The sequence below is a fragment of the Perca flavescens genome, chromosome 11 (assembly GCF_004354835.1).
Source record: "Perca flavescens isolate YP-PL-M2 chromosome 11, PFLA_1.0, whole genome shotgun sequence".
Taxonomy (NCBI): domain Eukaryota; kingdom Metazoa; phylum Chordata; class Actinopteri; order Perciformes; family Percidae; genus Perca; species Perca flavescens.
The window spans coordinates 34,946,743-35,018,831 of NC_041341.1; the positions used below are offsets into that span (position 1 = coordinate 34,946,743).

Genomic DNA, 72,089 nt, shown 5'->3' on the forward strand with positions numbered 1-72,089 from the left:
AGACGTTCCCAATTTACCCGCACTACCCGTTTGGGCTTACCAGGTCTGTCCAGAGTCTTCTCCCACCCCCTGACCCAACTCACTACCAGATGGTGATCGGTTGACAGCTCTGCCCCTCTCTTCACCCATAATATCATCATAATAATAACAATAATAATAATTATTAATAATTATTAATAATTAATAATAATAATAATAATAATAATAATAATAATAATAAAGAAAATAAATTTATCTGGCAACTTCATATTGTCAATTTTTTTTGTCTTGTACGTTTTCTTGAACTGAAAGATATTATTACCCTTGAAATCATTATCCATTGAATCCCAAAGTTTGACACCACATACTGAAATACACATTTGCTTTAAAGTTGTTTGTGCATACTGATGTTAAAATTAAATTTTCTTCTATGATCCTCAGTTTCTGAACTAAAAACAAACATTCTATGCAATTCTTGCTCAATACTGGACCAATTTCAAATATTCTTGTTCACATTTGTCACTTAGCCACCAATGCGTGGAAAAATAGGGTCCTGATTGAAAATACTAAAAGTGCCAGCTGTTTACTTAAATGTACATTTTATACGTCTTGATAGTAATAGAAACACAACACGCTGATTTGAACATGCCCTGGTGAACCTGTATTGGAATTGGTATTGGAAGAAAGTTTTGTTTGTGTAATGGGAAGTCAAGGCAACTTGGATTCAAGCAGCAGGAAGTCATGTGGCACACTTACCTTCCCATTATTCACATGGGCGAAGTAGTCTTGGTTGAAAGGTGGCCCTGAAGCGGCTACACCTCATTGACAGCAAGGCATGCAGCTCCACTCCGACTCTCCCCACTTTCACGCTCAGCAGGTGGCTGGTTGTCATGACATACAGTATGTTGTGTAAAATAACACATGCGGTCACCACCTCCTTTGCACACAAAATAGACAAAACTGTGTCGATATATGCACAATCAGAAACAAAAATAGTGGGATGCTTAGTAAATTTGTACTTAGTACAAATTTTTTTGTCATTAAAGTTTTTATTCACTTACGTATACACAAACAGACAGTATAGTATCCTTACATTTGGTTACAAAATGTACAAAGGCCTACATTACATAAACAAATAAACATCTACCAGTAATAACAATACAACCATGCATTACCTTGTCCCCACTGGTGAGGGTCCGTCTGCGGCTGCAGGACCTGGAGCTCACCGCCAGTGTTTCAGTTTGACTGTTAAAAAGTGTTAAGATAATTAAAAGGTATTTATTTAGAAGCAGGCTGGTTGGTTAGTTGGCTAACACTAGCTTGCTATTCCACTAAGCTTCCATGCTAGCTCTTAAACCGGACAGAGTTGCCCCTCATCTGGCGATAGAAACCTGCTTTCCCCGTTCCGTTGGCTCAGAGCTCCACAGCCACAGTCCAGTTACAAATTAGTTTTGCACCAAATGTATCGCAGGAAGTGTTGCAAAAGTCGAGGCGCAGATGAGCACATATGTGAAGTTGCAGTGACAGATTCGAGAGGTTGTAATCACTGAGTTGTGGTTGTGATGGAAAATGAACCTGAGTAAAAAGAAATAAAGTACACAAGTAAATGTTGCATTACAAGTTTGCAGCTGTCATTGTGTTCATGCAAATATCAATCTACACATTTGTGAATATTTTTTCTGCGACTTCAAATTCAGATCACGTGTGTGAATATTTTTTACAAGTGCAAATTTTAACATAGTTCAGATTTTTTGTTCTGCAAGTTCTCACATTGTATTCTACAAGCTCTCACCTTTTGCACCATATTTACCTTCATACACTGCTGGTAGAAAGGGGGAACAGTTTGGTCCATTACGGTGGAAACCACATTAAATATTAATTTAATTATATATTATAGTGCTAACAGTAACAACTCTGCACACACAATAAGTTCTAGGTTAACTATTACCAACTGTATTGAACCAATGCATGCGCTCATTAAACGTGACTGGTGATGTGTACGCATTGGATAGGCACGATATTAAATCACTGGAATAAACTACTGTTGCTAACATATTTCTTTCGGTCCAGGTTATATAAGCCTATTTATTGATTGATTTATTTTCTTTTAACGTTACTCTGGTATAACGTTAGTGCTGCATATTATGACCGTTCTAAAAGCTCGGATTTTATTTTTATAGGCTTTATTTACTATTACTTCCGATCACGTGGCCAGCCTGTCTTTCTTTTAATGTAGATATTCAAACGGAGAAATAAAAAGGAATTTCAAAAACCCAAATCGGACCGTTATTTGAATTTGGTTAAGTCGTTTTTCGTTTTTGGATTCAGAAACCAAAACCGGACAACGGCTCTTTTTTTACCATTTCTTTGTTTTTGGTTTGAAACAACAAACTGGTTTCTCGTTATTTTGTTTTGTGGTTCAAACGAAGAAACAAACTATCAAAACGTACACGGACCCCGAGCTTATAGCTCCACCGTAGCTCCCACCCTGAATAAGCTCACTAAATAACTTAAAAGTCCCCCTCCACTCACAAATGTGTTTTCTTATGTTTATGTTCCCTAAAATGTCAGACTTGTATCCTTGCTAAGTTTGTCACTAGAGAGGTGTTTTCTCATCCTTGTACTGACGAGGTAGATGCCTGTCCACTTTCCTGAAATCTGAGATTGCCAAGTAAACCAATCTCTGTCTAATACGCAAAAGCCAGCAAAGAAACCTGAAACCTCCAGCACATACAGAGAGCAAAAACACACCTTCATCGTAGCTGTCAGCCACTTACAGTTACAAGCTAACAAACATAAGCAAACAAAAGATGCTAACTACGCTGCACACTCTGATACGTCTGCTAGTCGCCGATTTTTAGGACCTAGAGCTTCCGGTGTTCTGCAAGCTGGCCGCCGGCCCGTTGAGCTTCTAGAACAGGCTGTCCAGGCTCAGTCCAACTGCGAGACGTGCGGCTCAAACCGCCAGTGAGGCTCAAACATGTAGGCCTATCGCTAAATCTCTCTGATGTTTCTAGCCATCTTGATGCGCTGCTCTTTTACGGATCAACCTAGAAAGATAGATCAAATGTAGTCACGAAATAGTCTCAAACTAGCACAAACGTGCGTATTTGACTGTTTTCCTGCTTCCAACGTTATGTACATGATTGCTGGATATACACAACTAACTTTTCTTCACTTTCCTGGAGCACTAGCGCATAGCTGAAAGGAAAGGTCAGAGGTTAGAGAAAACTCTAAACAGCCATTTGCCAACACTCGATATCAAACAAAAGCCAGACACTATATCCTATTGGGTTGCTGTGAGCTGTACATTCACCACTTCTAAACGGAAGCAGAACATAACGTAATCTCGGAGATTATATTCCTTCATAGCGCTGTGCAATGCGAGACAATCTCAGAGCTGACACATCAATCTCAGACACATCAGTTTTCATCAGACTCACCCCGGGTCGGGTTAATTAAGTCTACTGCTAACTTACAACACTAATAACATTACGGTCACCAAAATACCCCTGTGAATCAAATCCCATACTTTACCGTTAATCGTCAAGCCACTAAACGTGTATGGAAATGAGCACCTCTGCTGAAATGTTAAATTCGTTAATGGTCATACGACACGAGACAACACCGTCTCTCTCTTTCTCTCTCTCTCTCTCTCTCTCTCTCTCTCTCTCTCTCTCTCTCTCTCTCTCTCACACACACACACACACACACACACACACACACACACACACACACACACGGTCCGGTGCTGATTAGCTCTCATAATGGGCTGGGTGGGTAGCACACTGCCATGATTCCATGAGTCTGATTACTCCACATTTTCATTGTGATATTTTATGATTACATTCTGAATCTGCCACGTTCTCTGTCAGGTAAATCAGTAAGTTAGTATTATGGTATACAGGGGACTTGCATATTAAGTGGTTTGGTGTCCTTCTGTAAGTAATTTTGGGGTACAGTTAGGTTTTGGAGAATTCTACAAGCAGCAATACCACAGGCCAAGCAATCAGCCCGTTCCAAACAGGCACATTTTCAACGGGCACTGTTCTAGTACTTTAAAAGGTATGTGGAGTGGGACTTTAAACAATGCAGAATGCAGAAAATGAAGTGTTTGACACTCAGAATTTTAATTTTGCTCAAAAGTGGAGATCTCAACCCCCCCAAACAGAACAGTACAGAGATTGTTTTTTTCACAGTAAGTCTCTTGCGGTTTGTTACATCTTTGCTATTGAAAACCTTTGGTATAGGAACATTTGGGGTTTGTATGTTTATCCTGTGACTGAGGTTGAACATAGCAATCAAAACTCTCAACAGAATCACCTTCATCCGTCTTGTTTCTAGCTTGTGGTTCTGAGTTCTGCTGCTGAATTGTTGTTTAAGTAGGCAGGGTCAACTAAAGCGCTCGGTGAAAGATCACGGTCAATCACTTTGTACACTCACTGACACAAAAGTAGGAGAAATACAAAAGCAGATTTACAGTACATAATACATAGGAGACAGGTTTGTCAGAGTTCACCTGCACCTTCCTGGCTTTCCTCCTAGTAGGCAGCAAATACCTCCATTGTTTTGTGTGTTGCCAGTATTAATGGAAGTGTTTGCACATGGGATTCATCACAGTTTCTGACTGTATGAGCCGCTTCGGCAGTGCTGAATTTATTGAATCTTCCTTCTTCTGTTAGTCTTTCTGCATGCTGAGAATAATTGGATTTCACGTCCATTTACAATAATAAACCACACAAACAGCTTGTATTACTGATTTACATTTATTTCTTTGGCACTGATGTATCTTTGCACAGCCAGCTTGTTGCTGGCTTATAGAAAAGTCCAAATTAGATGAACCTGTGGAGAAAAGCAATTCATGAGAGCCGAGATGGGTATGCAATTCTTAACTAAAGATTCGATAAACCTTTTGTGCTGCAGCAGATGCGGCACTTATCTGCCAGACACATTTTACTCTCTTCAGAGACACAGCTTTCTTAAAAGTAATTTGTGAAAGAAAATGATAATAATAATAATAATAATAATAATAATAATAATAATCCATCCATCCATCCATCCATCTTCGTCCGCTTATCCGGTGTCGGGTCGCGGGGGGAGCAGCTCCAGCAGGGGACCCCAAACTTCCCTTTCCCGAGCAACATTAACAAGCTCCAACTGGGGGATCCCGAGGCGTTCCCAGGCCAGGTTGGAGATATAATCCCTCCACCTAGTCCTGGGTCTTCCCCGAGGCCTCCTCCCAGCTGGACATGCCTGCAACACCTCCCTAGGGAGGCGCCCAGGGGGCATCCTTACCAGATGCCCGAACCACCTCAACTGGCTCCTTTCGACGCGGGCGAGCAGCGGCTCTCTCCGAGCTCCTCACAGATGACTGAGCTTCTCACCCTATCTCTAAGGGAGACGCCAGCCACCCTCCTGAGGAAACCCATTTCGCCGCTTGTACCCTGGATCTTGTTCTTTCGGTCATGACCCAGCCTTCATGACCATAGGTGAGCGTAGGAATGAAAACTGACCGGTAGATCGAGAGCTTTGCCTTCTGGCTCAGCTCTCTTTTCGTCACAATGGTGCGATAGATTGAATGTAATACCGCACCCGCTGCGCCCGATTCTCCGACCAATCTCCCGCTCCATTGTCCCTCACTCGCGAACAAAACCCCAAGGTACTTGAACTCCTTCACTTGGGGTAAGGACTCATTCCTTACCTGGAGAAGGCATTCCATCGGTTTCCTGCTGAGAACCCTGGCCTCCGATTTAGAGGTGCTGATCCTCAACCCAACCGCTTCACACTCGGCTGCGAACCGATCCAGTGAGTGCTGAAGGTCACAGGCCGATGATGCCATCAGGACCACATCATCTGCAAAGAGCAGCGATGAGATCCCCAGCCCACCGAACTGCAACCCCCCCGACCACCCCGACTACGCCTCGATATCCTGTCCATAAATATTACAAACAGGATTGGTGACAAAGCGCAGCCCTGGCGGAGGCCAACCCTCACCTGAAACGAGTCCGACTTACTGCCGAGAACCCGGACACAGCTCTCTCTTTGGTCGTACAGAGATTGGATGGCCCTGAGTAGAGACCCCCTCACCCCATACTCCCGCAGCACCTCCCACAGTATCTCCCGGGGGACCCGGTCATACGCCTTCTCCAAATCCACAAAACACATGTAGACCGGTTGGGCATACTCCCAGGCTCCCTCCAGGATCCTTGCGAGAGTGAAGAGCTGGTCCGTTGTTCCACGACCAGGACGGAATCCGCATTGTTCCTCCTCAACCAGGGGTTCGACTATCGGCCGAACCCTCCTTTCCAGCACCTTGGAGTAGACTTTACCAGGGAGGCTGAGAAGCGTGATACCCCTGTAATTGGCACACACCTCTGGTCCCCTTTTTTTTAAAGGGGAACCACCACCCCAGTCTGCCACTCCTTTGGCACCGTCCCATACTTCCACGCAATGTTGAAGAGTCGTGTCAACCAGGACAGCCCCTCCACACCCAGAGCCTTGAGCATTTCTGGACGGATCTCATCAATCCCCGGGGCTTTGCCACTGTGTAGTTGTTTGACTACATCAGTGACTTCCGCTTGGGAAATCGACGACAATCCCCCGTTATCCTCCAGCTCTGCCTCTAACATAGAGGGCGTATTAGTCGGATTCAGGAGTTCCTCAAAGTGCTCCTTCCACCGCCCTATTACCTCCTCAGTTGAGGTCAACAGTGTCCCATCCTTACTGTACACAGCTTGGATGGTTCCCCACTTCCCCCTCCTGAGGTGGCGAACAGTTTTCCAGAAGCACTTTGGTGCCGACCGAAAGTCCTTCTCCATGTCTTCTCCAAACTTCTCCCACACCCGCTGCTTTGCCTCTTTCACGGCAGAGGCTGCAGCCCTTCGGGCCCTTTGGTACCCTGCAACTGCCTCCGGAGTCCTCTGGGATAACATATCCCAGAAAGACTGCTTCTTCAGTCGGACGGCTTCCCTGACCACCGGTGTCCACCGCGGTGTTTGTGGGTTACCGCCCTTTGAGGCACCTAAGACCCTAAGACCACAGCTCCTCGCCGCAGCTTCAGCAATGGAAACTTTGAACATTGTCCACTCGGGTTCAATGCCCCCAGCCTCCACAGGGATGCACTAAAAGCTCCGCCGGAGGTGTGAGTTGAAAGTCTGTCGGACAGGGGCCTCCTCCAGACGTTCCCAATTTACCCGCACTACCCGTTTGGGCTTACCAGGTCTGTCCAGAGTCTTCTCCCACCCCCTGACCCAACTCACTACCAGATGGTGATCGGTTGACAGCTCTGCCCCTCTCTTCACCCATAATATCATCATAATAATAACAATAATAATAATTATTAATAATTATTAATAATTAATAATAATAATAATAATAATAATAAAGAAAATAAATTTATCTGGCAACTTCATATTGTCAATTTTTTTTGTCTTGTACGTTTTCTTGAACTGAAAGATATTATTACCCTTGAAATCATTATCCATTGAATCCCAAAGTTTGACACCACATACTGAAATACACATTTGCTTTAAAGTTGTTTGTGCATACTGATGTTAAAATTAAATTTTCTTCTATGATCCTCAGTTTCTGAACTAAAAACAAACATTCTATGCAATTCTTGCTCAATACTGGACCAATTTCAAATATTCTTGTTCACATTTGTCACTTAGCCACCAATGCGTGGAAAAATAGGGTCCTGATTGAAAATACTAAAAGTGCCAGCTGTTTACTTAAATGTACATTTTATACGTCTTGATAGTAATAGAAACACAACACGCTGATTTGAACATGCCCTGGTGAACCTGTATTGGAATTGGTATTGGAAGAAAGTTTTGTTTGTGTAATGGGAAGTCAAGGCAACTTGATTCAAGCAGCAGGAAGTCATGTGGCACACTTACCTTCCCATTATTCACATGGGCTAAGTAGTCTTGGTTGAAAGGTGGCCCTGAAGCGGCTACACCTCATTGACAGCAAGGCATGCAGCTCCACTCCGACTCTCCCCACTTTCACGCTCAGCAGGTGGCTGGTTGTCATGACATACAGTATGTTGTGTAAAATAACACATGCGGTCACCACCTCCTTTGCACACAAAATAGACAAAACTGTGTCGATATATGCACAATCAGAAACAAAAATAGTGGGATGCTTAGTAAATTTGTACTTAGTACAAATTTTTTTGTCATTAAAGTTTTTATTCACTTACGTATACACAAACAGACAGTATAGTATCCTTACATTTGGTTACAAAATGTACAAAGGCCTACATTACATAAACAAATAAACATCTACCAGTAATAACAATACAACCATGCATTACCTTGTCCCAGAGGTGCTATAAGCAAAAAAATTGTCGTAAGCCCTCTTAAAATTCCCATCATTATTATTGATCCTGGCTAGCATGTGTTCATACAATAACATTTATAAAATAAATTCCATCAACTTTTTAATATGTGATGTACTTTTCCCTAATCTGAGAATAATTCGGGCAGCCGTGAGCACCCCAACCTTAATCACTGGGAAATCATACTTTGCAACATTGGGCATTACTGTTTGGTTCCCCCAATCAACATAATCTTGGTGACAAAGGTACTGTCAAACCTAACCACATGCCTATGTATTCTTATACTTTTTCCCAAAATGGATAAACCAGTTTACACTCCTAAATTGCATGTAAAACAAGTTCCTGGTTCTCCCGGACATTTCCAACATAAATAACTGGTCAGTAAACCCATCCTATGGAAGGAGTAAAATAGAACCTATGAAATAACTTAAACTGAATAAGAATTTAGCAAATGTTAAGCATTAAGTGTTTTTTGGATTAGGATATTGGGATTTAATTTAAGTAATTCACTACAGATGACATTGGAATGAGTGATGCCTTGGGGAGAAATAGTAGAATAGTAGTGCTTCTAAAAAGATGCACCTGAAGCGGTTTTTCATCATACCAAAGGAATTACTTGTGAATACAACAAAAGTGATTGTTATGGTTACCCGTCATGACATTGTAAAAATGTAGATATACAAAAGACCTGTTGATCAGTATGTTCTTTATGTTAAATGACTGGCGATCCCTGGAGTGATAATAATTGTTTGTTGTGATTGTCTGGTCTCGTTGACCATTGTTCTGCCATGCCAGGCCTCTTTTATAGTGTGTTAAGGGCCAGGGGTTTCTGTAGACATGTATCTATCTATCATATATCCCCTAGTGTAGATGAGGCTGTTCTTTAGGATGAGTGCATCATGCAGTGCTATTTCATATACCAACTAGGGATGCCATGGTGAGGAAATTTTCCCACCGGGTTAATAAAGTCGTGAAAACACTGGTGTTACTGATTACTCCCCAAAACGCGCCACAGCGGTGCCTCTGCGACTCTTTGGTCGCCGCAAAGCGCTGCCCCCTTCCCTTAAGCACCCATGTTAACCATAGACTGTATAGACTGGGGGTCCTCCCAACAATTCAATATATAAAATATAATGGAATATAATGCAGTAAGGGGGCTTTTGCATCCTACTACACTTGACCACAAAGTCCAGTTCATTTAAAGTGCCCATATTATGAAAAGAATCACTTTTTCTGGGATTTGGGTTGTTATTTTGTGTCTCTGGTCCTTCCACACGCATACAAACTTGAAAAAAAACCCTCCATGCTGTTTTGGGTGAGATACGTTTTCTGAATGTCTTCTGCCTTCAGTCTCCGGGTGAGCTGGTCAAAATCTGCACGGCTTTCTACGTCACTAGCCAAAACGAGCTGGCTAACCACAACCGTTCCCAATGGCAAAGCACTGCTACAACACACACAAGTTCACCATAATCTACAAAATAACTACTTCCATGTGCGCCCTCGTTTAGAAGCAGTCTCCCAGCCAATCCTGCCTTGTAACTGACCGAAGTTAGAGAAACAGCCTTTCTTTTACTGTCTATGGAGCTAGCTGACATGCTCTACATCTGAGCTACTGCGCATGTGCGAGTGCAATCAAAGATAGTACAGAAGAAAAGATGTCTCACTCTGTAGCTAAAACAGAGACCTGAACACAGGGTGAAAAGAGGAACTGCAGCAATGTGCAGTACAACAAAAATATGGTGTTTTTTGAAAATTAAACCATGTAAACCTATTCTGGTATAACCTTAAAATACAATTATGAACCTGAAAATGAGCATAATATGGGCGCTTTAATTAGTATGAACAGGGCATATTGGTAACTTTTTTCCCAAGGAGCACATTTTGCCCCTAACATGTGATGTAGGAGTGACTTACATAAGGTAACTGCTTTACTGTTGCAGCTAATTTTTACAATAATGCTGTAATGGCCGGCAGGATGGCGTTGTGTTGACTGTTCTGCACTGCAGTGCAAAGGATCATGGGACTATGTTATTAACGGTTCCTGTTATTAATTATGTTCTGTTAGTGTTTTCGTTGTGCTTTTATGGTACCTGGGTTTTAGTCTTGATAAATGGCGCTTACCCACTGCTAGTAGCAGCTCTCCTCGGCTCAGCTCGACTCGGCCGCATTGCCCCGTCCTCCTTTTTCCATCACAGATTTAAAGTACCGCCTTGCCTGAGGCTGGCGCGGCTGGTCGTCATAGCGCCGCCACAGGAAACTGCCGTGACCCGACGCGACACACACACACAGAACGTTGAAGGTGTGTTGTTGTTGCCACAGCCAGAAGACAAATTTAGTTTCAAAAGAAGCTGGAGGCAGCAAAAAAACACAGCTGGCTAAACTATTTAAAAATGGCAGGTTGGTTCAGGACACCCCCGTCTGTCGCTAGCAATGATGATGCAGTGATTAGTGACGATTCTCTCCGACCAATCAGTAGTCTGCAGGTTTTCACGTCACCTTTTGGTATCACCTCAGCTCGCTTGGAACCTCGACAGAGGTGATACTAAAAAAAGTACCTGTTAGCAGGTACCAGGGACTTCTTTTCATAGTGGAAAACCAAAAAAGGCGAGTAGAGGCGAGGCGAGTCGGGCAGGTATCATGTAATAGAAAAACGCCATTAGTGTTCATGTCTATTTACATTTGTTGGGTTACATGACTGAGACACTGGCATAGATTGATGACCTCTGTGTATCGAGTGTGTGTAGAACGTGAATAAACTACCTTCAATTTAAGTAGCTCTGGCTCTCTGACTCGCTACAATACAATTTTGTTAATTAAATAAAACGTTATAAAGTGTAATATTTTCTACTTTGAAATACATTTTATTGATTAATATATTGTCAGTGATGTTGAATAGGCTGTAGGCCTACAGTAGTGGTACAGTAAGGTTTCATGAGATCCAGCCCCCGCAGTACAGCGTGCTGCTGCTGCTGTATGGAGCGGAGCAGACACTTTCACAGGGACACTGATTCTGTCAGTACCAAGAGCAGATGTGTATAAAAATAGGGAATGGAAAAGGGAATGGTTGGATGCATAACTCATGCCCCTACCAAAAAAACTCAATTTGGTGACTATGATGAAGATCATGTGTTGATCAAAAAGCTCCACCCCCACCCCTATAAAAATTTAAAAAAAATACATGATGGACTCTTCAGAACATTAACAGTGATTTTTATGTCCTCTTTATCTCCAAAGCTGAACGCTGCTGTTGTCCTTTCTAAGCAGTGACCTAAAACGCATCACGCAAGCCTACTAAGAATACACAAGAGTTTTGTGGAGCTGATAGACTTAATTAGCTTTGTATCAACTCATTTGGCAATGGCTTTAATGTAACAGATGTGCATTAATATAAAATAGCGTTAAAGCTACATTGTTGTGGTGAGGTTGTTTTCTCAGAAGAAGAAGAAAGAGGGAAATTTGAATTCAAGTGTACCCATCCACCACGCACAAAACAAATCATATTATTGCATATGGAACTGTACTAATGAAAGTCTTTGCTTGCATGGCTGTAGAATAAACTGTGATTAGATAAAGAGCTCCTTGATGCACGCTGTGTCTCTGAAAAAGCACACTATTTTGCCTTGCCTGCCCAGAAAGGAATGACAGAAGACCACAGACTAGCAATGAGTAGCTGCAACAGGAGAATAGTACACACTGAGTTTGTTGGCCTGAGGTAAAATACCTATATTGATACCACAGATAATAGGAGATTGCGTGCAGCGCAGTCCAATCATACAGCTGAGTGCAATCACTCGGCTCTCCACCATGTCCAAGGAAGGAAGAGACAAACAGCAAACCACAGAGTCACAGCAGTGGCTGTGACTGACCGTGCGTTCATGGACATCGGAAAAACGTTTTTCCGAGTGAAAACATCAATATTCACGTAACGTCCCGTGGGAATCAGAGGTGGGAAACTCGGGCTGGATTTTTATAACCGAGTTCCCGAGTTGGTGACGCGTTGTTGACAACTGACGTTTGATGGAGGCGACTTTGGTTCACTGAACATATTTCAATGATAATAAACTGTTTATTGTGGACAAATGCCTCTGCCAAGAAACATACACAGACATAATATGTTTAAAATTATTCATACTTAGGCCCATGTATAAAAAAACAACACATTATCTGTGTCTTTTCCCGTTTGTTGTCCTGCAGATAACACAAAAAACACCTGGCGATGAGCTGTTTGGATGCTCGCATAAGAAAACAGTAGAGAATTTTTTGCTATGGTTGCCTCCATGTTTTCACACACCTGATGCTCTCGGCTACGGCCAACCGTTGGTGGCAGTCATGCAAAAAGTTGTTATGCCAAACGCCAATATAACAGAAGAAGAAGAACACTCATCCCGAACATGTGAACGCTGCCAGTCGGAAAAACAACGTAACCAGGGGGGCGGTGCCTGATATTCCGAGGTGGCATGAATGCAGCAATATACGTTTTACAGCAGCTTGCTGGTAGTTCAACTACATACATATTTGCATAGTGATTCAATTAGTTAAATTACTTTTTTTGCCATTTTTTGTGTACTGAAACTACACAAAATATTGAGTCAAAAGAACAAAGGAATTTTGCCATTGCTTCTGTACTGTTATTGAACCCACTTTGACCAGCCACGCCCCTGTGAAGGCATTAGGCTTGTCCGAGATGAGCTAGGCCTGCGCATCACCGCCGATCGCCGCCCGTTGCACGCCAGTTAGATTTGTGTCCGACTTGATCCCGACTTCACCTTCGACCTCACGAGATCAAGGCGGCCGCAGGTTTGAGAGGCAAGCTGCAACCGCAAGACCCAGGGCATGATGGGAAACGCCTGGCTCTCAGCTGATCTAACAGCTGATTGGTTCACAATCGACTCAGCATGATGACGTTTTGTATAAACCTTTTATTGTTTTTGAATTTGAATTGCTATTTGTCTGATTTAAAGGCTCAATGTGTACAGAACACAACGTGTGGCTAACAACAGATCGCATGTAGAGCATTCTGACAGCTACTCTGTCATAATAAAAACCACTGGAGACGAGCTGATACAAGGGTCTGATAACATTTTAATAATCGGACCTAACAGGATGGGAGTGTTTCTGTGACCTCCTGTTCAGACTGAAGGCTGCTGGAAACGGCTGGAAACTGTCCGACTAGACCGCCAATTCTTCTCACCGCCCGCTGCTGCCGCCGCCTGCTCTCATCCACTTTACAGGCGAGACACAGCTCATCTCAAACGAGCCTTCTGTTTCAGGCAGAGGAGCTGCAGCATTGAGCAGAATTCTTTTTTAACCTAAAAGCATGTTAACCTATTCTACAGTAGCAGACCCCAAGAGTACACATATATGACACTGAAAATGATTATAATAGGGGCTTTTTAACAGCTGCATACATCAAATAACATGTGAAACAATGCTGATTGATAAGAAAGAGTAACAGGAATCTAGAATGGATTGATGAATACATCTACCGTGTCAATGATTTACTGTACAAGTACTTGTTAGATCAGTACAAATATGAATGGAAGTGTGTGTGAGTGTGTGTAGTCTGTTCTTTTGGTAAATTGATCATTCATCAAGCTGGCGTGTGTCCTTGCATATTTGTGTAGGATTTTTCAATCAAACAACTCCTAATTATGGAGACGGAATCAGGCTGAAAGATTAATGGAATGGCAGTGTGTGTGTTTGCGGCTGAGTCGACCATGTGTAATTGGAGGGTCCAGGTGGACGTAATGATACCCGGGTGGTCTGACTGTGTGTGCTGCTTGATTGATGTCTTGTTTTCTAATGAGATCTCTTCTGCTCATACATCTAAAACAACAAAAGACTTTGCCCTAATAGATCTAGTGAGCTCGTGTCATAGCAAAAACAAAATTGACATTGAATGTATTTATTTCGAACATTTAAAATATATATGTGAAAAACTAAACTTAAAATAACCAATAATCATGGTAGATATGTCTAACAATAAGCACCATAAATTATTATTTCCTGTACGAGGATTAAAAAGAAGCACCATGCTTGTTTAGTCTGCCCCTATTCTATGCTAATCTTACCAATACTCAGATTCTAGAACCCCTCGCATGTGCTATCAGGGCTAACCAACAAATAAGCGGTATTAATATATAGGTATGATTTAAAAATACATTTATATGCGTATGATTTATTATTAAAGCTATAGTGCGTAGTTTCTGTCTCCCCCATGAGGAATTCTATGTAATGACAACAACACTGTCAACGCATCCACATGACACAAGCCTTCCGTGATCGCGCACGATCCCCCCCACCCACTTGCTAGTAGCCAAGGAGGACACGGAGGATCAAAAAAACATGATGGACTCTTCTTCACACGAGTTTCTGCGCGGGAAAGTCACCGGAGGCCACAATCTTCTGAACATAGTCCTACTGAGAAATCCAGAGAGAGTTGTGTGGAGCTGATAGTCTTCATTAGCTTTGTAGCAACTCATTTGGCAATGGCTGGAATGTAACGGACGTTCATTTATATCAAAAAGTTACAGACTAAAGCTTTAACGCTCTCAAATATATATGAATACATACATATTATTTGGCCTTTAATGGTAGGTACCTAATGCTCTGGGCCCTTCAAGAACAGTGCGATGTCGGTAGTTGGATATGGCTAGAACAGAAGATTGTTGGTGAGAATGGAAAACTATTATCACTTCCTTCTTTGTGGTACTGTACAAATACCAATACAAACATTAAGAACCCAATTATTAGCTTAACTTGTGAAATAGTAAAGATAATATTATTATTATAATATATTAGAATTATATAATATTTAAATATGAACAACAACAAAATACTGAATCAGTTACATAAACCAAGTCTCCGCTCCAGCGTCCATGTCCATCCTTTTCATGGATAATCAACAACACAGCCCAATGGAGAATCATCACCATTAGTGTGCTACATTCCGCTTCTTCATTTCTATACCTTGCAAAAAGAAAATGTTTGCACACATTTTAAAGTTGTCTGATATTACATTTTGTTTGATTTCTTCCCTCAGTCAGTCCCACAAAATCACCCCACACATTTATATGCACATACGTTTAAGATAAGTGTTGTTTCAAATTCAATTTTCCTCTTAAGTTAATACCCCACTCTCTGTCAAAATATAATAATATGTGAAAATGGCTGGAGGTCATAGTTGCAACATTTGCTACTGCTTTTCTTCCAGAAGTGTTTAATGCACCCAGAAGAGAGTCAGAGTTAATTAGGAGGGATGTGGTATATTGGGATTTTGAGCAATGTCTGCAAAAATAAAAAAATACATATTGGCATCTTGCTGCTGATGAAGTGACTGCTAATCAGAAGGCTCACAATATCAGAAAATGACCATTTAAAATATTGCCTACATTGGCTTGGTAAATTTCTGCAACCTGTGTGAAATGCATTTTGTGACCTTTTAATTTAAATACGCTCTGAGTGTTGTTGTCGCTGCTGCCGTCAGAAATAGTGAAGAGAACATTGTCTCAGTGTGGGTTCACTCTGCTGGTCTATTTTAACTGAACTGCTTGAAATGAAGTGATTTCAATCAGAAGAGACTTGAGAGTGAAATAAGAACCGAACATGGTGCATGATAGGTTGATCTTTTGGGATTAGACTCTATCGCAGTGTTAAATTATAAGGGGTATAGAGGCCATGTATATATAGGAATATCCCCCTAATGGAGTCTAAACACTGGTGGTTATGATGGAGGGATAAAGGAAGAGAAGAGCTGGATGGATGTGATGTGAAGCTGGGCTTCTGATGGAAGAACGCTAGGTGCTGGGAATGATAAGAACTGGAGGTGAATGGGGTGGAGGAGGGTTGCATCGATTTTTGCCTGAAATGACAAAAATCTGGTTGGTTTAACCGAAAGAGTAAACAGCCACATTCAGCTGAGGACATTGCAGCTGTTTAGGTCGGGAGTGAGGGAGAAATGTGATGCATAGAAGTCTCCTTGGAAAGAAATTACGCTGAGCTTCATTACAATTCAAGTCAATTTGATGATTTTAAAAAAAAAAACAGTAAATGAGGATTTATTGTGTGTAGTGGGTTGGAAATATGTACAAAAGGTATTTTCAAGGCAATCAAAAGGGATTTAAAAAAAAGGGGTTGGTCATTTTTTAGAATATTTTACAAAATCCACCGAGAATTTCCCCTCTGATTGTCTGAATGAACAATAGACCCTTTTCCCTGCAAACATCGTGACTTAAAATAAAAGCACAGGTGTTACACATTAACAATGGATTGGTTCTTTTCAAGTGCGCCAGTAGGCCACGGCAGTGTGACAGTGAGCCAGCATGCCATCATTCATTGTATTATTTACACCTGTGCTTTTCCTGCAGTGACATTTCAACATGTCATGTTCATGTCCTCTGTGAGAAATGACTATCAGACTGGTCTTCTGAGTGTCTGAGTACAAACAACAGCACTAAAAGAAAAAACTTAATAAAAAATGATACAATACTGTTACAGCATATTTAATTTGTCTCAGGACGATTTCACACCTGCCTGGTTTATTTCGGTTGAATCCCACTAGAGTTTGTTTGCCCCGCTGGTGCGGTTCCTTTGGGCAGGTGAGAACGTGATCTGACCTCCAACCGCAACCGCGTCTGAGCTGATGTCTCCTGTAGTCAGGTGTGCTTTGCAATCTGACATGCAAGCAGAACATGCAAACTGTAGCAGCTTGCAGTGTTTCTCTCACAGAAATAGACTGCAGTTAAGCTCGCCGTCCATCACTCATATCTCCGTGGTCAAACCAGCTACCGCTAAAGTTGGAGACAGACGTCTTTAGAGCAGAGCCAAGTCTCGGTGACCAGAGCAGACGTAGTAAGTAATGTCGCTCGCGAAACAATGTCTGATTATTTAAATGAAATGAGCTGGTTTGATCACGGGGATGCAAGAAATATCGGAAGTCCAGACCACAGGACCTTCTTCCTGTTTTACACTTTCTTTCTCCAGACACATCCGACCAATAAGAGGAGTAAATATTCTTGCTCGATGGTGTTTTTTGCCCCCAACTGCTCCTTCCAGACAGCGCTGCGACCGCTAACCCTAACCTTAACCCTAACCTTAACCTTAACCCTAACCTTAACCCTAACCCTTTTAGAAATACTTCCTCCCACTGCTCTGGTCTCCTCTCCTCAGGTTTTATCTGGACCTCCTCTGTAGCGCTTTCTTCTCTTTTCCTTGTTTTTTTCCATCCTTTTCTATTTTAAATGACTTTTTATTGTTTTAATCTATATTTATGATTAATAATAACTATTTGTTGCAATATTGTTTTTAATTTTTTTTATATATTTTACGGATCCCCCCTGGTCCCACTTTGTCAAAAAAATGATTTATAACTATCTTGTGGCCTCAAGATAGTATCTTGTGGCCACAAGATACTATCTCGAGGCCTCAGGATAGTATTTTGTGGCCACGAGATAGTATCTTGAGGCCTCAAGATAGTGTAGAGATGTAGTGTAGTGCAATACTTCACACATTGGGGGCAAAAAAACACTGATAAACAACATTCTTGCGTGATTTGTAATGACGCTTGAATTTTTCCAGGTGTGAAACCAAACCGAAACTGCTCCACTTTACAAACTCATCAACTGATTCGGACCAGAGCAAACTATTGGTGTGAAAACGCCCTTAGTCTTAAAACGATAGTGGGAGTTTAACCAATGAGTGTCCTCAAAGGTTGACAGCAATTGCTGTATCACTTTCCAACTCAGCGCTGTTAGCATGCAGGACAGTCCCCAGTAATGAGCGAGGAGATGTAGTCGGTCTGTGGCTGGGTTCAGCTGCAGTCTGAACAAAACTGTGGTTGGCTCTTTGAAGTTTGCAGTAAACTCACTCTTACTCGTGGAAAAGCATCTAATGGTGTGAAGGTTGGAGCAGTTGTTTCATAGTGGATGGTACTGCATCCATTATTGAGCCAGCCTTTTTGAAGTTGTCAAAAATAATTACTATTCTGACAGCACAATTATGGTTTGTGCTGTCAGAATAGTAATTATTTTTGTACTGTAATTATAGCCAGACATGATTGTTTCCCCAACGCTGAGCACTGCCTTGTCATCTTTTTTTTCCATCATATAGCTCCTGCTGCTTTTTTGTTTTTACATACTTTTAATAATCCCACAAGGGAAATTACAACTTTTTCAGATTACACACAGGCCTGAAATACACACACATGCTCAGGCACCCCGAGCAGGTGGGGGTTTGATGCCTTACTAACCAGCTACCAGTCCACACTCTGTCCACTGTTGGTGACCATCCGGTTCCCAATCCAAGTCCCTATGGACTGAGCAGAGATTTATAAAAAAGCATTTCAAATGATGATGTGCCAAGTTGACTAGTGATTTTAGATTTGAGAACCAGTCGTTCTTTTTTTAATCCCGATTAGCAAACGGGAGTGAATCCAAAATCCTGTTTCTGTATGGTGCATGCACAGTTGTGCAGAAAAGCCAGGGTAACTTACGAGAGCCGCTGCTCCAGACTCTCGTTCAGCGTGACTCTCCGCCAGGCCCTTACACCACACCGGTCACAGAAAACAAGCCAAACACAGCTGTCACTCATCTGGCCATAGCAATGTGGGGATGAAACATTACGTTTTTTAATTTGACTCATTTAGCGGCTGGCTCTCTGCCCCGTTAACATTACGTCCTTTACTACTCCACTGCTCGTTTGTCTATTGCTGCAAAACTTCACCTCCGCGACTTGCTGCAAGTGGGTTTTATATGGAAGTTTATGCTCTGAGATCCCTTCGGGTCACAGACCCCCTGTGGAAGATCTCTGCTCTAGCTCTGTTGAAATTACTGCTGTGTCAAAGTAACCATGGGGGTCCTAAAATGTATGCATTAGTGTAGTGCTGTTACTCAGATACGCTCAGCTGACATTTTAGGTTAAAATGATGCTTGAGGCTATGTTGGATTTACTTTTGTCTTTTGGGGACTAATTAATGGCTGCTGCACCTTTAGAACTATTAGTCCGTTGATTGCTACACTGAAAAAAATGTTGAGTGTTATTTACTTGGGAAAACCTAGGAAAGTTTTTGCAGTTAGAAATTGTAAGTAAATTCTACAAGGGCGATCATCAAGTAAACTTTACTTGCAGATATAAGTTTCTTTTACTAGCAAACCTAAGGTAATTTACTGATGTTTATTAATATGGTTATTGAGTTTTACTCTCCCATTCTTTGTAACTTTTACTTAAACTCTGACTGCTTCAAACTGAAAAATCTCACCTAAAACCAATGGCTTTTCAAGGTAATTTTTAAATACTTTTTCTAACTTATTTATGGACTATATTTAAGTAACATTTACACAACATTTTACATACTTTTTCTGAAGTTTAAATTGCCTAAATTTGTTCTTAATGTTTTTGTTTATTGAAACAATGACTTAAAAAAAAATGAGACAACTGTTTAATTTAACAACCCATTTATTTTTAAGTAAAAAAATATTTTTTTCAATCAAACATTTTCCAGCAAGTTTGCATGGCAAAACAACAAAGTATAGTTCACCCTAAGATGAATTTTGTTATTATAAGGGTTCATACGCATTTTAACCAATACTTTTCCATGACTTTTTGGCAGATTTGCATGACTATGTGTTCCTGAAAATGTCGGTCGACATTATACAATAAGAATGCAAATCTGTGTTAAAGTTTACCCTCCGAGGTTTAACTATAAAATGAATGACATGTATGTGGTTCATAGTGGGATTTATAATATCGCTCCCCGAATACAACGCTGAGGTTAAGACGACGTGAAAATACATTTATTAATCACATATTATTATTCTGTGTTAAAACAAATTCCATGACTTTTCCAAAAGTTTCTGGATCTTTTTATGTTTCCAAAACTTTTCCAGGCCTGGAATTTGCATTTTTCAAATTCCATAACTTTTTCAGGTTTTTTCAAAACATATGAACCCTGTATTATTTACTCACCCCTTTGTCAATAGGAGTGTTCTTCTGCGAGTTTGAGAGACGTTTTTATCCACTCAACTGCAGTGAGCGGTATCTTAACGTCAAACGTCCAAAAAGACAAATAATCAATACAATGTCTCCATACTGCTTGTCTGAGGTAATCCAAGTGTCCTGTAGCTCACACATGCCAAGACGTTTGTAAAAAACATTACAAACTGCTCTTCCCATGCGTGCTCCTTCCAACGCCGCACACAAACTTAAACACTACTAACTTCCAGCCAGCCCATCCGTGTTCATGCAGCACCACAGAGGAAGCAAAGCAGAGCAAACACAGCCAAACACAATTTTGTTTTGTTTTTTAAAACATCTAGGAATGTGTAAGCTGCAGGACACCTGCATTACTTCAGATGAGCAGTATGGAGACATTTATTTGATTCATGACATATTTTTTGGATGTTTGAAGCCAAGTTGCCGTTCAATGCAGTTTTCTGAGAAAAAAAACATCTCTGCAAGCTCCCAGAAGAGCATGAATGTTGACAAAACTTCAGTCCCATCGGCATCGGGGTGAGTAGATGACAGAAATTTCATTTTAGGGTGGCTAAAATGGGTTTGAGGTAGCTTGTTAAAAAGGCACAAGAATACATTCAGGAACTGTTTGCATAGAGAATACGTAGCCTATCTTTTGGATAGGCTTTTTAACCTTAAACTCTCGAAAAAATTTGACATGCTTCAGGAACCTTCAGTGCATCTTAAAAGACATGCTTATTATTGGTTCAACCTTAAAACGTTTAATTTTAAAGAACAGTGTTTCGCCCTGAAGTTCTAAACATCTGTTTCTGTATCATGAGTAATATCCTACAAAAAGCAGAGCATCTTGAAACTAAAAAGTGCAATATTTTGCCCTTCGCTCTTTTCATGCCCACACTCACATCTGTTGAAAATGACCATTGAAAATGGCCCCACGACCCACCAGTTGAGAACCTCTGGTTGAACTTGAAAATGCTGATCTAACTTCTTTTCTTTTGTCCCCAAAACTTAGCCACTACATGGTCACATGTTTGATACAGTGCAACAAGTTAAAATAAAAATTACATAATTAAAACAAGAGAAAAATAGGAAAATAGACAAATAGCTACATAAACAACTGTGCCGTATTTTTCTTTTAGCGCCCTCTTTGAAAGGACAACTCATGGGTCAAACATGTGCACTCATGCTATACGCTTGTTTCGCAGAGTCAGGATTTTCGGGGACAGCTTAATGACATCAAGCTCTAGAAGAAGCTTTTGAAAAACTTCAGTTCAAGGCATATATGATGCCCATGAGCAGGAGACAAGCCTTTGCAACACTTCCACAGTTGTCAAGTACCTCAGTCCCTTCAATAATAATCGACACATCAGTTTCGGATGCACCTTCATCTTCTTCACTTTTGTGGAAGACACAGATCTTCAGGACTTGCTCAGCCTGGTCCTCTTGAGCTTTCTCTCTGCTGATATCCTGTAAAATATATGTGAATCCATGTTCAGGTGCATAGTACAGCTTCATTTTTTATTCAAGTTAGAGACTAGTGTCAAAAATGTCAATATTTCAATACCTATCGATCCTAAACATTTGAAATAACTTCACTAAGTTTAGGAGAAAAGAAATTTAGTCTATCATACAAAAAGGAGGAAACTGCCAACTGAGGAGGAAAGGGGTAGCAGGGAAATAGAGAGTGCATCCTATATGATGAGGATGTTGTTATTTGTCTCTTTTGTGTATGCATTTGTGTTTTTAGGGTCTGGAAACATATAAACTTTACTTATTCCAACCCTTTTTCAAACTCTTGTAGTACTGTCTGCTGCGGAATTCAGTGTGAAATACATTTTTCTGATTCTGAAAATATTCTTGTTCCACAGTACCGATAACAGCTGAAGTTTGCACTCGCTTTTACACCAATCTGTAGTAAATGAGGCCTTATGGACCTTATGCACAACTCTAGGGATTCCTGAACTTTGGTAACACTGAATAATACAGATGTGCATGTAAAATAAAAAGTTGCGAATCACAAAGTGAGCCAAAAATTATAACTTAAGTATTGTGACTTTTTATCTCATTGTTATTTCCATGGGGATTTCTTTTCATCATTTGATTTCCATTGGCAGAAATGGGCTCCCATATACATTACATTTTTGTTTGTTAAAAAAAGAAATATGAACCCTTTTTGAAAATCAAATTTAGAGAATATTTGGGGGAAAAAAGAATTTGTTCAAAGGGGCCAATAAAGACTCCATTTTAAAAAATTGGAATTTTCTGACAATTATTTGATGGTTCAAGCAAGTTGTATTTAAAGGAGAAGTGAATAAGCATTCAATATAATGTACTCAAGTGAACTTTGTGATCTGAAAATGTTTGAATTTACCTTGTAGTCCTTAATGAGTTCCCCTGGAGACTCCCCCAGGAATTCCATCAGGGCGCGAATAATGGCCTCCCGTCTCGCTTCAACGTATCGCTGTTTTAACAGACAGAAGATACTATATGAATTCACTAATCTATACATGTCAATAGAAGCAACATCAAAATTCATACAAAACTTTGATATCCTGGATCTACATTGGTTGGTCCTCTGAGTGCATTACTCTGAATTGCTGTAGGTTAATCCACTTCAAAGTAACTGTATGCATTTGAAACTTTAACTCAGCCTTTCCCAAACTATGGGTCGGGACCCAAAGTGGGCCGCCGACCAATTTTGCTTGGGTGGCCAGTTAGAGTGAAATGGCAATTTTGTGAATTTATTTTCCAAATTAAAATAGAGAGCATGATTTTTCACTGTCTGTTCAGCTCAGGTGCATCTCTCTCTACGTCTATTTGTTGCCCTCTCTCCATTTCTCTCACACTGACAAACCCTTTTTATTCTCACTGTTCTGTAAACAATTAAATGTGAACAATTTCAATAAATAAAGTTATTTTCATTGAGGCTGGGCCAGTAAGAATTTTTTTTTCTGTTGAACACTGGTGTGCACTCGCACACCAACTGTCTGTAATCGGTTTTGAGACGAAAAAGTTTGGGAACCCCTGCTTTACCTGGCTGAGTGAATCCAGAAGTGGTTGTATTTTGGTCCCAGCTACTCTGCCTTTTTTGCTGAATACCTCCTGCATTTTTGGAGTGTAGAAGTCCAGCTTAGTGAGAAAAGTTCTTTCCAAGGGAACCGTTGTGATTCTTTTGAATTCCTCCTTGATCTGAAAAAAGGAGGTACGATTATGCCATTTACTTTTTAACAAACACTATTTCTTAATGGATTTATAAATACAACACAGACACTTGTTTTACCTGAGCTTAAGAGAAGAGCAGGCCATCTCTCCCGGAAATCTTTGATGGAAGGGCACTGCTTTACAACTTCCTGTCTTTGGAAAGAGAAAGATCTTTCCATTTTCTCAGATATTATGTGCTCATTGTTTTTCTTCTTAACTTCTTGCAGCATGTCTACCCTCTCCTTATCTAAAGTGGCTTCCGTGTCCCCAATTGGCAGTGGAGGCAGGTAGTTTACCTCTGCTTTCTTGGGCTTTTTGATTCTTTTGCTTGAGCCATTCTCATTTGACCTCTGTCTTTTCAGCGAGTTCACTTCCAGCTCTGGACAGGAAAGTTGACGGCCTCTCAATTTTGCACGGTAATTCCCCATTTTTCATTTCATCCTCTGCTGCCACCCATAAAGGCCATTAAAAGACCCTGGTTCCCTGAGACATGGGAACTTTTCGATTAAGGCTTCGACCACTGTCAAAATTTGAATCCCTGTGGGGTATGCCGTGTAACCAAAAACCACCTCTGCAAGCTTCTCCAGTATGCTGCTTGTCAAACTTGGGTGGTTGAGCAGGGCACCATCCTTTAGGAATGCTTGGTTTCCAGCCAGCAAATGTTGTTCTACATCCAAGGAAAATGTCGGTATTTCAAATCTGGCCAGCCATGGTTGAGAGCGTCGGGAAGTTGTGCTTTCATCAGAGGAGGAGAGAATGATGGTGTCTGATGATGATGAGTGGGTGGAGATAGTATCAGAGGATTCTTGTGGTGGAGGCGAGTCAACCTCTATTTCTTCCACGGAACTGAGAGTGAGGACAAGTGGTTTTACTGGCACAACTTTTAATGTTGCATGATTCTCCACATCTCCAATTTGGGTTAGAGTGAAAAACTGTCCATTGAAATCCATGTCCTGATAATGCACAGAAAATTCCCCAGGAATATCAAAAGAATCTCTGATAGCACAAATAAGGTCTGTGAGGCTGTTTGGTATGCCTGCAGGTAGAATGAGTTTGTAAATATTGTCGTCTCCAAAAATGATGCAGAGCTTTGCTGGGGTGCCCATCCTGACAGAAAAAGCTGCATCATAACCACAAAAATTGTTTGTTAATCTTTACAGACATTAATTCTGATGTGAAGTTTCAACTATATACAGTGTGCTGATGTTAGCCTTACTCATAACATCATTATCTGCAGTTTTTCAGTTAAGTCCAGAAAAAAAGTACTCATTTGTGACCAGAAATAAATGCTGGTTGTTACAAATATGATTAGAGGGGATGAATAATCTGTGCAGCATCTAAGGCTGTCGACTTGAAAACCCCTGTGAATGCATCTGTGGATGGAGACAGGATTGGGGTGTTTAATGTCAAGACAAAAATAAAGCTTGAACTTCAACAAACATCCCGCATTTGTGTCCACTAATAAGGGAGGCAAATGTGGTGCTTCAAGGTTACCAGACGTCTTCCTGCCAGAGTGTATGCTGCCAAAGGATAAAAATCTGGAAGATCCTTTTGCTCAATTACTTGCTCATTGCTTTTGTTCTCCAACTCAAAACTTCAAAGGTGCTCATTGTACCATGCCATTTTTAGTCTGATGACAAACACTGGATGACAAACACCATAATTTGTAGCACCTCTGCAAAGTCTGGCAACCCAGCAGTAGAACCATGGCACACCACCATTCCAGCAGCATAGGTTGTCCCTGAACAGTTCAGAGTTGGCAATATGTACTCTAGTGACACCTGGAAATCTGCACTTCAATGAGTCTTTAATGCCATCCTTCAGAACATCCAAAGACACCTCTGTTGTTTTTGTAACCAAGAGTGATGGTTTGACTGCATTCGATTCGTGGAGATGGTTTGCAATCATGAGCTGATGCTTGTTTGCAAGAGAAAGCAAGATATTCTTGAAACATCCTGTGTGTCTGACAACTCTCTTGAAGAAGCTGTGTCCACAGAGCAGCTACAGGACCAAATTCTCGGATAAGCTGGGGATAGTGTTCAAGAAAATGGTGCTTAGGGATTAACTTCTGTTGAGGAAAAGCTTCAAGAAGTCTGCTGCGATGTTCAGATATTAAACTGTCAAGATAGCAAATGCTTTCCTCTGTATGGCTTGGTGACATTACAAGCTCCACAATGCTTTTCAAAGTCATTAGCATCTGCCACGCAGGCTCATCGTCAGGTACTTTCAAACCTATCATCACAGGCAGCAGACGTAGCAGGCACCAATTCTCATGAGCATTGCCTCCCACCGATTTACGGTTTGAAAAGTTGCTGGGAACAAGATGAGGGCGATTTGTCTTATCACTCCACTTGTAAGGGAACTGATGGATGACATCATTTAGTTCAATGAGAGAAAAATACTTCTTCTTGATGAGGACATCAAAAGACAACGCCAATTCCAATGGAATGATGCCTTCAAGAAGGTCATTTAAACATCTGGAGGGTACCCAGATGTAACATGAAAGTGCTCAAGCTTTTCAGACAGTGCACACTGTTTTTTCACACCATAGCATGGGGAATTATTCAGACTGGACAAAGCAGTCTGAACATGTACTGCATTTTGCTCCTCAGTTCTCCGTTGAAAATAATCAGATCTCACCTCTCTGGACTAATATTCAAACCGCTCAGCAAGACAAAAACGGCAAGCATAAGAACCAGAAAAGCTTTCAACAAAGCCCGCAACCGAGTGAGCTCCTAGGTTGTCTGATACCACACACATAACAGTTCTTTTGACAACTTTTCCCAGAGCTGGAACAAATAAGCCATCTCTTTCTAAAGTCCTCAGATCCATTAGCAATGGCTCTAACACTTTCTGGTATCCAAATGTCTTGGTGTCCACTGCCTTACACAAAACGGCTAAATTAATGGATGTTAATGCTGATTGAGACTGTGCTGGAATGTTTCCCAAGATCCAATACACAGCTGTCACTTTGTGTTTTTTCCTTGAAGTTCCCAAAGGATTGCACACTTCAAAGTCATCAATGTAAAGGATAAGACTAAGTCTGTCCTCTTCAGAGAAAAAATCATTCTTCTGGAAGTTGGATCCATCATGAAAAGATTGGTACTGTAAGGCTTTTGCCGAATTTCTATCAGTATCCAATAGTTTTTCTTGATTGCGTTTGTTGTTCAGAACCTGTGATAGAGATTGCAATATTGGCACATACTGGAATCTTTTGCCCTCTTTTTTATCGAGTACATACTCCTTTGGTTCAACAACTGAAAATGTTTCCTTTATGAATTCTCTTTTGTAGGATGTTGAAAAGGCACCATTGCTTACCAAAGCTGAGCTGATTGGGTGTGACTTGCTGAGAATTTTAACCAAATCAGAGATTACAGCTGTGTCCAACTCACAGCTATGGGTCCTTAAAGTGGACAGTGGAAAACTCTCTTATAACAGGAACTGATGCTGTGCATGATATAAATTGAAGCTCATCCACAATTTCATCAATGCACTTGTTTGACACATTAAAGGTGCTCTCTAACTTAAGAAAAAGGCTGCCAAACTTCTCCTTAATGATCCGGAGATAGATCCTTGTCTTCCTCAATCAAAGGTTCAGGATCCTCCTCCTCAGTGTCAAACAATGGCTCATCCTGAGCAACAACTGGATCTGAGTATTTTTTCAATACTTCTCTAAGTCTTCAAGACCATGTGGAGAATGTTTCCTATGTCTGTGCGAGGCGAAGGTTGAATATATGTTTGAGCTGAAGGTGCAGTTTTTGAACACACATGCAACTACTAAAAATCTCCTCAAATAGCTTCAAGATGTTCAAAATTTTGCCTCTCTGAATCAAAACAAGCAGAACTGCACAGGACACAACTAAAAGATAGGATCTCTTTTGATGTCACTGCCTCGGGGTGCTGCCTGGATAAATGAATATTAAGGGCATTGAACGTCTTAAATGAACAAGGGCAATCCTTATAAAGGCAAGGCACTGTCTGTCCACGGCTAACCATTCCATGTCTTAGTCTGTAGTGTTTCAACAGTTCTGTCCGTGTGTCAGCTTCGAATCTACATGTTTTACAAGGCCATTTCATCTTTTTTTAATCTGAAATAAATCAAACCTCACTGAACTACATTTTCATATCAGTATAAAAGTCAACTTAAAACTAAGAAAGAGAGGTACCTGGGTTTTAGATGTACCTTACATTAGCCGTTCAAATCAAATACTGTAGCAGGAGAACTTTTCCAGTGGAGGCTGTAAAATACAAAGAAATCTATTAATGCGTCATACTCAAAGTTACTTTAATGCCAGGGATAATGGAGAAGCAGCATTTCTTGGGCTATATTCATATCACTAGAATGGATAGAACATCAGATTGTCCTTTCAACTTTTGTATACATTACATTTGCGGCGCAACACATAACTTCATAATTAAAAATATATTCTGCTTCATTTTAATTTGGTTAACAGTATGTATATTCCGGGATGATGGTAAACCTCTTACAACTTATGAAGTGCAAAACACAATTTTTTTTACCTGAATAGCCAGATGGCTTTGCTTGTGACACAGCTTGCTGTAGTTGCTGCTTGAGAGGGCACTGACAAATGTAGAAAGTTGTTGCTTTGGGCTTAAGGACAAAAACACAAAGACAAATTAATACATTAAAACTACAGAATACTACAAGAAATACTACATTAAAACTACAGTATCATGTAACCAAAATTAACTATACCACTGTCAAACCAATGTATTTTTGATAATGCTATTTTTGAATATGCTGTCAAAATATTTGAAAATATCACTCTGATCTAAAAAGTTACACATCTTTCATACACCGTAAAAAATGTGACCAATGGTTACTTAAAAAATTGATGGCAACAAAGTGACACGTAATATAATTGAATAGATTTTAAGTTCTACAACTTTGATTAAAAAGTATTGAATAAATTAACTAAATTTAAACAAAACAAATGAGTACCTGTTCATAAAAGCAACACCTAGAATGTGTTGGATTTAGTAATAGCATACAAAATGATAAGTTATATAGCCAAACATTTTTTAGTAAATCCAAATCAGTTTCACAAAGAAAACTGATTGGTGTTTAATAAGTATCTGACCAAAGGTAATTTAGATTTACTAAATATCTAGGAGAAATTGCTTTAGATTTACTAAATATCTAGGAGAAATTGCTTTAGATTTACTAAATATCTAGGAGAAATTGCTTTAGATTTACTAAATATCTAGGAGAAATTGCTTTAGATTTACTAAATATCGAAATTGCTTTAGATTTACTAAATATCTAGGAGAAATTGCTTTAGATTTACTAAATATCTAGGAGAAATTGCTTTAGATTGACTAAATATCTAGGAGAAATTGCTTTAGATTGACTAAATATCTAGGAGAAATTGCTTTAGATTGACTAAATATCTGGGAGACATTGCTTTAGATTTACTAAATATCTGGGAGAAATTAATTTAGATTCACTAAATATCTGGGAGAAATTAATTTAGATTTTCTAAATATCTGGATAAAAATAATTTGTATTCACTAACATAAAATAAATTATACTAACTAATATTTTAGCAAATTTTTGCCTAATTCAACACATTTACACTGCGTTTCTTATTTATCCGTACCTAAATGAATTGTTTACATTGAAGTTTTAATTTGTATCACATTAATTTAAATCTATTCAATTATATTGAATGTCACTTTGTTGCCATCATTTTTCTATGTATAATACACTCAATATCATGCCTTCTTGGTACCACAGGTAACTTAAATTGGGTAAATAAATCATCATGCATAATAAGAACAGCAGGCAAACATTTATTTGTCCATTTTTTTCTAAACATGTCTAACATTTTTCAAGTTGTTTAGTGCAAAATGCCAAAATACAACAATAAAACACAGAGAGAGGCTATAAGACAAAAAATAAAGGCAGAAACCATGAATGTGTACAATAGGGATACAATAGAATGGCATTTGGGATTCTTTTTAATAAATGTTTAATCATTTAATGGTGTTTAATTTCTGCTACGTCATTGGCTTAAATTATCCACAGTGATTTGTGATGTGATTTAAAGGTCCCGTGGCATGACAGACACAGAAATGGAACATCCTAATGAAAGCTCATTGTGGGACTGGCTCTAGTGGCTGTAGTTCTGCACCAAGGCTGAATTATGGGAAACAGACTTCAGATACAGTATTAGGGGACCACTAAGGTCTATATAAAAGAGACTTCAGATACAGTATTAGGGACCACTAAGGTCTATATAAAAGAGACTTCAGATACAGTATTAGGGGACCACTAAGGTCTATATAAAAGCATCCAAAGAGCACCATGTCATGGGACCTTTAAGGTTTAGTCCTGCATTTAAATTAAGACAATGTTTTCAGTCTGCAAATGTTTCTTACATTTTCATTTATGTGCCAATTGAAATCGTCAGGGCCATTATGTTTTTAAAACGGCTAAAAGTAATTGATTAATATCACATGGAGTCTGGGATAAGGTCAAGTAATTCCATTGGCCTTACTTCTTTACTTTTTGTTAAAATAAGACTCACTTAAACAATCACATTAATTTGTTAAAATTCCTCAATTAAAACATGTCAAATTTGCATCCCTGGTGTACACAGAGGAATCACAAGGTAAAATAACAGCTGCCTGTAGCAATACAAATTCAAAATCACAATACCACTCCCGTAAAATGAGTATGGTTGGTTTGATATTTCTAAACAACCACATGTTGCACTGAAAAATCTATATTTTTTAGTTACTTAACAGTTGAAAAAAAGGAAATGCCCAAACTTTCATTAAGTGGAAGCAAGTTGAGAACAATCAGGGCAGCATGAACAATCTTTATGGTGTCTTTATGTTTAATTTGGTCACTTTTATGAAGAGTAAAGTAATCTTCAAAATCCAAGTCCAAATACTAAAGACTGAACTCACCAGAAATTCCAAAGGTCTCCTTCAGTAACAGTTTGCAGTTCCTTCACAGTAAGTGGGTAACCATGTGACAGTTTTGACAGTGAGTTAATTGTTCCCTGTCATTCTGCGAGGGTCCCTGTTCTCAAGCTAGTAGCTTATTCTTGAGGCTGTTCACTTTTGGGGACAGCTTTGAATAATCCAGCTCAAGGAGGAGTTTCTGGAAGACTTCAAGCGTGTACCTGACCTCCTTGGGATAGGCAAGATTCACTGCATATGCCAAGCCAATGACCATGGAGCAAGCCCTTGGAAAGTTACCCAGAGCAGTCAGAACTTTCACACCCTCTACTACAATACCGATGTCATCAGGACCCTCTGGCGTAGTAGTCTTGATGTGGTAGATTTTAATCCTTTGTACAGCAAGGTCCTGCGACACACTGTCTTCATCAGCATCCTGAAATAGCAACATTTGGTATTTCAGACTGTACCCCCAAAGATGAAGGTTCTAATTGAACAACTCCCAAATTGGTTGTTGCACATGATGCACTTCCATTACATAATAAAATCTGAGATAATGTACTTCCATAAGCATATTTTCATGCCAGGTAAGTTAAAAAGGATCTAATCAGCTCACCGCTCCACATGAAGACAATTCACTGACACCAGAGATGATGGTCTGAATTTAGTCACAGTTGTAAATATTTGGAAAACTTTGGAAATTAAATCAATTCATCGCTAAATAAATGAATTTCTTCCCGGCACTTGTCTGTGCACTTTGTGATCCGTTGCACACCTGTTATTTTACATTCACCAACACAGGCTGGTCACCTAGTGAGCCTCGTTTCTGGGAGTATTACTGTAGTCTTTTTCCTGGTCCATATCTATGATGTTAAATTAACCTTAGCCAGCCAATCAGCTGCATTATTAAATCTAGGTACAAGCATGCTGCATGCATATTGGATCATTGGATCACACTGATGAGATTTATTCCTTACGTATCAAATTTGGTACCGATTGACCATACACTTTTCAATACTTGTCAGTATCGAAGCAATTTGGCTTTCGATACCCAGCCCTAGAGATGAGACAGATTACCTTCTTTATATTTTAACATGTTCTTGAACTTACATCATACTCCTTTAAGAGTTGATCTGTGGATTCCCCAAGGTACACCATCAAACACCGAATGACAACATCTCTGGTCATGCTGATGCTATGGTTGCTTGGAGCCTGAAATTACAAACATAAACATAATTCAACTTCATGGTGTACAAATCATTTAATGACATAAAACTTCTTAAACAGGCCTCCAGACTTTTTTCACCTCCGTCCCTGAACTGCCCTGAAAAACTATTTTAACCGTCCTGACGTTAATGTAAAGCGTCCCAAAATTCAATATTTCTTTACTTTATTATCCTCTATAGTTGTTAGTGACATAATAAATAATTATAAATTGATAAAATTAATATTCATGTTGCTTGATTCAAACAAAAAGATTTCTAAACAAGACTGAAAAGTTATCTGTTGGGGCACCTTTTTACCTTGATGATAAATTATTTATTTTCAGTTCAGTTCAAACTCCTGGACTTTGTTTCAGCAGGTTTTCTGCTCAGGTTCATAAGTTTCTGCACATTCAGAATATTATGAGACTAACATCATTATTTAATGAGAATTCATAATATTTTATAATACAAGTCTACCTGACCTATACTCAGCTGTGCTCCCCTTCAGACTGTACTGAATGAGACAAGTGCACTTCATTGGAGGTACAAACCGAAACCAACACTTGTGGTCAGGCAGAAATCTCGGCACAAATCCTCACGCTAACTTCTGCAGCTCACAGTCCCAAACAGAGCCAGATTGTGCTTCAGGTTTTAGATATTTATAATGCAAAACTTTACCAGCGAGTCTGCCGGCTGCGTCTCAGCGCGTGCAGGTTACTTTACGATTACGCCGTATGCTGAGTTGCATTAGCTGGGTAGAGATGATTCTTGCCGCTAATCGACATTATCAGAATATAGATTTTTTTTTTTCACTGCATGAGAAGATTGATGTGTGTCACTTGACACTAGCCTACACAGCGTGATTGAAAGGTCAGCAAGCCATTTGTGACTGAGAGAATCAATGGACCTGTACCGCGGGAACAGATGAGCAGCCAGCCTTTTGTGTGAGTCCGGCCTGACTGTAGTAATAGCGTGAGAAGACGGCCTCCATTGTAGTCAGCGCTCAGTAGGTTCAGTTTGCTTCAGTTTGTCATTTGCTAAGTGATAGTAATAAATAAGCACACACACACGATCCATTTCGTCCTAGAGGCGTCCTACAGAATGCTTCTCTTCGTCCCAAACACATTTTCTATCGTCCCCAGGACAACAGGACGCCGTTAGTCTTGAGCCCTGTTAAAGCTGCAGTTTTTAACACCAGGTGGCTTACATTACTGCTAAACAAAATGTCTTAGGGACCAGTCCAGTGAAACAAAGGTTTTGGTCCCAGCAAACTAACAGTGCATATACTGTAAACTCCCATAAAACCACAACATTTTTACACCTGTGTTTTGTATGGATTAAACAAACAAGACATAACATGTCAATCTGTGAGCTTTAGATGTCCTGGTAGGCAAATTTTGTAACCTTTGGACGGAGTCAGACTAGCCGTTCCTCAATGTATTCCTTTAAGCAATAAGTACACAGAGCTGAGTGATAACTGGTGCTAAACGAGTTGCTATATGGTTATGTAAACCATATATGTTGCACATTATTTGTAGATGACCGCAGCAGACATTTTCAATAAATTGTTTAGTGTTTCAAAAAGATATACCTAAACATATATGCTTCAAATGGCTGTTAATCACATAACCATTGCAAGTTGAGGGTTTTGGTGTCCAATCAACAACGTGGAACAGAATCACTCATGTCAAAGCACTACTTTGCAAGTCTCAAACATGCGCCATTGGTTGTGAGTGATAGTGTATATTCAGTGGTCACTTTAAATTCGTGCACCTGTACAATTTAATGCAGTTCAATACAATTGTTCTGCCATAGAGTCTCCTGTTATGATGGATATAATGTTCCGTTTTTGTTGACACGGTCAGAGAGGTGTTAATAATGTATATGTTTTAGCATTGAGCTTATTACTATTGGAAGACTTTCTAGGACTATGGGGAGGTGTTACTAATATTCCAACCCCACATGTATGTAAATATGCAGTACAAAGAATTACAAACACACTTCAGTACAATGTCATCCAGTATAGCTCCGCTTTTAACTATAACCTCAATAATAAACATATAATTGAATGTGAGTGTACACAAACTATTTTCAAAAATGTTAGATATTATTTAATTCTCTTTATCAGAATCACAGGCTAACCTCCTAACTACCTCCTGTAGATTTAAGTAATACGTGCATTATATTACAGCAATTTGATTACAAAATAACATACAAACGTAATAGTCATTTAAGGTTACCTTGAGTAGGATGGCCTGCAACCTCAACCCCATGGTTCCACCTTTGGAGTGGAAGATGTTCAGAAGCCTCGGAGTGTATTCATCCAGCTTAGACATGAACTTTGATTCAAGATGCACCATTGTGATTCTGTGAAACTCATCCTGGATCTGAAAGACAAATAATACATATATTACATATTGTACATATTATTGTTACAACTCTAGCAAGAAGCAATCTTATTTTGATGATGACCTTCATGTACATTCTGGGTTAAATCTGTGCAGCATGTTAATATATTTTGGCTAGCATACTACACTCTTCAGTGTTGGTAGTGTCTCACATGCACTCTCAAAGATTATTTAAAATGATTTCTGTTAGAAACTGTACAGTTATATAATGCAACAAAATCTAAATCATTCTGGAATTTGACCTTGAAAATATGATTTAGAAAATAGTTGACAGTAACATAACACATTTTTCTATTTATGAGCTAAATATTTAAAACCACCAGTGCAGTCCTTCACAGTGGACTAGGAATATTTCAAATTAGCTGTGCTTGTAACTCACTTGAGAGGGCTCAAATAGAGCAGGCCATCTGGTTTTGATGTCTTCTATGTTGGGTGATAGGTTGATGATTTCGTTTCTTCTGTGTGCAAATGATTTTGCCATTTTTTCTTTGATCAATTTGTTGTTGTCCCTTTTTCTTACTTCAGTAAGCAACTGAATCCTCTCTTGTTCTTGACTTTCTTCATCCTCTCCTGCCGGGTAAGGGGGGAGGTAGTTTACCTCTGTCTTTCGAGGTTTTTTTACATTCTTTGCAGACTTCTGGTTTGCTGGGTTCTTGTGTTTCAGTGCATTACACATCACCTCAGGAACACCATAGCCTCGGAGTTTGGTGCGATAATTTGCCATCTTGTATTTGATGCTTTGTTGCCATCCATAATAACCTGAGAAGGAGCCGGGTTCCTTAAGACAAGGATACTTACTGACAAGTGCCTCAGCAACATCACTTATCTGTGCACTTGATGGATAGGCTGTATACGTATATATAGTTTCAGCCAGCTTCTCAAGTATGTCTGTCTTGATCTTTGAGGTAGTCACAAGTGTTCCATTGTTCTTGTAGTCTTCAGTGGCTCTTTCAAGGTACATCTCAGTTTCATATGCAAACCCTGGAATGGGGAACTGCTTTGGCCACCCTTGACATCGTTCTGTAGTATTTCGCCTAGACAGGATAATGGTGTCCTGTGAAGAAGACGTTCCAGCAGATGAGTCTGCATACGATGCAGAATCACAGTCTGTTGACTGTTGATCAAAGGAACTGCCCAAACTTTCATCAAGTGGGAGCAAGTTAAGGATAATTGGGGCAGTGTGAACAATCTTATGGTGTCTTTGTGTTTAATTTGGTCACTTGTATGAAGAGTAAAGTAATCTTCAAATTCTGAGTCCAAATACTGAAGACTGAACTCATCAGAAATTCCAAAGGTCTCCTTCACAACAGTTTGCAGCTCCTCCACAGTGGGTGGGATTCCTGATGGAAGGACCAACTTCTCAACTCTGTCATTAAGGATTACTCTGAGCTTTGCCTCCATCTCTGCCAGATGACAAGAATGTGAAAGGACAAAAGTTCAATAGCAAGCAGAAATTTAAACATGACACTAGACTTAACAATGAATAATGTAATTAAGAGCCTGGTGTGATAAATGGGCTACAGTATAGATATTGTAAGCTGTAAAGATTAACATAATTTATTCCAATTACCTAAAATGCACAACAGATGTGACGTTTGAGTGTAACCAAGCGTTTTCCTCCCACACTGTACGCGGCCAAGGGGTGGACGTCACCAAGTTTCTGCTGATCCAAAAGAGCCATTTTCCCAGTGACCTCCAGGTAAAAAGATCTTAAATGCTCTTCATACCAGGCAGCAAGTAACTTTACAATAAAATATATACAGTTGTCCAAAATGGCTATCTGAACAATCTCAGCAAAGTCAGGTAGTCCACCAGTAGACCCATAGGTGAGGATCATCCCAACAGTGTACCTTGTTCCATAGTAGCTGACAGTGTTAGCTAACTGCACAGTGCACAGATGCGGTGATGTTTTTCTTAAAGCTTCCTGTATGTCTGAATGCAGCACATCTAAAGGCACGACAGATATTTTTGTTACACACAATGCCTGTTTTCCAATGTCTGTATACAAGTGGTATGCCATCATCATTTGATGTCTTGTAGAAAGGGTCAACAATACATTTTTAAAGTTTTTAGTGTGCCTCACAACCTGCTTAAAAAAGCTGTGTTTTGCTTCAAAGCGCATTGTCCATACACCAACCAGAGGCCCATATTCTTCAATTAATCCAGGATAGTGTTCCAAAAAATGGTGTTTGGGTGTCAGTGTCTCTTCAGGAAAAACAGCTAAGAATCTGTCACGATGTTCAGATATTTTAAAGTCAAGGTATGCAATAGTTTCAGCTGTGTGAACAGGGGCAACCACCAATTCAACAATGTCTTTTAAAGTCAGAAGAACCTGCCAGGCAGGATCACCCTCAGGTATCCGCGATCCAACAATGAGTGGCAACAACTGTATAAGGGCCCAATTTTCATGGGCATTTCCACCTATAGTTTTGCGATTAATGTAGTTTTGAGGGATTTCTTGAGGGCTGTTGGCTTTGTCTGAGCCCTTATAGGGAAAAACGTGTGATTAACTCGTTGAGTACAGTCAAATTAAAGTACTTCTTCTTGGTAAAAATCTGGAAACACAATGCTAATTCTCTTGGGACTATGCCTTCAAAAGGTCATGTAGCACATCTGGTGGGTACCCACAGACAAAGTGAAAATTATTCAATTTATCAGTCAATGGACACGACCGCTTTACCCCAAAGCAATGTGTTAAATTTGGATTTTCTCTCACAGTTTGCACATGCAAACTATGGTCCTTCTTTGTCCGAGGTGGAAACACTCCAGTCCGCACTTCGTGTGTCTGGTACTCTGAAGAATGTCCAAGACAAAATCTACAGATGTATGGCCCTGTGAAACTTTCAACTAGTCCACCGATTGAATGTGCACAGAGATTATCAGCTACAACACAGTGTACAGTGCCTTTAACATTCTGTCCAACACTAGAAATGAAAATCCCTTTCTGTTCTAGAGTGGCAAGATCTTTCAAGAGTGGTTCCAAAACTGCTTTGTATTCAAACTGCTTGACATCAACAGCTTTGCAAAGTAAAGCTAGTTGAATTGACGATAATGCAGATTGCAACTTGGACAACCCATTTGCCAAAACCCAATAAACGGCTGTTATTTTGTGTTTTTTTCTCGAAGTTCCAAGCGGGTTACACACCTCAAAGTCGTCAACATAAAGGATTATAGAGAGTCTTGTTTCTTCTCCAGCATAGAAGTCATTATTATTGAAACATTTGCCATCGAAAATTGATTTAATATATCCAGTGCTGTTTGAATGTTTGGATAATATTCCCTCAACAATGTCTTTATTCTTCAAGACTTGCTGCAGAGTCTCTAGAATAGGCACATATTGAAAGGTCTTGTTCTTTTGCGAATCAAGAATATATTCAACAGAATCAACACACTGAAAATGCAACTTAAAATACTTTCTTCTCTTAAAAGCCGAACCAAGCGGACCACCTGCTCCAAGTGCTGTACTAATGGGATGGAAGTTACACAATTGTTCTGCCAAGTCAGTTAGGATGGCCTGGTCAACAATGCAGTTATTAAACTTCAATGCTGAATCAAGTATGTCTCTAACAGCTGCAACAGATGCTGAAGATGAAATGAACTGAAGGTCTTCAACCAATGCATCAATGCACTTCCCTGAGGCATTAAAGATGCTTTCTAGCTTCAGCAGAAGTAAGGCAATTCTTTGAAGAACTAAGCAAGATGCACTTTCCTGATCACAATTTAAACTACTGCCCTCATGGTCACTGGCCTCTGGTACATCAGAATGGTCAAAAGTCTGGTTATGGTGACTCTCATACACATCTTGCTTAAAATCACTCAAAGAATAAGATTTGTGTCTTCTGCTTTTGTGTTTCAGATATGTGTTGTATATATTTGTCCGAAAGTCGCATCCTTCAAATACACAAAAGACTGTTTCGTGGCACTTCAGATGATTTCCAATATGCTGAAAGTAGTCCTTCTCTGTAGAAACATAAGCGTTGCAAACTATACACTTAAAAGCAGAGATTATTCCTGGCTGTAGACTTTGTTCAGCTGCATGGTACCTGGACAAATGTGTGCGAAGGGCACTCTGAGTTTTAAATGTGCAAGGGCAACTGTCATATAGACATGGCTGGGATTGCCCACGACCAGATGTTGCGTGTTGTAGTCTGTAATGCTTTAGTAGATCCCCCTTTTTGGCAGACAAAGACTTGCAGATCTTACACTGCCATCCCATCGGACAAAACCTAAGGTAGTAAGAAATAAAAAGTTCTTTTTAACTTACTGTATAACTAGTAGCCTACATCACTAATAGGTCTAATAATGAAATAATGTATCATGACATGTAAGAGATTGGGCACCTTTGATTTCAGTATTGTTTTTTTAGTGTTTGTTGATGTTGTGTACATATTATGTTAAAAAATTGTTTTTAAAGTTTTGCAATCAACTATTTTAAAGAAAATTTGCTTAATTAGTTTCAACGTAATACAATTCTCATAAATGGTAACTAGGGTGTGAAAAAGTATGTACAAACAATGTGTTATCATCACTTAACTGTATGTCTATGAGAAATAGCCTATGTTATGAGTATTTCTATATTTTCTGCTGTTTAAATTTCAAATTTAAGTTGGAACTACAGGTTTTGATCATTGAAAATCAAAACTGCAGCAAATCTGCTTTTTAACCAGCAAAGGTTGATACAAGATATATTAATAATCAAATATTGTATTGCAAAAGAAACCGTGTATAAACTTTATATAACATGTACTCTATGTGAAATATGGTATCACAGCATTTTGTTTTTGCATACGAGTCAAACACATACCTGTTGACAGATTTCAGTCAGACTCTTCATGCACCTGGAAAGAAATTCAAATGAGCTTAAATTCAATTGGAAAAGTTTGTAGTTTACAATTACATAACATATAAGGAATAACGAAACAAACACCAACAGTTTACACTTGTTTGTCACTGAGGTAACAGGTTTGGAAAATTATCATGCACATTTCTGTCAGGAACATACAAAACACACAAGCAACAAAGTGAAAATGTGTAACCACAAGGAGCTGAACCTGGCATACTAGAAAAGGTGGCACACCTCTGTCTTGTACTTTATGGGCATTCATAGTACCACAATTGTTTCAACCACAGGTGATCTTTCTCAGGTAAAGAGTAGTTAGTCTGTGACAGACCACCACACCACGATAACATCTACCTATATAATTAACTATTCTTACTGTAAGTACAGAACTGCATTAAAATAACCCAGTAGCCTCTGACACAAAGTCAAACTAGTCAGACACACTTACAGGCCATTTACTTCCATAAAATATGGCAAATCATAAAAACTGTGGTTTGCAACAGTAATTATTAATTGCAATAATTGCAGATAAGAATAAAAAATTCTAATATCCAGTGATGTGACGTTTTTATCATTTGTCTTTTAAGCCTTCAAGGGTGTCCTTCACTTCCACCTATAAGTGGTTGAAAAATTATCAGGCAAATCATTTATAAAAGGTATTATGATCCTTTTTTTCGTGTGAATACGGTCCGTCTTTCTGGTATTTATTTTGGTCTTATTATTCTACAAGAAGGTCCATCGCCTAAAATAGTGATTTACTCTGTTTTGTGGAGACACGTTGTTGACAGAATTTGGATTTACTGAGCATGACATGCTAACATAATAGTGTTAAATCTGTTGTTGCAAACAGACGGAAGAAGCCTCTCTTTGGTAGCGCAAAGTCCGCATCATGCACTAATATACTGACCTCAGACGCAGCTCGCCGGTGTAATCTGTCAGCACGTGCTGAAACCGGTTTGAAGGTATACTCCGACAGAGAAAAACTGAAAAAGTTTATGCCATCTGCTGTTGTGCCTCGTTGTATGTTACCGTGAATTGAGACATGAAACTGCGTGGCTAACATTACATGGAGCCTCTGTGAACTTGGGAGTAGAGCCTCTGAAACTGAACTTGGGATTGTAGCACACCCTCCAGAAATGACAAATGTGCCAGTTTGCCTTTAAAACACAGTAACAGATCTATGTGAAGACACTAATCATTAGCTAATTTATCAACAATGCTTGTTAATATCAATATTCAATTTTCATTTTTAGGGCCTGAGGGGAGGATGGGTCCTTGGGGGGCCTGAGGCACAGGCCCCCTGCTCCAGAGCGTGCCAGGAATAATTTAGCTTGTTAGGGTGGAAAACAGTAGAATATTGGCAAAAGTAGAATTAGCTGGTATCTTAAAGGTCATTGTCTATAAAGTTATACTTGGAAAAGTCACATGAAATTGTGATATTTAACAGACTACTTTTTTCAGTCATTCATTGCCATGCTTTTAGTCTAAACATTAGAATCACTAACGTTAAGTTAGGCTAACATACCTTTATTTTTACTTTAAGCAATGCAAAACAATGTTCAATTGCTAACTGTTACAGCAACTCGTTGAAAAATGTTTACAACTTACAATAATTAAACAAGTCTTACCTTTGGGAAAATGGCAGTATATATGTTCGATGACGATGTCCATGTGGCTGTAAATAGCTGGAGCGGAAGTGTTAGGTGATTAAATCCAAAGACCTCCCAATGAGTAAAATTTATTAATTTTCTGCATCTTTGACTTTCCCGATAAAATATAATTAAATTCATCTTAATGATCCGCAGCTGATTTTATTCAAACAAAACTGAGTAAAATGTAATTGATAAATGAATAAAATTAGTTGAATTCAGCTCAATGTGATTCCAAACTGCAAATAGTCATTTTTATTATGTATATGTCACTAATGTTTGATTACTAAATATTAATTAACACCATTCTCAGTTTTTACAGAATCAAAACCATTTCTACATATGTTAAATCTTGTGGAAGCAAATTATCACAGCAAATGTTTTTGGATAGATCATTTTAATTTTTTCAAATTCCCACAAATTTATCTGAATTTCAGATACTTAAGGCTAATCAGTAGCTATATAACAACACAAAAAGATGGTAAATGCATAATTTCAACAAGTGGTGGTTCTTTTAGTTGAAGTATGACACAAAGTATTTTCATATATGGAATATAAATATACAGCCACAGTAAGAATCAAATCTGAAATTCCAATAAATTAAATCATATTTAACATGATAAACTGACATTTTGTGGGAATGAACATCTCTCCCGTCCTCTGTTTGCTCTGCAGATGCATAGACTGTCTCAGCATTTTTTATTTTGGATTCAAAAAGTAACAAAAACGATAGCTTCTCTTTAGCTTATATATAATAATTAGCATCAGGGTTTTGGTGAGGTCTGGCAGAGGCTGCTGTGAAACTCGCGGCCTCTCCAAGCCGACCTAGAGATGCTGCGGATATTTGAAACTTTTTTTCTCCTTTCCCCGCTCCTATGTGTAGCGGTTGTGTAGGCTACTCTGTCGTTGCCTTGTGTTAATTATGCGAAAGAAACTCTCATCATTTTGGCAAACCCGCCATTTAATCACAGCATCTAGCTGTGAATTAATGATATATATCTATATCATACAGTCAGTCCCGGTTTACACACACACACACACACACACACACACACACACACACACACACACACACACACACACACACACATACGTCTTACTGCAAGTGCAAAATAAAATTAGGTTAGCTAGCTGTTTAGCTAGCAACACGCGTCACACTGGCCACATTATATAAATAAAGAAAACCACCGTCAACTTTACATTAAAAGAACGTGCTCGACCGTTCGGAAGCTATACGTTTCATAAACAAAATAAACCACTCGTTTTGTATAACGATGGTGGAGCTCATAACTTGCGCACTTACCAAGGGGACAGCAAGGTCTGACTGCTGTACCCCTGGGGTGCACGACCCAAGTCCACAGGTACTTTGCCTTTAGTGACCATGGTAAAATTAAGCTACAGTGATACGTGATGTGTGATAATGGCAAGTGGGATCATATTATATTTTAACTCCGTTAAGATGATTTAGCTGCTCCTGCCTCCATTAAACAAGACCGCTGTCGTCGTCTTCTTGTGTTTTGGCGGACAACGGCGCATCGTCCCTGTATCTGGCGTCACAAGGCGCATCTTGCCGATTCAAAACACTATTGAAACTTACTTGGAATTTCTAAGTTCATGTGCAATGACTATGAAACCTTTGAATATTATGTGAAAATACATAATAAAACTTACTCTTCCCACACAGTGTATTTATTACATGAATGGCATATCTAGTTTTACTTGAATAATTCCAGTTCTCACTGATACTTACAATTAGAAAATAAAAATGTTGACAGTTAACCTAATAAATATTACTACACCACAAAATTATTTTTTTCAGTGTACTGCTGTTCACTCTCTGGCATATTTTTACATTATTCTGTTATTGCAATGTTCCCTAACCAACCAGGGCTGTTTGACCACTTTGAATTCAATTAAATAAAATGTTATGTATAGTGTGAAATCATAACAAGTTATTTTGGGACATTTTGGGATGCAGAAACCTCAGGCAGACCCTGGCTCTTGGTGCGTGGCCTTGTGCACCGACCGCTAGGCCAGACATCCACTAGTGGCAATAAGTTTGATCTTATTATACAGGCTTTACTTTCAAGGCTTTACTATTATTAAGGATATGTTTATATGGAACAGAAGTAGTCAGTTCATACAAGTGATTTAAACGTTATTCAGATTTCTGATCGTCTTTACAGGCATGTCTGCTCAGCGTGCAGTCTTTGTCATTTCTTTACTGAGGTACAGGTATTACCTATGACCAGTGTCAGACTTTCTTACTCCTGACCATGTTTTTTGATTCAATATTTACAATTTACCACATTGCCTTACAGTGAGTATGTTTACAGGCACAGTAATATTCCACTTATTCAAATATGACAATATTCTGAATATGATGCAGGTCGTTAACAGCTTAAGTCATTTAGATAATCAGAATAAGGCCTTTTCCCAAATATAGCATTTTCTGATTAAGACAGCTACTTTTAAACATTATGAAAGACTTGACAGACAAAACAGTATTGGCAGGTTTTTGGATATGCACAAACATTAGTTAGTGTCACCTCTCAGTGTAGTTCCCCCTATTTATATATTTATCTTAAAGACTCCCCTCCGTGCTAGGTGTGTAGTGCACAAGGGTCAAAGTTGGATCTGGCAGGTGGGGAAACCCTGGGAACTGGTGTGTTAACTGCATCCCAAATTAAGGCGGTTGCTGACAAGCATTTCAAAGGCTATTTTTAGTTGGCCACAGTCACTCCACCTAAAACACACCAGGGCTACATTAATTTCGATCTATTTTTTCACCAATCTATTTTAGCCAAATATTCTCTGTCTAGCTCAGCTGAAAACACTGGCTCTGCGGCACGTTATCAATGTTTACTACCGAGCACGTTTGTAACCAGTAGGCTCCCGAGAATGTGATCTTCACCTGTTCACTGACTTCACCAGATAGTCTGTGACTGCCCTGCTTTTATTACAGGCATGTGAACTAACCACAGACAGTTGCCTTGTGCATGGACTCACAGAAGTGCGCTACTGAGAGTGAATAGGGGAAACACGGATATTTGGCGTAATCGATTGTTCTGGCCCACTATAATCGCTAGTAGTGCAGTGTGAGCTGTTGGTTTGTTTATAGTGAGCTGCTTAGAAAGGTCTGGCTAGTCCACACAGCAACCCGGGATAGGAGAAAAACTTGCTCTGGTTTATTGGTATTTCTTTAAACCAATCACAATTGTCTTGGGCGGCACTAAGCGCCGGACGCAACAACGGTGCCTCAGCAAAATAGCCTTGGGAGGAACTTGTTTTGGTGGAACGTGCTCGTTCAAAAGTTGTTTTAGTTGTGCAAAAGAAAACTCAGATTGAACAGATAGTCTAGCTAGCTGTCTCAATTCACCCTGCAGAGATCTGTGGAGCCATAATGCTCATAAATCCACCGGAGTTTAGAACGGCAACACATAAGAAAGTGGAAGGTGACGAACATCTGGCCGAAAATGAGGGACATCCGGCGGATCTTGCAGCGGCACCAGAGCAATCCCCTAAATGAATCGTCGTCAATATAGACTAGTTTGTTTGTAAATGTAATGTGCACAATGGAAGTCAGTGTGGCAGTCAGACTTAAAATAGATTGAGCATCTGAAATGAATTACAAAAACGTAACATGCCTCTTAGACACCCTTCCAGACGGTCGCACTACTGTGTGGATAAAAACAGTCCTGATACCAACAATGCAAATGAACTCTGAATTGAACTCTGACCTTTGACCTCCTCTCTCTGTTTCAGGTCAAGATACCAGTGGGCCTGACGAGAGCCTACTAAGCGGGGGCTCTGGTGGGATCAGCATGGGAGGCCTCAAATCTGTCCTTGAAGACGCTGTGTCGCCAGCCTTCGGCGCCACTATCATCATCATCATCACGGTCATCGTGTCTGGCAGTGCCTACCTCTGCTTCCTCAAGTACGTCTGTGCCGGCTGCTGCAAGCCTATGCAGGTGGCCCCTACTGTGGATGTGGACCACAACAAGGTGGAGGAGCAAGTGTAGCGAGGTGAAGAGATGGAAAAGTGACACAGACAGACAACAAGCAATGCTTTCTATTGGATTGGTGTGATTCTGGTTATGTCAAACTACCAGCTGAGGATGCTAAATTGAACCGATCATCAATCAACCGCTCCCTTTCTGGCCTCTGCAGATCTGCAACTCTCCTGAGCACATTGTGTCACAGAGAACTCTTGTTGGCAGCATGGGCAAGGTCAAACACGGCTATTTCCACTGTTTTCTTTTCTGGTAAACCCATCTTTAACATTTTTAATGGTTTCCTTAAACAACTGAATCAAGGGCTCAGCCAGCAGATCTGTATTACCATGACGGCCAGTCATCTCTGTCTTGACTGTGTAGAAAACAGCAAATCATTGCAGGGTCAAATCAACATAACTGTAAGGCTAAATGCCTGCTTAATGTTTCATCAGAGGATCACTGTCTTGACATTGGCCTGGTCAATTTGGCATGTTTAGCCTTATCCCTCACAATGTTAATCCTGTTTAATCACAATCAGGACGTCTTTGATGAGTTCAGGAGCATGGTGGGGAAATAACTGAACGAGGGTTCACCAAACCTCAGGAGCTGCAAGGCTCCATATTAACCCTGTTGACAGGTCTTGAACCAGCTAAATCAGCCATCCCATCATCTTGTGGACACTTGTACAAGATCATCAGCTTGTGTCAACACAGCACAGTCTGCATATTTGTGCTTGTCAATTGTGCTACTAATTTATTTATGCTGAGCCCAGTAGTTTGGAAAATCTGAGTATTGTAAATTTATGGAGTTAGAATCATGCCAAAACCTCACACACACACACACAAAACGTGTTTTACTCACGCCCAACGATTCACAAACAAACTCAGTGTGGTTTGCAAATACAAAACATCATTCACAAACTAATGCATTTTGTTCTGCAAATAACAAACCTACCTATCAAACAAATACAGTATGTTTTACACATACAAAAAAGTATTTCTTCAATGACAAAAAATATCCTTCAAGTACAAAACAAATTCTACAAGTACAAAAAACTGTCACGTGACTTTTGGCACTAATTTTCCGCCTTGCTGATCCACACAAATGCAAGTAAATTTACTAACAAATGTCCTGTCATTTGCACTCCACAACAGCAGGTGGCGCTGTTAAGTCAATTTAAGCCTACCAGGACCATAGATACACGCAGGTTTTTTTAAACGTTATTACGGTTCATAACTTACTAGAACAAAGCTGAGCAACGTGTTGTTGCTGTGACAAAACCACTGATTATATATATGTATATTGTAGCGATACTGGCGTTAAAGACCCGCTGATTGTTGTCTGATTCTCTGAAATGAATGCCGGCATTGCATTGTGGGAAATCGGCTTTGCATGCGCCCAACTCTGATTATATCCGTTCTGTCTTACAGCATACTGTAATATTTCACCAGTAATAAGACCAAAATAATATCATTAAAATAAAGAAAGGCATACTATGATAATATCTACATATATGTTGCTAGATGTAGTATTATAGTTTAAAAAATATCAAAACAACAAAGCAATCCAGCTTCCCTGGCCGAAATAGACCGAACTAATAACATTAAAAGAAATACAATTAAACCATGATAAGATCTGGTGAATAAATGTTGATTAAAACAGCGGTTATTGGGCTAAAAATACCAATAATAGCAAAGCTGTATACAGCTTCTCTGTACAGAAAGAAACGTGCTGTGATCAGGGAATCTGTGCGTAGACCACGGATGATGCCTGTCATTGACCTACGTGCATCGCATCCGTGGGCCCGTCACAGAATTTTCGGCAAATCTGTGAAACTGCCACAGTTTTTGAGTTAAGGGGCCGTGTTCATTTCACAGAATTCTGTGAGACCTACTACGAAGCAAGATCAACATGCTGGATTTCTTTCAGTTACCCGGCTTCACCTAACCTAACAACCGCAATACAGTCGCTGCTTCCTAAAACAGGAAAAAAAGCTGGCAAAAAAAATAGTGGACGCTGTAGCCTAGATGCGTAGGCCTAAATCACATGGCTTATCAATATCGCGTCCCCATCAGTCAGGCACAATATCGGACCATAATTACACTTGTGCTTTCCATAAACTGTTGTTGCTTTAGCCTATTATACGATCAGTTGCAACCCTGGCAGTGGAAGCGATCATGAGAGCAAATAAAACATATAAAAACATAGGCTAATTCAAACCGATGTGCGCATTGGCGACACACGGCTCAACAAGCAGATATGCAATTCCCTCCCATTAAAATCTAGCCTATATATTTCATAAAAATAACCATTAGGGAATGTTAACGTTAAAATCTAAAATCTGTTGGTCTCTAAATGTTTTAACTTTTATGAGCGCGCATCTCTCTCTCTCTCTCTCTCTCTCTTTCTCTCTCTCTCTCTCCCTCTCTCGCTCTCTGCACACCGGGCTCCGCCTGATCTTCTAAGAACAGTGACGGCGTTATCAATCGAGTAGCCTATTGACTGGTCAGTAGGCGGTGCTCCAACTTAACCTGCTCCCATCCAGGTTAGGTTCAGAATAAGTTACCACGGTGATTGTACCCGGTAACAACTGATCCACCGTTACCATCACTGTGTCACTAGTTGATAACCAGCGTCGTGACACAGCTGCAGCTGCAGAAGCTGGATTGCTTTGTTGTTTTGATATTTTTGAAACTATAATACTACATCTAGCAACATATATGTAGATATTATCATAGTATGCTTTTCTTTATTTTAATAATATTATTTTGGTCTTATTACTGGTGAAATATTACAGTATGCTGTAAGACAGAACGGATATAATCAGAGTTGGGCGCATGCAAAGCCGATTTCCCACAATGCAATGCCGGCATTCATTTCAGAGAATCAGACAACAATCAGCGGGTCTTTAACGCCAGTATCGCTACAATATACATATATATAATCAGTGGTTTTGTCACAGCAACAACACGTTGCTCAGCTTTGTTCTAGTAAGTTATGAACCGTAATAACGTTTAAAAAAACCTGCGTGTATCTATGGTCCTGGTAGGCTTAAATTGACTTAACAGCGCCACCTGCTGTTGTGGAGTGCAAATGACAGGACATTTGTTAGTAAATTTACTTGCATTTGTGTGGATCAGCAAGGCGGAAAATTAGTGCCAAAAGTCACGTGACAGTTTTTTGTACTTGTAGAATTTGTTTTGTACTTGAAGGATATTTTTTGTCATTGAAGAAATACGTTTTTGTATGTGTAAAACATACTGTATTTGTTTGATAGGTAGGTTTGTTATTTGCAGAACAAAATGCATTAGTTTGTGAATGATGTTTTGTATTTGCAAACCACACTGAGTTTGTTTGTGAATCGTTGGGCGTGAGTAAAACACGTTTTGTGTGTGTGTGTGTGTGTGTGTGTGTGAGAGGTTTTAGCATGATTCTAACTCCATAGAATTCTCATAGAAAAGCTGGTATTGAAATAATGACCAAGTCTCAAATGATACCCATTGGCCAGCACAAACAAAGGCCAGTCGCTGATAATGGTTGAGTAAAACCATTGATGACGTATTGTAATGGCGTAAATTCAGCATAATGTTCATGTCCACAGCACTAATTTCAAGGCATACTCTCAAGCCTATATTTGGAACATGCTTAACACATGCTTTTGTGTCACTCACAGATACATAAATACTTGTGTAGGTATATTTATTTCAACATAAACATGCCTTAAAGGACCTACATATCTACACATTACAAAATAAACTGATAATCTCCTGTATCGTAAAACTTAATTTAAAGACCTTAAACCTGTCTTCCTCACCCTCTGCCCCATGGTTGGTGCTAGACTAAAGACAGAGCCACCTAGCAAGCAAGCTAGCTTACAAACCAGTAGGCTGGGCGGCCGGCTGGCCACTAAATTAGTAAAATTTCACAACTTAATGTGAGTGTAGGATAGCACATTGCTATTGCCAGATGACTGATAACTTTGTTCAGCTTATTTTTCTGGAACAAGTACAGTATAGCATGCAAATATGGCAGAGAAATTACAGTAGCAAGCTAGCTAACTAACTAACTAGACATAGTGGCTACTGGTTTGGTTTATCTTGTAGGAGTGTAGATTGGGTTGTTCTTTTTGTTTGTCTTGTAGGACTTTTTGTATTGGTTTTCTTTTTTGACGTAGCTATTACTATTTTTTGACGTAGTTATTACTACTATTATTACTGTTATTCACCAACCATTTTGGTAGGGGAAATGTCAGATGTATTGTTTGTTTGCTGTGGATATTCGACCATACTCAGTCATAGAGAATACCGAATTAAAGCATATGGTCAAAGTGCTTGAGCTAAACCGAAAACAAAGCCTACTGAACAGTGACCCTAAAAGCGAGAACCAAACCATGAATTTTGTGTACGTGCGTTACACCCTTTTTATAGTCTATGGTTACACACCTAGAGGGGTCAGAGACTTAGTTTGGTGCTTTTCATAATCAAATTCAAGCTACCATCAGTTAATATATTAAACGCCTGTCAAAAAGCGGAGGCTGGAAGATTTTCATTGGCAATAGCTTAACATCAATTGGAAAAAAAAGAGCAAAGTGGAACATTGATGACTTAGGCTCGTCTGTCCAGCCGAGCCTCAGGAGCTTAGGGGTTTTTGATTCAGCTATGTCCTTGGAGCTCTACTCTAAACAATTAGTTAGGAACTGTATCTTCCAACTGAGAAATATTTCTAAGTTAAGAACACTTGTGACTAAGGATGACTTAGAGATGATCATTAATGCTTTCATTTCTTCACGTTTGGATTACTGCAACAGTCTTTTTAACTGAGTAAGAAGGAGCTTTACCATCTCCAGGCTGTTCAGAACTCTGCTGAAAGGCTTCTAACTCACATTAACAAAAGAGCACACATCACGCCTGTTTTAGCATCACTTCACTGGTTACCAGTCCAGTATAGAATTCAATTTCAAATCCTGGTCCTTACTTTTAGAGCCCTGCACGGTCAAGTTCCTCCTTACATCTCTGACTTGATACAGCTTCATACTCCCACCCATAGTCTGAGGTCATTGGGTCAGAGGCTATTAGTGGTTCCCCGCACTCAGTTTAAAACTAGAGGGGATTGATCATTCCAAGCAGTGGCTCCTAGGCTGTGAAATAACTTGCCTCCCTCTCTACGTTGTGTGAATTCTGTTGAATCTTTTAAAAAGCAAGTGATTATGTTTTTTTTTATGGTTGTTTGTTATGTTTTCTATGGGTATTTAAATGTTCTTGTGTTTTAATGTTGTATTGTATTGCATTTTATTGTGAAGCACATTGTGATTTTTATCTGTGAAAGGTGCTATACAAATAAATTTTACTTACTTACACCTGAAATTGATAAGTTAATATAAACAGTATTTTAGTAACTATATGTAACTTTTAAATGTTTAAATTTTTCATCTGATGATCATAAATGACCTGTAACAGCAAACAAGAGTCACAAAGTCACAAAATGAATGACCGCAGGTAGACCTGCTACAATCACACATTCTGACGGGTGACAGACCTGTGGTATTGTATCCAGCCCGGTAAATGGTAGCAGGAGATAACTTTATATAGGCCTAATTTTATTTTAATTCTATTTTAGAAATTATCTGTTGTAGGCTGATACTGTGGCAGGGCCATCACAGAAAAAAAGGAAATTAAACGAAGAACAAAAACCTAAAAGGGAAAGTGACAGATGACGGGCGAAAACCATTGCAACTATATGACCTCCCGCTAACGCTAACTCAGTAATACAGTGGGCAATACAGCACCATAAAGAAAAGACCTTTACCACAGCAGGTGTGGTAAAAACACTACTGCTTTTGTCCAAAGCAGCCACTAGAATCAACACAAACTGAAAGTTACATATAGCCACTTTAAGAAAAGAAATAGACAATATTCGAAATGTATCAAGACAACATGTAAGTATTGAGGAAGTGTTGAGTTAGCATTGCTTAGCCTCTGTCCTGATTGACAGGTTGGCGTGTAGCAATGCCTCTAAAGCGTTCCCTGCTTTATCATCTATTTTAAAAAAAATGGGACAATTTTTACAAACTAATTTACAAAATGTACATCATGCTATATTGAAGACTTGAAGACTTGAAACTATAGGAAATGAGACCATAAACTTATTTTACAAATGTTTTCTGAGGTAATTATTTAAATGAGAAGTAGGGTCATTTTTCCTTCTTTTTGAAACCAGTGGAGTTGCCCCCTGCTGGATACAGATAGAATGCAGGTTCAAGGAAATTGTGCATTGGCCTCACTTGGCAGACCTGGAAGCTTCATCCATTACTTTTACAGTCTATGGGCCCTATTTTAACGATCTGAAACACAAGTATCAAACGTGAAACGCAAGTAGCTTTGTGGGCGGATCTTGCTATTATACCGGCGGGAATGACTCTTGCGCCCGACGCAAATCTAAAATGGGTTGGTCTGAAGTAGTCTGTGTGTGGCTGAATTGTTTTCTGAAACTGCAAAATAGCACCAGGGAACGTTTGCACCTAAGCACGCCTCCTCTTTTCACTGAACCGCCCCCGGGAGTGCAAATACATTCCCTAATTTACCAACGTGCATCTGTGGAGGGAAAAGTCTGCTGTGCGTCGGGTGCAAAATAGGAATGATACATGTGCGAACCAGCAGTTTCCAAGAGTTGACTGATGAGCAGCTTTTGTTTGCTTATGTTTTTTTTTCACAGGGTTGATTGTCATACATTTAGAATGTATTGCTGTTGGGTATTCACACCTAAGCGGTGGATGTTTGTGTCTCTGGCCACGTGTACAACACGCTTGGCTCAGAACTAGTACGTATTTATTGAATATTACTATGAATGTGTATCTTATACACTATTGTATGCTTATTAAATTATTGAAATTAAAACATTTTACCATGTCTGTTTGTCTGTGTTTATATGCTTTTAGGGGAACTCAACTGGTGTCAAAAACTAATTTAGCCTGTAAAAACAGTTGCAGGTTAAAATAACCATGATGATAAATGCACTCCAAATTGTTTTTGCAGAAAACCTTGTTCCAAACGTGGGGGACTCATACATTCTGCATTTTGAGTCCAAGCCTGGTCAACAATGTCAACAATTTGAGGAGCTTCAAGCTAGTAAAACTAAATAATTCTCTAGGCTATAGTTCACGGTTGCCAACTATTTCACTTGGAGTCTTTTGAATCTACACATGAAGAAGCTAAATCTTGTGGCGTTATAAAACAAATGGTTAATATCATTAAACAAATGGTTAAAATAAAATTTGCCACCACAGAGTCCAGAGATCTGCTCCCAACAATCAGCATTTTTCTTCAGCCAATGTTGGTGGCCTGGGTCTTAGAGGGCTATGCCTATACGCATAGCATCTGGAGTTACAATACGTAACTGTTGTTCTATTTTGTATAGGCTTTGCCCTCTAAGAGCTGTTGCTATTGGGTTAAGGGCGGAACCGTTGTAGTCAATGTCACCTGTGACACTAAGGTCCACAAGCAGATGGCATAAACTAGATCCTATTCCTACTCACACTGTAAAGGTTTTAATGTATCAAAATGTATATTGAGCTGCAGCTGGGAGGAGGCCTCGGGAGAGACCCAGGACTAAGTGGAGGGATTATATCTCTAACCTGGCCTGGGAACGCCTCGGGATCCCCCAGTCGGAGCTGGTTAATGTTGCTCGGGAAAGGGAAGTTTGGGGTCCCCTGCTGGAGCTGCTCCCCCCACGACCCGTTACCGGTAAAGCTGACGAAGATGGATGGATGGAAAATGTATATTGATTTGTTTTAAAAAAAACTGATATCTATAGGACTGGCCTGTTTACTGTTTGTGAGGCCCTTGCCGAATGGATTTCGAAGGTGCTCTATAATCAAGGATTAATATCATCATTTATTATTGCAAAGCGTATTCCTCACATCCACTCTGGTGCAGGAGGATGGAGACGGTGTCATACCAGATCTAACAGCGCATCATCTGCCGTTAAGTGCAGATAAGTCCAAGTGAGTCATGGATGACTCAGACATCACGCAAATAAAAGCGGATAAAAGGGCACAGAGATGTCCAGGATACCGCTGCACAGATGTCAGCCACTGTCATACCTCTGAGGAGGGCCGTGGATGCTGATAACGTTCTTGTGGAACGTGCCCGGGTGCCACTGCCTCTTCACTGTAGGCGTGTGTGATAGCCTAATAGAACGGGCGCACTGGGCAGAGTCGTGAGATGCTTCTTCCGCTTTGTTGTTATGAGGCGGAGGAAAGAAACCCTCAAGGGAAATAATTCTTGACCGAAAAGATTTTGTTATGACTTTTGGCGTGAATGATGTATTTGGCTGTAAAGTAGCTGCGCTCCCGTCCTCTCTAATAAAAAGGCAGGATGGTGAAACCGACAGCGTGCATAAGTAACTCACTCACTTAGCTGACGTCAAGGCTACGAGGAGTGCTGTTTTCAGGGACAACATTCTGAGAGGGTCAGTTCATACGTCGCTACGAAGGAGCAGAACTTGTAGGCGGCCAGAGGGGTAAGTGCCAGCCCGGAGTTGCCCAGGGCATGCCTCGCAACTGTAGCCAGGCCGTCAGCTGGTACGCAGGCGGACACTGCTGTCCTTCAAAGTCTTCATACTGCTTGTCGCTGAAGAAATATTGGGAGCAGATCACTGGTTTCGCAGCTGTAATATACAGTAACTGCGCACGTAAGAGATGCCCGTGCAGGGCACAAGAGTACGAAAGAAATCTTCACGACTGCGCTCTTAGGGGGCGAAGCCTATATGAAATATTGTTGTTGTAAAGTACCCTTCTAAGGCTCCCAAGTACCCAATGGCTAAGGCTACAAATAATGTGTGAAACATAATATAGGCATTATTAAATGTACTTATGCTGAATATGTTCAGCAATAAAGTGAGTAGGGACAGTATAAAAATGATCGGGGCTGAAAACTGTGTGATCTTCCTGCTGTTAGCTAGAGCAGCTTTCATGAGTACAGTAAGTCTGTTTCTTACTGCAACAGTTTTTCATATACTGTAGAGCCTAACGTTAGCTACAACAATTCATTAACATCAACTAATGTCAGCGCTTGTTCCAGCGGACCTTTAGAATTCCTAGGCATGCTAATTCAGAAGTATTCTGCGCTGCTGTAAAAGTCAACAGCATGTAGTGGAGGGGCCCCCTTTCTGCTCTGTTTTCCAGTTCTTTGGAGGCAACCCATCTATGTAATGTTTTAGTGGTTCATTTGCATAATTCATGCAACAAAAGTATGCATGGCCACTAATTTTCTGCAGCAAAAAGAAACAAAAGATCCAGAGATGAAAGGGGAAAAAGACAAAAGCCTAAGGTTCAGATGACCACTGTTTCAAAGGAAGTGTGTGTGTGTGTGTGTGTGTGTGTGTGTGTGTGTGTGTGTGTGTGTGTGTAGAATAGAATATCTTTATTGTCATTGTAACCGATATAACGAAATTAAGTGCAGTCCTTGTCAAGTGCCAAACATCTATGAGGTAATATATGCCTAAATAAATACATAAATAAAGAATGCTACTACTGCATACATACTAATGCTAAAAACACATAGGAGACACACCCATACAGGCATCCACATTTACAAATTGCACATAGCCCTATTGAGATAGATCAGTGGTGGGAACTATACTTCAGCAGCATTATTCAATGCACTTATGGCTGTTGGATAAAAGCTGTTTTGTAGTCTGTTTGTTCTCATTTCATGGGCCTGTATCTCCTGCCTGACGGCAGTAGTTTGAACAGTGTGTCACCGGGGTGTGATGAGTCCTGTAGGATGGTTTTGGCTTTTTTGAGGCAACGGGAGCTGTGAAGTTCTTCCAGGGAGGGTAGCCAATGATTTTCTGTGCTGCCTTTGTGACCCCCTGGAGCTTTTTCCTTTGTGCCACGGTGCAGCTTGGAAACCACACACAGACAGTATGACACGATGCTCTCAATTGAGCAGAAATAGAAGGACACCCGCAGTTTTTATAGGATGTTGTTCCTCCTTAGAACTCTCAGGAAGTAGAGTCTCTGCTGGGCCTTCTTCACTAGCTCAGTGGTGTGGGCAGCCCAGGGCAGGTCCTCCTTGATGTTGACTCCCTGGAAGCGGAAGTCAGAGACCCTCTCTACACAGGTCCCGCCTATGAGCAGCGGCTGGATATCCGTTTCCTTCCTCCTGAAGTCCACGATTAGCTCCTTTGTTTTTGATGTGTTGAGGTAGCCTAGAAATCTAGACACACCCTAGTGGCAGCAAATTTATTTTGTACAAAGCACACTTTATTAGGGAATGGGCTTACCCTAGACACGCTAAACTATGTCATTCTCGTAACAATCGTTAATGCTCATTCTCTGCAGCTCTTATTGTTTGCAAGCAGGATTGTAAATGTAGTAGATGTACAGTGTTATATTTATTATATAGTGGTAACAACATGCAGATTGCAGTACACTGTGACATGACACGCACCACTGACAACCATGAATTGATTCAAAGGCCGCATGCTGACCTGTCAACTCTTAACCCATTTGTGAAGAACGTTGTATCAACAGGCAACCACAGAAAGAATTTTCAAGGTACATTTTCTTACACATTGCCAACATTTCATGTGCTGTAATCTTCCATCAGAAGTGTTTTAGCTGAAATGACAGCACTGTACTGTACTTGTACATTTTACATTTCAGAGGTGTTATTGTGAGAGTCAGCCCCAACATGATTTCTCCACAAAAGTCTGAAAAATTCAGACTGAAACTTATAATAACTTATAATCTACCCTTCATTTGTCCTTTTTTGTATTTTCCCAGCATTCTGTTTAATTGCAAAGATGAAAAACATCAGTCTTTAGGGTGCTTTCACATGTGTAGTTTGGTTAATTTTGTCCTTACCAAGTGCAATTTGTTTTTTACATTGTAGCATTTTTCAACCGTTTCAGTTCCTTTTCACACTACACTGTTTGCTCTGGTCCAAATCAGTTGACGAGTCGGTGAAACAAACTAAAATGCAACAACACAAGTCACATGATTACATTACATCATTAGCCGGATGTGTTCTTTAAACGTTTTTCCTAAACCGGTCTTCGTTTGGTCAGAATTAACATGCGGGACAATTCCAACAGAACTTCCAACAGAAGATTTAGCTGTTCTTAAGTGTTTTCAAAAGTTGGGGCGTAATATGGCCATCAGACCAAATTTCTATGAGGCTCCACACCTCCTCACAACTCCAACTTTATCCGCTAGTTGCCATGGGGCTATGTTGCTAAAATGCAGACTTGTCCTTATCCCATAATGCACAGCACAGCTGACTATGTAAACTAACAAAGTAACAAACAAACTGCTCCAGAGTTGGTTTGAAAGCGTACTGACACCACCTCTTCAAGGATGCTTTGGGTAGGCTTGTTTGGGCCGTTTTTGGTGAGAATCGTGTAGTGCTGCATTCACTCCTGCCCAAACTAACCACACCAAGGGGGAAAACGAACTCTAGTGCGATTCAACCAAAATAAATGAGGCCGATTTGAAAGCCCCCTAATAAACCAAATCCCAAATTACACATACACTGCAATGCATGTTAGCAGTGCAGTGTGTCTGTGAAACTCACAAACACTGTAGATTTCCCATGTACGCCATAGCCATACATTATGATAATATGCCTGATCGCTAAGCATCAGCTGCCTGATTTATTCTTCTCCATCAGTGGCTCAATCTTAAACTGCTTGGCCTTGATGACATCCAATCATATTCATATTCATACAGCTGGCACTTCTCACTATTACTGCTGAAATTGTGAAAAATGTCTGAATTAAACCAATGCTGATACTATATGCTCAAGCCAGCGCTGTTTGCTGCTGCTCACTTTATCACCCTATTGTCTTCCTACTGAATCAGTTTGACGCGTGGTACAGCTTCAAAATGTCCTGCGACCTGACACTGTAATTACTGTCTGTATTTAGACGTTAAAATGGAGCGGAGCTAATGAGGCTGATGATGTAAGGCAAGGCAAGGCAAGGCAGCTTTATTTATATAGCACATTTCAGCAACAGGGCAATTCAAAGTGCTCTACATAAAACATTAAAGAGCAGAACATTAAAGTTAGAAAACAATTAAAAAACAATAATAAACAAATTAAAAACATTAAAAGACAAGAATAAAATTGATAGTGCAGTACAAGAATAAAAGTTACAGTGCAGTATAAGAAATTAAAGTTAATAAAATAGATTATTTAAAGAAAAGCAACATCAAAAAGATAGGTCTTTAGCTTAGATTTAAAAGAACTGAGAGTTGCAGCGGACCTACAGGTTTCTGGGAGTTTGTTCCAGATATGTGGAGCATAAAAACTGAACGCTGCTTCCCCCTGTTTAGTTCTGACTCTGGGGACAACAAGTAGACCTGTCCCAGACCACCTGAGAGGTCTGGCTGGGTCATAGTGTAGTAGCAGATCAGAAATGTATTTTGGCCCTAAACCGTTTAGTGATTTATAAACCAGTAAAAGTATTTTGAAATCAATTCTTTGAGGCCCTGGAAGCCAGAGTGTAGAGACTTCAGTACTGGAGTGATGTGATCCACTTTCTTGGTTTTAGTGAGGACTCGAGCAGCAGCGTTCTGAATCAGCTGCAGCTGTCTGATAGATTTTTTAGGGAGACCTGTAAAGACACCGTTACAGTAGTCAAGTCTACTGAAGATAAAAGCATGGACAAGTTTTCCAGATCCTTCTGAGACATAAGTCCTTTAACCCTTGATATATTTTTAAGGTGATAATAGGCTGATTTTTTAATTGTGTTAATGTGGCTTTTAAAATTTAGGTCTGAGTCCATGACTACACCAAGATTTCTGGCTTTGTCTGTTGTTTTTAACATTGTCGTTTGAAGCTGAGCGCTGACTTTCAATCGTTCCTCTTTTGCTCCAACAACAACCACCTCCGTCTTTTCTTCATTTAATTTAAGAAAGTTCTGGCACATCCAATCATTAATCTGTTCAATGCACATATTTAATTGTTGTATTGGGCTATAGTTCCCTGGCGATAAGGTTATGTAAATTTGTGTGTCATCCGCATAACTATGGTAACTTATTTTGTTGTTTCCATAATCTGAGCCAGTGGAAGCATGTACTGTGCAACTTCTTTGTCTTTTATAAGGAGGACCATCCCACTTTTCCAAATAGGATACAATGGTAGGCAATAGAGCTGCATTATATGAGGAAAATATGCGATATGCGAAAGGCTTGAGGGGAAGAGCATCATACAATATCACCATAATCCTAGGAGAAATTATAGACAATGGTCTTGTGACTAGCAGATCAACAAAAAAACTACACTACAGGAACTATTTACCATTCACACACACATTCATGCACTGGTGGCCGAGGCTGCCATACAACCTGCTCATCAGATAAACATTCATAATCCAATGCAGCATTCAGTGTCTTCCCCAAGGACACTTCGACATGTAGCCAGGGTTTGAACGACCGACCTTCCGATTGGTAGACGACTGCTCCACCACCTGAGCCTCGATGAGAGAAATCTGAAATACATTGAGTGTAGCGTAGCAACACAAGAATAAGAGAAATATGATGAAACCTGCATGCAAATGTACACTTCACAATGTGAAGTGGCAGCGATTATATGTTGATGATTTGTTCATATGCAGTATATAGGTAGTCTGTATCAATGGAAGGACAATTGCTCTTATCAAGCATTTATAATAATCACCTTTCGCTTTCTATGAGCTGCTGCTCTCAAACTCTGTTCGCTTTGAGCTAGTAAGCTACACACTGAAAATGTCAAGTTTTGAATTAAATTTGGATCGTGCAACAAGAATTGCTTGGTTCTTTTGGTGAATGATTGTAAAGATTTACAAAGAATATGTTTAGGGCATTTCCTCTCTAACTGGGACGTTTTGGGACCGACTGGTGGGATGGCTGTGGGTGAAGTACACACGGAGATACACTGGTAAGAGCTAATGAGGTTAAACCATGTATCCAGCTAATTTAAATAACTCAGGTTACTGTATTGTGCAAATGTTCCGCCAAAACAAATTCCTTACCTAAACTATTTAGCAGAGCCACTGCTGCTGTCTGGAACTTAGCGCAGCCCAAGACGATTGTGATTGGTTTAAACTAAAGAAATGCAAACAACAATTTCCTCCTATCCCAGAATGTGTCTGTGGTGTAGCACAGCGATGTGGAGTAAGGTCTAGCAGTGTGAGGCTGTGTCCCTGCTAATTAAAAAGAATAATGTGATGTGTGTGTGTGTGTGTGTGTGTGTGTGTGTGTGTGTGTGTTTTGAAAATGACTCCAGGCATTAATATTGTTGTTGTGATCCCTGGTTGGGAATCACTGTTGTAGAAAATGGGGGTAGAATGGTGTTGAAAGAAGTAAATGGGTTTTACCAAATGTCAGAGCACTTGTCCATACTTCATTACAACCACTGATGTGCCAGAGGAGTGTTCTGTAGAACTGTGAACAAGAACAGGGCATTAACTGCAATAGAGCGTTGCTCTCAGACGTCCCTGAAAGGCATAATTAAGTCTGATGCTTTTTGGTTACAAATCTATGTTCTGAAAAAGCCAATGAGAACATAATCTTTTTTTGTTAAAGGTAACCTAGTCTCGAAATTCAGTTAGCTAAGGTCATCTGTCCATGTGTTATTGATTTGTGTGTGTGAGAGAGAGAGAGAGAGAGAGAGAGAGAGAGAGAGAGAGAGAGAAGGTTTAAGATAAAGAGGTAATTGTTCCACCCTGTCTTTTAATATTGCCTGCAGATGCTGAGCATCACGGATCTGATCCTGTTTTATTTGACTCTGTCTGAAATGAATTTTCTCACCATCCACTGTGTGTGTGTGTGTGTGTGTGTGTGTGTGTGTGTGTGTGTGGGGGGGGGGGTGTCGTGTACTAGGGAGTAGCCAATTTTCTTCATATTTGGCTGTTTTATAAACAGGTGTGTGATCGAATAAGACTACAAAATGTCTGGTTCCTGCTTGTGCCTTTTTCCCTTTTTCACAGCATACATTTTGACATTGCGTAGAGAAAAATACAGATGTCAGAATTCCATTAAGCTGCTTCTGTTTCATGGTCCTTGTATTGTAAGAAACAAGTAAGCAACTGTTACGAGCTCGTCTTTTGAGTAGCCATTTTATTGATATATCACTTGATTTGTCTTTTGAGTAGTACGCTGATAGGGAAATCTTGTCTGCAAGGCTTGATAAGCCAGATGCACATGTGCGTCAGAGAGTCCTGAGATTAATGGTGAGATGATGACGGAGATCCATTGAGAAGTTTGAAGTTCGGGGATGCTAAAGAGCAGCGGTGTTTTGTTGTTTAACAAACCCGGTTAGCTGAGCGCATTCTTAACAGTAACACTTACAAGGAATTTGCCTTGGTGGATGGTGCATACATAAAAATAATAAAAAACAAATATTAAATATTAAAAACAAAAAAAGACATAATTCTTTCACCAATCGTTTTAGCATGTGCCCCCAAACAACATCTGTTTATGTTTAAGTGACAAAGCCCGCAGCAGCTGTAGGGATTATGACGGAGGCAAAGGAGGAAGTAAGGTGACGCTGTTATAAAGCCACAAAGTGCATAGGGAGGAGTGGATGGATGGCTCAACAAAACATGAGACCACTGGAGACCACTTTTAGACCAAAACTTTAGCTGCAGCATACTGAACCATTTAAAGACTTTTAGTACTAGCGTGTGGCAGGCCTTACAACAAGTACAATAATCAATTTTAGATGGGCTACTGCCCAGGACACAAACCATTGTCCCGCCAGACGCTGTCCCACTGGATTGTGGAGGCCATATTGTTGGCCTAAGGGTGTGAAGGTTTGCAGGCTCTCCACAGCTTGTGGGCTCATTCCACATGGGGTATAGCCACTTCATGGGCCCTTTTCAGGGGTGTGTCAGTGCAGGAAATTTGTGCCGCAACAAGCTGGGCTACACCTCACACTTTTGTGAGGTTTACAGGCTGGATTTATACGGTGTATGGAGATATACTATATCACCATACAACAGAAAAAAATTTGTCTGCGTCTTTAAAGATGAACTATTATATATTTTGATGATATTCAAAAAGAGCCCGGAAGGTATAGCGAGCAGAATACTCTTCAGTGAAGTTAAAATGGACTGTATTTATATATGTATTTATCTTTTAATCGTAACGACTACTCAAAGCACTTTACACACTACAGGAACTATTTACCATTCACACATATTCATGCACGGGTGTACATTGAGTGTAGCGTAGCAACGCAAGAATAAGATACATATGAAGAAACCTGCATGAAATTTTACACTTCACAATGTGAAGTAGCAGGGATGATATTGGTTCGCATACGTATATAGGTAGTCTGGATCAATGGAAGTACATTTCCAGGATTGCTCTTATCAAGCAATTATAATAATTGCCTTCCACTCTCTGTGTTCTCATTGCTGCTGTCAGGACAACAAAATGCAAGACTAAAGAAAGACATAGTGGACTTTGGGAAGAAGCAGGGAATGAACTATGCCCCCTTAGTGAAGAACAGGACCGCAAGGCTCTTCAGAGAGTGGTTCGTTTGGCAGAACATACAAAAGGCTGGGCTCTATCCTGGCTAAAGGATATTTACACCAGGCGCTGCAAGAAAACGGCTTGGAGAATCATTACAGATCCAAACCTTTGTTTGCTGCTTTGTGCCGATACGCGTGGGTTGCTGCCCAGTTCCATTTTTAATGTGAGATTTTGATATTAAATAGCCATCTAAATAAAGGCTTTTTAATTTTTTTCACAAGAAGAGTGCCTTGGACCTTTTTTTTCTCTTTTTAGAGATTATGTTGGATTCAAGATATGAATATTGCACTGATGATTTTACAGAAGTTGCTAAAGAAACAAATTTTTTTAAATCACGAGCCGTAAAGGGTGAACAGCTAACAGATGGCTAAAGTAAAGTCGAAAGCTTCCAGTTTAATTAATGTCATTTGAATTCCATTCTCCTTCAGGTAGAAAGAGGTACAACTGTATCAAGAAGATTAGAGGGGGCTAAGTTTCAGTACCAGTGCTGTTGCTTACCAAGTGCAGTTTAAGTAGATTAATCAATATGGCAAGTAGTAAATACATCAGCCCCATCATTACAAGAACAGGCTAGTGTCATTTCAAATGTTATTAGAAAGTGATCTGGCTAGAACTAACAGGGCAGCAACAGAGGCTACCCTCTTGTGTTAAGATCACAATAAGTCATACAAACCCAAATGACAGACCTGCAAGACCCTCCAGACAAAACTTCTCCAGATATACTAAATATAAATGTGGTAGCATTGCCTTTCACAAGTGCAAATTTCAGTTAATTATTTCCATACTGGATATAAATCCCTTTGGATTGTCAACACAACTGAGATTACCATGATGATGGAGGCATTAATGGCATCGGGAAGAATGCTAATCTATTACTCCACCGATTTATGTAGTGTCTTGATATGGAATATGAAATTATTTTACACACACATGCCATTAATGCCTGTATTGATTTAACTTTAATAAATTGTTGAAATGGCTACTGGATCCACATCCCAGTCTCCCCAGCAGCACATTATCAAGTTGACATTTCTCCGAAGTGAGAAGAAACACTGACTGACACTTCAGAAAGGTTATCTCACTCCAAAGGTGTAAGACACAAACTGTCTCTCAGCTAAAGAGCTAAAATTAAAAAATAAAGAAGACAAAGAGCCCACAGATACTCTCATCCCAAAACTGCAGGGATGCATATCCTCACCTTGTGGTCTGACTGGGAGATGTAATGAGAATAGAGGACTGTTGGACATTCACTTAGGATTTTTTGACTCTTCTTTATGCTTCACACATACAAATTGCATTTGTCCACATGTAATAGTTGTACAGAGGAAAAAAAGGCTGCACCGCTAAAAATAAGAAGAAGTTTGGGCTACAATTATTTTTTAAAACAGTCCAAATCAGAGGAGCAAAATATGGCAAAAGGGAATAGAAACATATGCAAGAGACATTTTGGAGCCATTTCGCTTCCTCCTCCCTGTACGACTTTCACCCCCCAGTTACATCTTAACTGGCATGGGAAAACATGAGATAGTTTTAGGGTGACCTTGTAGCCCCTATCTGTTCAGACAAACAGTGCTCACATTATGTTCCAGACTGGACACCTCAGCAGTTTAAGCAGAAACTGAGATAAACTGTCTTTCAATAATGTGAGAGAATTAAAGTAGAAATAAAACAATTTTTTCCCATTACAGGAGGCAGAAGGAACACTTCAATTTATTCGAAATAGCTTACAGGTTGTATTTCAGTTTTCATAAGTTGTTCAACATGCCCTTGTTGACTTCCCTTGGCACATACCCGAGGGGAAATCCCTGGCGTTGTCGTATGTTTTTCCATTTGTCTGAAAAACTGAATTAAACTTGGTGAGATCGAAGTTTGGAGGTCTGAAGGAGAAAGTCATCAACAACGGTGACTCCAGAGATGTATATTAGGGCTGCACAATTAATTGCAATTTTATCGAAATTGCAATATGGACTAGTGCAATATCCATCTAGTGCTGGAGAGACGTCCCACCCTACACATCGTATCCCATGGACTAAAGAAAACATTTTTGTTTGGTACAGATATTTGCAAAAATCACACTATAATCATTTTAATTTCATGCATTTTTTATTTTTTTTTAAGAAAATGAAAATAATGATACAAAATGATCATTCCCTCCAATATTGTGCATAATATGGCAATCACACTATCAGTCAAAACAATCACAATTACATACATTAATTACATATTCTCCTGATATCGTGCAGCCCTAATGTATATCACCTATAATGCATTACAATTATCCATTTGTTGCAATTAAATGGGCGCGGAGATGGTCTTGCTTGTCCAATTGTAGCCATATGTCGTAGCTGATAGCCATCTCTTCCTCTGTGTTTATGTAACAGTTAAATGTGTAAATGTTAAGTTATTCAGATTCCCAGCCACACCAGCAGAGAGAGGACACAAGTATAAACATATATTACTGTCTGTTTAAAACACAAACGTGTTTACTCTGATGTTTACATTTGAAAACTTGACAGAGTCAGCCAAGGAGTGGTGAGTTGATTTCCCTGTCCTGATGAGCGACTCATAGAATTAGTTAATCTGTGCTACCTTTTCCTCTGTGTTTACTCTGATGTTTACATTTGAAAACTTGAGCTTCTCCGTGAACCATCACCTTATCGTGGTGGAGAGGTTTGTGTGTCTCTGTGAACCTGAGGGCTGTGTTGTCTGGAGCTTTGTGCTCCTGGTAGGGTCTCCCAAGGCAAAGTGGTCTCAGGTGAGGGGCCAGACAAAGAATGGTTCAAAAACCCTATGGAAAAACAAGGTAGAGATGGAGTGACCCTGCCCGGAGGAAGCCCGGGGCCCCCGTCTGGAGCCAGGCCCAGACGGCGGGCTTGTCGGCGAGCGCCTGGTGGCCGGGTTTGCCACGGAGCCCGGCCGGGCACAGCCCGAACAAGCTACGTGGCTCCCATCTCTCCAGCCCATGGGCCCACCACCTGTGGGAGGAACCGCTGGGGTCGGGTGCGCTGCCACATGGGTGGCAGTGAAGGTCAGGGGCCTCGACGGACCAGACCCGGGCAGCAGACGCTGGCTCTGGGGACGTGGAACGTCACCTCTCTGTGGGGGAAGGAGCCGGAACTGGTGCGGGAGGTGGAGCGCTACCGGTTAGATCTGGTGGGGCTTACCTCTACACACAGTCTCGGTTCTGGAACCGTACTCCTGGATAGGGGTTGGACTCTTTTCTTCTCTGGAGTTGCCCAGGGTGTGAGGCGCCGGGCGGGTGTGGGGATACTCACAAGCCCCCGGCTGAGCGCCGCTACGTTGGAGTTTACCCCGGTGGACGAGAGGGTCGCCTCCCTATGCCTGCGGGTTGTGGGGGGGAAAACTCTGACTGTTGTTTGTGCATATGCACCAAACAGGAGTTCGGTGTATTCAGCCTTCTTGGAGACCTTGAGTGGAGTCCTGCATGGGGCGCCAGTGGGGGACTCCATTGTTCTGTTGGGGGACTTCAACGCACACGTGGGCAATGATGGAGACACCTGGAGAGGCGTGATTGGGAGGAACGGCCTCCCTGATCTAAACCAGAGTGGTTGTTTGTTGTTGGACTTCTGTGCTAGTCATGGATTGTCTATAACGAACACCATGTTCAAACATAGGGATGCTCATAAGTGTACCTGGTACCAGAGCGCCCTAGGCCGAAGGTCAATGATCGATTTCATAATTGTTTCATCTGATCTGAGGCCGTATGTTTTGGACACTCGGGTGAAGAGAGGGGCAAAGCTGTCAACTGATCACCATCTGGTGGTGAGTTGGGTCAGGGGGTGGGGGAAGACTCTGGACAGACCTGGTAAGCCCAAACGTGTAGTGCGGGTAAATTGGGAACGTCTGGAGGAGGCCCCTGTCCGACAGACTTTCAACTCACACCTCCGGCGGAGCTTTTCGTGCATCCCTGTGGAGGCTGGGGGCATTGAACCCGAGTGGACAATATTCAAAGTTTCCATTGCTGAAGCTGCGGCGAGGAGCTGTGGTCTTAGGGTCTTAGGTGCCTCAAGGGGCGGTAACCCACGAACACCGTGGTGGACACCGGTGGTCAGGGAAGCCGTCCGACTGAAGAAGGAGTCTTTCCGGGATATGTTATCCTGGAGGACTCCGGAGGCAGTTGCAGGGTACCGAAGGGCCCGAAGGGCTGCAGCCTCTGCCGTGAAAGAGGCAAAGCAGCGGGTGTGGGAGAAGTTTGGAGAAGACATGGAGAAGGACTTTCGGTCGGCACCAAAGTGCTTCTCGAAAACTGTTCGCCACCTCAGGAGGGGGAAGCGGGGAACCATGCAAGCTGTGTACAGTAAGGATGGGACCTCAACTGAGGAGGTAATAGGGTGGTGGAAGGAGCACTTTGAGGAACTCCTGAATCCAACTAATACGCCCTCTTTGTTAGAGGCAGAGCTGGAGGATAACGGGGGATTGTCGTCGATTTCCCAGGCAGAAGTCACTGATGTAGTCAAACAACTACACAGTGGCAAAGCCCCCTGGGATTGATGAGATCCGTCCAGAAATGCTCAAGGCTCTGGGTGTGGAGGGGCTGTCCTGGTTGACACGCCTCTTCAACATTGCGTGGAAGTCTGGGACGGTGCCAAAGGAGTGGCAGACTGGGGTGGTGGTTCCCCTTTTTAAAAAGGGGGACCAGAGGGTGTGTGCCAATTACAGGGGTATCACACTTCTCAGCCTCCCTGGTAAAGTCTACTCCAAGGTGCTGGAAAGGAGGGTTCGGTCGATAGTCGAACCTCGGGTTGAGGAGGAACAATGCGGATTCCGTCCTGGTCGTGGAACAACGGACCAGCTCTTCACTCTCGCAAGGATCCTGGAGGGAGCCTGGGAGTATGCCCAACCAGTCTACATGTGTTTTGTGGATTTGGAGAAAGCGTATGACCGGGTCCCCCGGGAGATACTGTGGGAGGTGCTGCGGGAGTATGGGGTGAGGGGGTCTCTACTCAGGGCCATCCAATCTCTGTACGACCAAAGTGAGAGCTGTGTCCGGGTTCTCGGCAGTAAGTCGGACTCGTTTCAGGTGAAGGTTGGCCTCCGCCAGGGCTGTGCTTCGTCACCAATCCTGTTTGTAATATTTATGGACAGGATATCGAGGCGTAGTCGGGGTGGGGAGGGGTTGCAGTTCGGTGGGCTGGGGATCTCATCGCTGCTCTTTGCAGATGATGTGGTCCTGATGGCATCATCGGCCTGTGACCTTCAGCACTCACTGGATCGGTTCGCAACCGAGTGTGAAGCGGTTGGGATGAGGATCAGCACCTCTAAATCGGAGGCCATGGTTCTCAGCAGGAAACCGATGGAATGCCTTCTCCAGGTAGGGAATGAGTCCTTACCCCAAGTGAAGGAGTTCAAGTACCTTGGGGCTTTGTTCGCGAGTGAGGGGACAATGGAGCGGGAGATTGGTCAGAGAATCGGCACAGCGGGTGCGGTATTACATTCAATCTATCGCACCGTTGTGACGAAAAGAGAGCTGAGCCAGAAGGCAAAGCTCTCGATCTACCGGTCAGTTTTCGTTCCTACCCTCACCTATGGTCATGAAGGCTGGGTCATGACCGAAAGAACGAGATCCAGGGTACAAGCGGCCAAAATGGGTTTCCTCAGGAGGGTGGCTGGCGTCTCCCTTAGAGATAGGGTGAGAAGCTCAGTCATCCGTGAGGAGCTCGGAGTAGAGCCGCTGCTCCTTCGCGTCGAAAGGAGCCAGTTGGTCCTTTAGTAGCTAATGGTAAAGTTATGTAGTTCACTGACCTTTTGTAGTTTTTTAATCGATATGAATAAAAAAAGTCCCATCTATATTGACAAGTGGAAAGTGATGCCAGCCACCCTCTTTTTGGTCCTTCTGGTAAACCAATTAGATGCTGAACAGCTGATAATATAGTTGCTGCCCATAGGTGGTGATTGTAAACAGTACCCAGGTAAGATGGCGGATGGTTATCCCACTAGTTATGATGGCATATTGCATCTATTGCTTTACATCTATTTCTGTTCACCCTCCCTCTTCTTGACCAATGACCATTTTGCAAGCATATGTCTTTAGGTATACAATGTGTATGTATGTGTATACAATGTTTTATTTTTGAGCAATGAGCAGGTTTGGATTGCTCACGTTCCTTTTGGGAAAATGAACAAAGGGTAGACATATATAACAGCATAATGTGAAAATTGGTCAGTGGTACACAAAGGATTTCTGCAATTATTTCTATGCTATATTCTATTTATCTCCGCAACAACCCTACCAGTGGTTTTAAAACGAGTTAGCTTGAAATGTAAAAAGTCTTGTATTATATTTACTATATTTCCAAGAGTTTGCGGTTACACACACACACACACACACACACACACACACACACACACACACACACACACACACACACACACACACACACACACACACACACACACACACACACACACACACACACACACACACACACGCACGGTAGAACCAGGAACACACAAACACACAGAACACAAGGACTATGCACTTTTTTACTGAAAATGATTACAGTGACAGAGAAAAAGAAGAGGTCTACGAATACATGACTTGATGCAGCTTTATCAGCAGAGTCTTTAATATTTATCCAGATTGATCCGTTCCTCTGCTGAGGAATTGGTGATCAGGCTTTCATTCTCTCTGCCAACTGGGACTGCTGTCTCCACTGGATGAAGGAAACCGAGAGCTGGAAGCAGGTGGGAGTTCAATGCAGTCTGAAGTCTTTTTGTCTGAGTTTTTAATGAATGGTAGTGCCTGTGTTTGTGTGGCGAGATTGTGGAGGAATTGATAATTTCATTACATTTGGAATGAACCACATAGAGTGTGTGTGTGTGTGTGTGTGTGTGTGTGTGTGTGTGTGTGTGTGTGTGTGTGTGTGTGTGTGTGTGTGTGTGTGTGTGTGTGTGTGTGTGTGTGTGTGTGTGTGTGTGTTTTAATGTGTTTGTCTCCTCATTATAGACCTTCCACACTACCCCCCAGCTCTCGGTTTAGTTTCAGGATCCACAGTCTTTCTTCTGCAGGTCATCGACTGTCTGGGTCGGTTGGGAAATCAAGGCTGACCCATCAGCGCTCATCCTGCCATCCATTTCTCCTGCACAGAGAGAGAGAGAGAGAGGCGGAGACATAGAGGTGGGATGCAGAGGCAGATAACTGGGTTTAATGTTTATCCTGCAGATTTTGACCCTAAATCCAAAAAACTAAAAACAGACAGAGATTTCCAAAGCTCAACAAAGCTCCTCCAAAACAGACTTCTTTGGGTTTTGGTTTGGTTTGGTTTGAGGGAAAAGGAATTATGTTTAGCTTGATCTCACAGACCATTGTTTCTGTGTGGAATATCAAGGGTTTGAAAACTTCAAGGATCTGGTGTGTGGTGATAATCTATATTCTTCTTTTTGTCTATAAATCCCATTAAAAGACCAAATTGAGCGCCCGACAAGTATAAAGTATTTATAAAGTATATAAAGCCTTTTCCTCTGTGCCATAGAGCTCTGTCTAAAAACACATTGATGAGCCACACTGGCTTTGGCTTTTTTATGGCATGGTGGTTGACAATAGCAACCACGGTTTAAATCTATTTTCAGAAAAGCACACACACAGACACATACATATGCAAATGTGAACAGGTTCAACGAGACACATTAGCCCTTGAGAAGACATTTTCCACAGAAAGGATAAAATGGGATAAAAGAGAATTAAGAACCATGTCTGCCCTCAAATGTAATCCACTGTCAACAGTTGTGTATTCTGGGAAGACAAGCTCTCAGAGGGATCATTTAAAAAAAAATCATTAACCAAAAGGCTAAATATGTCCTGCATTTATAAAAGTCTATCTTGATTACAGAGTGTAATCCTACCAACAAAATGCCTCACACCTAGGACCATATTCATTAAAACTCTCTTTTTAATATGTTCTAATGTTCATAGACTGTAAGAATTAATGGACGAAGCATCTCTCCACCGTTACATATTCCGAACGTACGGGGATGATCCACATGAGGTCAGGTACGTGGATACTTCTTTAAGACACACCGGCTTGCCCGGCCACGTCCTATGCTATTTCCTATAAAGCACATGTGCTGGCGTGGAACCACTGATAGTTTGATCGGAACCGTCTCCAAACGGGCTACAGCTAGAGAGATAGTCTCTTCACTCAGAGAACGTAATACCCACAGCCACAGTTTATGTCCCCGCCGGCTTTCCTATAAAGCCCAGGTGCTTTATAGGAAATAGCATAGGGCAAGCCGGTGTGTCTTAAAGAAGTATCCACATACCTGACCTCAGGGGGATCATCCCTGTACATTCGGAATATGTGGCTCAGCTTTTCTTAGACATAAGTAGGGGGGGCGCCAAGGAAAAAAGGTTGGAAACCACTGGCCTAAGCAATATATAGGCATTCAATGTAGACATAGAAACAGAAATATATTAATTATTTATTTATTTCAAATCGATCAACCTAATTGTGAAATGCTATATCTATAAACCAAACCTATAACTCATAAGCATGTTATTTCAGAAGTGAAAGAATGGCTTTTGTTGTGGATTTGCTTTTCACCCTGACTCGAGGAGAGACTTCACTCACTCTACAGATCCACTCATGACAATGTAGCCTGCTGATTTGCGCGACTTCACTTCAGGAATCAAGAGCCCATGACTCATGAGTCCCATGGTCTGCGAGCTTGCAATGTTTCCGGCTCTGCGGGAAGTTCCTAATCTTGTACTCTCTGCTCACTCAGGCGCTTGAGTTGACTTGTGGAGTTGTGGTTGCCCACGAAATTGTAAGTTATAAAGCTTTTGGCAGCTAAGATGGCTAGGACTAGTAGTAGCTAATGTTGCAAGAGGTTTGTGTGTGGCGCCGTTATCATTTTAGATTGAATTGTAGTAGGACTCAACTGATCCAAGTTAATGATACTAGAGACTCGCGACTCAAGGGTTAATTTAAAGACACGGGTGAAAGATCAGAGTGAGTCGCGACTCAAACAGGTTTACAGCAGCGCTCATTGATTTGGACTCTTGAATCACCTTTAGCCTGGCTAAATGCTGTGGTGCTTGTTTTCTCTGGCTGCACGTTGCCTCTCACTGCAGCCCGGATCTTCAGCACCACGTACCTGCAGGCTACAAAAAGAACAAAATTAAACTCAGTGTAGCACTGACCATGTAGGGAAAAATAATTTATTTTCACATTTCAGCAATAGTGCATTATATATAGCTGTTGTCATGAAAGTAGCCCTGACACCCAAACATGTGAGTGAGCTGTTTAAGGCTGAATGAATCATTCACAAAGTGAACATTTTTTTTGTAATTTCAATACAAAAAAAATCTGCTCCTTCTAACATTTAACTAGTGCAGTGCCCGTTTGGAGCGCATGCCTGTTAGGAACGGGCCAATTGTTTGGTTCCCAGTATTGTTGCTTGCAGCATTTTCAGTTGGCGTGCCCGTTGGAAGCATTCTCAAGAACCACTCATCTGATGGTAAGTGGTAAATGTAGGCTTCTGCATTTATATAGTAGGTTTCTACTTTATGGGACAAAGCATTCATCCATTCACATACAGCGATGTTGGCGGAGCGGCCATGCAAAGCCCTGGCCTGGTCATCAGGTGCAACTTGGGGATACCGCTCTACCTCCTGAGCTACAAGTTAAATTGTTGAAAATTGGAACTGTATGACAATCTATGTAAGTGTAGGAGGTGGGAAGGTGGAAGCGCCTTTTGGGCCACCCAGGGAATTTCACCCCGAGAATAGGATTTGAATAGCTTTATAATTAAACCACCAAAATACAGAAAGCACACAGGTTTGACTTATGCATGAAGCTAGGGACTTATTAATAAACACGGGCAGGCCAGAAAAAAGGCAAAGCTGTGGCCTGTGTCAATTCACCAAAACAATCACTCAATCTAATGCAGCCCTGTAGGGCACCCAGTTGGGCAACAGATACCGGAAACAAACCAATTGCAAATGTGGTGTTCAAAACCTGGAGTGAACTCATACAAATAACCCGTTGATGTAGAGGGTTTCCATTTAACGGGAAATGCCATGCATGTAGATACTGCGCCCGTTGAAACAGACGAGACAAAACAGCAGCGTGGTGCGGGAAGAGGGGCTAGTGCAGGCACCAGCGCCGGCGAAGCAGTTTTTCAAAACAAACCGAATTAATGACTCATAAGGCACGAGAACTTAAAAATAAAAAATAAATCCTCTGCGCCGCGGAGTGGTTTTCTGTTATCTATCATTTCACTGTGTGGGGAATTGGCAAATCAACGCCCCCTGCAGCTTCAGGTGCCCTGCTTGCTGAGAGAGGAGCATCTTGACTTGTGCACAGAAGCTGTGTGAGAAAGGAAAAGAGGAGGGGGGCGCGGGGGACAGTTCACCTCTGGGTCTCGCAAATGGAACAAGGGGGGGCCTCGAAGGGGGTCTCGCCCCGGGTGTAATTCTGGACTGAGTACCCAGGGCCCTCATGTGAGGAGGGCCCAAAAAGATGCTAGAATGAATAGCTGTGGATGCGGGGAGGGGCCCATAGAAAATGCCTTTCTACAGGGCCCAGAATTTTGTGCTACGCCCCTGCCTATATAACATGCAGCTGCTTCCTGATTGGTCAATGAGTGAGTGTAATTGAAAACATGGCGACCAATCAACCTGCTACATAAGCATATAAAAGAGAATGAAAAAGCAAGACCAGTAGGACCGGCACCGTTCTGGGAACAGCAAAGATTGCAACGTTTCTTGAATTTGTACTCAATATTCAGAACATAACAATAATATAGCAGCCAAGAACTATTTGCTATGTGTTAAGGAAAAACTAAGGAGCAGCACTCTTTTCACATAAGTGAAAAATGTTCGGGAGACTTTGATAACTAGAAGCATTTTATGAATTCTCAATGGAGGAGAATTTAGGATCACACAGTACAGTGTAAATGTTATCCCAACTGAAGTTCCTGTCTTCCATTAATTTTAGAGAGATAGTCTCTTCACTCAGAGAACGTAACGTGTTGAATATTTTCCCCAAACATGCAAAAGTGCGGCATGCCCACCGACCTCCAAAAGACAGG

General features: G+C 40.8%; 1 protein-coding gene and 2 long non-coding RNA genes across 3 annotated transcripts in view; all 3 read right to left on the reverse strand.

The window, feature by feature from the left end:
• Positions 1-29,792: 29,792 nt before the first annotated feature.
• LOC114564601 (uncharacterized) lies at positions 29,793-35,199 on the reverse strand. Its single transcript, XM_028592030.1, has 4 exons — positions 34,411-35,199; positions 33,864-34,010; positions 31,529-31,630; positions 29,793-30,854 (listed from the first exon to the last, which is right to left on the reverse strand). The coding sequence occupies exons 1-4, from the start codon at positions 34,990-34,992 to the stop codon at positions 30,546-30,548; spliced, it is 1,140 nt and encodes a 379-aa protein (XP_028447831.1). The 5' UTR covers positions 34,993-35,199; the 3' UTR covers positions 29,793-30,545.
• A 53-nt stretch (positions 35,200-35,252) lies between these two features.
• Positions 35,253-40,533, reverse strand: LOC114564603 (uncharacterized). The gene is made up of 3 exons (XR_003693785.1): positions 40,500-40,533; positions 38,836-38,869; positions 35,253-35,434 (listed from the first exon to the last, which is right to left on the reverse strand). It is a non-coding gene; the product is annotated as an uncharacterized LOC114564603 (long non-coding RNA).
• Positions 40,534-67,523: 26,990 nt separating this feature from the next.
• The window catches only part of LOC114564178 (uncharacterized), a 5,742-nt gene continuing 1,176 nt past the window's right edge, over positions 67,524-72,089 (reverse strand). The window contains exons 2-3 of the long non-coding RNA XR_003693730.1: positions 70,066-70,158; positions 67,524-68,137 (exon numbers count right to left, since the gene is read on the reverse strand). This is a non-coding gene — a long non-coding RNA (uncharacterized LOC114564178). The remainder of the gene's footprint in view (positions 68,138-70,065; positions 70,159-72,089) is intronic.

Bases quoted from the DNA above. Each gene is read 5' to 3' on its own strand.
- LOC114564601 (XM_028592030.1), bottom strand. From the start codon at position 34,992: ATGTACCTTGAAAGAGCCACTGAAGACTACAAGAACAATGGAACACTT. The intron at 34,011-34,410 runs GTGAGTTACAAG...TTTGTCTTTCAG, and splicing joins CTCTATTTGAGCCCTCTCAA to ATCCAGGATGAGTTTCACAG. The intron at 30,855-31,528 runs GTAAGTTCAAGA...TTGCTATTTCAG, and splicing joins AACTCTTAAAGGAGTATGAT to GATGCTGATGAAGACAGTGT.